This window comes from Plectropomus leopardus, chromosome 21 (assembly GCF_008729295.1).
Source record: "Plectropomus leopardus isolate mb chromosome 21, YSFRI_Pleo_2.0, whole genome shotgun sequence".
In the NCBI taxonomy this organism is placed as follows: domain Eukaryota; kingdom Metazoa; phylum Chordata; class Actinopteri; order Perciformes; family Serranidae; genus Plectropomus; species Plectropomus leopardus.
The window spans coordinates 25,141,662-25,213,750 of record NC_056483.1 but is presented as its reverse complement, the minus strand read 5'-3'; the positions used below and the strand labels follow the sequence as shown (position 1 = coordinate 25,213,750).

General features: G+C 39.7%; 1 protein-coding gene across 1 annotated transcript; it reads right to left on the bottom strand.

Annotated features, from left to right (window-relative positions):
- Positions 1–48,214: 48,214 nt before the first annotated feature.
- On the bottom strand, positions 48,215–69,893 carry c1ql3a (complement component 1, q subcomponent-like 3a). The gene is made up of 2 exons (XM_042510654.1): positions 69,279–69,893; positions 48,215–48,394 (listed from the first exon to the last, which is right to left on the bottom strand). The coding sequence occupies exons 1-2, from the start codon at positions 69,867–69,869 to the stop codon at positions 48,215–48,217; spliced, it is 771 nt and encodes a 256-aa protein (XP_042366588.1). The 5' UTR covers positions 69,870–69,893.
- Between the last annotated feature and the right edge of the window lie 2,196 nt (positions 69,894–72,089).

The window sequence follows — 72,089 nt, the reverse complement described above, 5'->3', positions numbered from 1 at the left end:
ACCTCCGTCAGTCTTCGTCACCGGCTCTTGATGCATTGCAGTTGTTTTTCGGCTAATGGCCGGATGTAAACAGGTCCTCCGGACGTCCACTGCGTATCCGTCCACGATGACTGATGTGTTTGTTTGTTTCTTTGCCACCCACCCACCCGCTTGGTTCTCTGGTCTCCACAAGGTCAGCCTGGCGCAGTCTCAGTCAGTTTCGCGTTTGCGCTGCGGGCTCGGACAAGCCAGAAGCGTCCGAGCCCTACGCGAAACAGCTGGCCTGCAACATGTAGCATGAAGCAAGGCGCTGCCAGCGGCTGGGCCCCGGGCATCAGAGCAGTCCAGCAACACCCCCTCCAGAGACTGGAGGGAACGATGATCTGAACGCAGCCAGGGGTTCTATTCATAAACTCTCAGAAACAAATGGTGACATCATTTGGTGATGTCACAAGACATAATCCCTGCCAGTGAACCTTGACTGGTGACATCATTCGTGATGTCACGGCACATAAGTCTTGCCTGTGAACCTGGACTGGTGACATCATTCGTGATGTCACGGCACATAAGTCTTGCCTGTGAACCTGGACTGGTGACATCATTCGTGATGTCACGGCACATCAGCCCTGCCCATTAACCTGGACTGGAGCTTTTAGATTTTGTTGTTATAATCCTACTCTAATTGTTTTCAGTTCTATTTTTTCATGCTGAACTTACTATTTGTTATTTTTTTTTTTTATACATATATTATTATTGTTTTTGATACTCAGTACTTTAATGAATTTGTTTTATAGGTTTTTTGTTTGGTTGTTCATTTGTTTATTCGATTGAGTGAATTGTATTTTCCGATTTTTATTATATAATATTGCAAATTCTTTGTTATACGTCACAGATTTTTTCCACTGGATTCAATTTTATTTGCATCTACTTATTTTTTCTTATTTACTGTTAGATGTTTATTATATGATGTTACTTTTCACCCACAGAATTCTGTTACATTACACTCACTTTTGCACTTGTAGAAAACATATTAAACACGGAAAATGTTTGTTTTCTTCTGAATAAATGGATGCGTTTTGTTAACATACTCTACGGTCTATAATGTCATACCATTTGTTGAAATAGCATTTCTTAGTGTGACTGTTCCAAAAGTCTCATTTCAAATGATACATTGGATTTATCTTGTAAACCAGAGGCTCCCAAAATTCACAGATGACACTGATGAAAAATCTGTTTTGTAATTATGAAAATGAAATGATTTGCCACTTATACGATGAATGCCAGTGTCATTGATTTGTTTATTATTGATTGTTTTCGCCAAAACCTAAATCTTACAAGGTCGCATTGAAGACATCATGAGAACTTGACTCTCGCTTAGTGCTCATTTTAATTGAATGGAGCTTGAAGGTATCATTAAGTAACTCAGTTTAACCTCCGTCAGTCTTCGTCACCGGCTCTTGATGCATTGCAGTTGTTTTTCGGCTAATGGCCGATGTAAACAGGTCCTCCGACGTCCACTGCGTACTGCGTATCCGTCCACGATGACTGATGTGTTTGTTTGTTTCTTTGCCACCCACCCACCCGCTTGGTTCTCTGGTCTCCACAAGGTCAGCCTGGCGCAGTCTCAGTCAGTTTCGCGTTTGCGCTGCGGGCTCGGACAAGCCAGAAGCGTCCGAGCCCTACGCGAAACAGCTGGCCCGCAACATGTAGCATGAAGCAAGGCGCTGCCAGCGGCTGGGCCCCGGGCATCAGAGCAGTCCAGCAACACTCCTTCCAGAGACTGGAGGGAACGATGATCTGAACGCAGACCAGGGGTTCTATTCATAAACTCTCAGAAACAAATGGTGACATCATTTGGTGATGTCACAAGACATAATCCCTGCCAGTGAACCTTGACTGGTGACATCATTCGTGATGTCACGGCACATAAGTCTTGCCTGTGAACCTGGACTGGTGACATCATTCGTGATGTCACGGCACATCAGCCCTGCCCATTAACCTGGACTGGAGCTTTTAGATTTTGTTTTTATAATCCTACTCTAATTGTTTTCAGTTCTATTTTTTCATGCTGAACTTACTATTTGTTTTTTTTTTTTTTATACCATATATTATTATTGTTTTTGATACTCAGTACTTAAATGAATTTGTTTTATAGGTTTTTTGTTTGGTTGTTCATTTGTTTACTCGATTGAGTGAATTGTATTTTCCGATTTTTATTATATAATATTGCAAATTTTTTGTAATACGTCACAGATTTTTTCCACTGGATTCAATTTTATTTGCATTTACTTATTTTTTCTTATTTACTGTTAGATGTTTATTATATGATGTTACTTTTCACCCACAGAATTCTGTTACATTACACTCACTTTTGCACTTATAAAAAATATATTAAAAAAGAGGACACTGTTTCCTCTCAGGTAATCAGCTCATCTTCAAGTTCCATCTCAGAGCATTTTTCCTCTGATACCTGTTCTGACTCCCCCTAAAATACATCCTCATCAGAGAAGGACAAGAAAAAGAAGAGGAAGAAGAAGGGGAAAAAGAAAAAGTTGAAAAAGTCAAAGTAAATGGAACCCAAAACACGCAAGAGAGGTTTAAATGCTACATTTACTTTCACCCCTTTCCACACAGGGTTTTTGGTTTTGTCCTGCTTAGCTCTGCTGTACAATTGTTTCTCTCCCGGCTGGTTCTGCCCACTTGATGTGACATTGTGTGCGTGATTGTTGCTTGCACTAACTAACTAACTATACTGTAACAAATCACATTCTTGATAGAGAGGAATATCCTGATAAACCATCTACATGTCCGTCACTTAATTATGACTGTAATGATCTCACGTCTCATACTGTAGATTGAAACTGAATGTGAGTGTGTGATTCGCAAGTCTACATTGAGACAAAAATGGTTTGTCTGCAAGTGCAACACATTTTTTACTGTGGATAACACTAATTCTATATTTTGTAATTTGCAGCCCAAAATCCGGATCAGGAGGTGCCCTGGTACAAAAACATTCTCAGGCTGTTCCATAGAGGAAGGACCATGGCTGCTTCTTTCAAGCGTGTTGGGGTGGACCGAAACACGGTTGTTGTCACTGCTCCAATTGCTCAGCTGTTCATTGCTGCACCCAGCAAATATAAGGAACTCCTTAAAGACTACAACCGTCAGGTGAAACCCTGGGTTTTTGCCACTTTAAATCAGGAGGATCCAGGAATAGCAGACACAGTTGAAGTCTATAAGTTGTCCGGAAAGCTGCTTCCCTTAAAACAAAGTGAGCTACAGCTCACTTGAGAGGAATCCTAGATTGATACTAATGTTTGAAAGATAAAAAGAAAAAAAGAAAATTTTCAGTGTTCAATTTTGACATTGTGGAAGATTTTATGAGAATTTCTAGAAAGACTTTAATTGTATTTCTTATTTTATCTATCTCATACTTTTCAGACTTGTCTTTGAAAAATGGGATTTAGCTGATTTATGACACTAAAATATTTTCTTACTTCATCTTTGGTTACTGAAAAAAATGTATTTATATATTTTTTGATAAAGACTTTTTGTATAAGTTGGAACCTCTGTTATCCACTGTTGGTAGTGGTGAGTTTTTATTCACGCTTGTTTTTGTTTGTGCATCAAGAGTGCACCTGTACAGTTATAAGTTGTAAATACGCTGCAATAAATATTTATGCAGTGTGTTCTATATTCCTTTGTGTTGTGTCTTTGTCGGTAAAGATAACTGAGACTTTTGTGAGTCCTGGGGTATTGCCAGCCTTTAAATCTAATCTGTAAATGCTTTATAGGGCATAAATAGTGCTCTCTTTAGATGAGCTCACACAAAATACTTAATGCTTTGTAACTACCAGAGTTTACAAATTCCTGTATTAGTAAGTGCTTATTGGACATCTATTGAAAAAGAAACTTTTGAGTTTTTATAAAACATCTATAAACACACTTACTAACCATTAGTACATGTCTAAATATGGTATGTGTAAATGCATGCATAGATATACATCCAAAGAGCTTGTTAATCTTTTACTTCAACTTTCAACTTTTTACCCAGATGGGAATACGATCGAAACTGAGTGGACTGGTCAAAAGATGGGGAGGCTCCTCAGAGTCTCTAAATTGTGTAAAAGCTGGTGCATTGAGCGCTCTGATTCAGTCTGATTCCGGATTAGACTCAAGTTTGTTGGTATTACTGTCTGAGAGAACACAGTAAACTCTTCAGTGATCTTTTTGAGTGACTCCGCTTGATTCTGCAGAGGAAGCTTATTTTATTTAGTAAGTATTCAGACAACAGTTTAAATAATTTTGATCTGCTCTCGAGAGTGTTTCACACAAGATAAAAGGGTCCTAGTACATTCTGAACATATGGGGCAACATTAGGGCAAGGAAAGAATTGTTTTAAACTGTTCCTTCTCCATTCATGGAAAGAAACTCAATGATCCCTTGTCGTATGGGCGAACTTGTAGAGCAGTGAATTGAAAGTTGAAACATTAAAACTATCCATCCATCCATCCATCCATTGTCGTCCGCTTATCCGAGGCAGGGTTACAGGGGCAACAGCATCAATGAAGGAGGCTTCTAGCTTTTTGTGCAATGTATGCTTTGCAGTTTCCATGCTTCACATAGCCTACTGTCTGGAGCCAATGGCTCTGTTGCCTACATAAAGACCACAGACAACCACCATAAGACCATATGTCACTTGTAGTTGCTAAATCTGGTGTTGCACTAGGATGACAGCCTTCAGTGTATGCTTTAAGTTAAGCATAGCCCTCACTAGTGCTCAACCAGCCTAGGTCCTTCAAACAAAGATTACTCTGTCTATACAATGGATTATTTTATGGTCCATTGTACCACACTACTGCACAGCGTCAGATTGGAGTCATGCTGATACAAGGTTTTGGTTAGAACATGTATTGCAGAGATCCAAAATGTCATTAATCCAACAAACAGGCAGTATACATGGACTCTAGGAACAGTCCAGCAAATGACATAACTCTCAGTTTGATTTTGGAGTAAGTGACATACTCTTCAGTGGAGTTGTGGCCCAGAGTTTCTTGCTTCATCCCCCCGACCACTGGCCAGCGATACCTTCTACTAAGCTGGAGCCTGAAAACATAGTGCTTAAAAAGTCTGCCTTAGTAGGGAACATCAGTAATTTCTCTTCATGGAAGGAACTTGTTCAGTTCATAGCCAGGTCACGACATGGGGTTCTTGACCATCACTCATGTGAAGCTACTAATTAGTAGGTGAGAAGATGCTGTTTTTCCAGGTGCAACTGGATTCATTTCCCCGAGAAGTGCTGGCGGAGTAGATCTCTGCCCTAAAACAAGTTGGACCCAGCGCTGGACCACAGGATGTAGCCTTCTGATACTGCTATTTTTGCTATTTATGTTCCAGAATACAGTTTATTTACTGCTACTGTGATGTCAACAGAAACACATGGCGGGTTTATGCTGCACGTGGTAGGAAGGGAACACTGGACTGCATGAAAGTCCGGGGTTTGTTGGAGTCATCAACAGCACCCCCCCTGCCGTTGCTTCAAAAAAAATACAACAGGTGGAGAAAAAACAATAGTTTAAAAAAGGTAAATTGGTGTAGGTTTTCCCAAAAGACAAATCTCACAGCTCTAAACACTTTATTTTACAATAAACTCCCATTTCTGTAAAGGTGACTCCATTGCAAAGTGAAAGAAGAAAACCCTTTTAAACACATCCTATCAGGCCTGAAGATCGAGTTTGCTTCCACCTAATGAGATTAGTGTTGTGTTTGCTTCTTTCAGCGAGAGCATAAGCTTGACTCCATCATGGTGAATGGCACTATTAGCTGCAGAGTGGCTGTCAGGTATTACTGGCATCTGCAGTGAGGAATTAGGCTAAACTACAAAATAAATGGACAAGAGCCGTGTGCTCCCACACAGAACTCATTCCAACCCCCACACCTTCCCTCACCGTCCCTGTCTCTCTCCTTTGCCTCCCCCTCTCCCATCCCTCCCTTCCTCATTGCCTCCACTTTCCCTCTCTCACCCCATCTTCATCCTCTCCCGTACTTCCATCACCTCTCACTCGCCTCACTTGCCTCCCCTTTACCTCCCTGCTGCCTCCCTATTACCTCCCATTTGCTCTCCTTTTGCCTCCCCCATTGCCCACCCTTCTCCAGGCCTAACCAACCCATGTCTACTCCTCAGTTATTGGATAATTTGGCTTTCTCCCGCGTGTCTCTGTGCTAATTAAATGTGGTGTACACTGTCGAGAGAATGTCACAATTGATTTTTCTTTCTACAAGGAAGTGGGGAGCCATTTAATTTTTAGAACCCCCACTCCCCCACCCACCCCCCCCCCAACAGCACACTCACACACACACACATCCTTTTCTTCAATCTTTAGAGGAACCTTTATATAGATTTAAACTGTATTAACAGATCCTACATTTTTAATGCTGTGTCACTGTCCCCCTGACCCCCTGACCCCGCTGACATCATGACATGTTATGTTGTGATGCAGAATATAGGGTATTCCAACACCTTCCGCATCTCTAGGTATCCCTCTGAGTCTGTTGTTTACACTTGGGGATGCCACCACCATGATATAAACACAAGCACATGGTGGGATGATACTGCATGTGGTTATGTATAGGCAATAATCAGACATGGCAACCAACACGGGGATGTCAACTAACACAAATGCTGGCACAGATAGTTAGAATAGGGGAAAGGAGGCACATGGTATGGTGTATGAGAAAAAAACTCACATTCAAATGGGAAGCTGGGTTATTACTGGGTGAGTACAACAGGTGTTGTGTGCAATGTGTGTTTTAAGTGTAACTGAGACTATGTGCAGTTGCATATCTGGCATTGTTTTTGTTCAGGGTGTTGTGTTTTTTAATGCCATGGTGTGACAAGTGTGGAGGCACTATCTGTACAGCACTGACCCCTAATTTCCACCAGATCCATATGCAGTCCAGCTCTGATCCGTCACAGCAGACGGAGCAAATAGATCACACTCTAGTCCATGTGTTAATTTCCACTGGCTCACTACATTGTTGAATCAACTCCAGCTCAACTCAGGCTTGACTCTGGCTTAACTCCGGCAGTCCGGAGCAGATATGCAAGGCTTCGGAGCACTTTGCTTAAATTCAGCTGAAATTAACACAAAGCAGACAGGATATCAGGCAGTGACACAACATTAAAACATCCTGTTAATTTTCAGAATAAACTCTTAACTACATCAACAAAATGTCACAATGAGCGGATCCAGGCCAAAGAGAAACAATTATGGAGATAACAAAATAACAAACACAAACACAAAATTAAAAACAAAATTATTTATGACACCCTTTTATAGGAACAACGATAGAAAAGAAATGGCGTGGAACAACTTATTGGGAGTGAACGGAGTTATTACTTCTTCTGTACTGATATTCTGTGCATGATTCTGTAATTACCAGATTACTGTCTCCCCACTCCACTGATCCGGCAGTGCAGCACCATGCCGCACTAAAACCGCAACCGGTGGGAATTGACGGAGGAGGGAGCCGTAACACAGCGCATATGCAAGTGGCGGAAACCCTGGGTGAGTCCAAGACAAATTTTCCCTACAGAGACAATAAAGTGTATCATATCATTTCGTTTCGTATCGCATCGCATCGTAAGCGAACACCGGACTCCCACACGAAAGTCTGGTGTTGCCCTATAGGGACCTTTATGCTCTTTCTATTACATTGTTACTGGCAGCATTTTGACTTGACACTATCCAGCCACATATAATATGGATGCAACAGGTTATTGCACAAACAGAAACTGAAAAAATCAACAGCAGTCTGTATTTTAACCTAAGCTGTTTTCACCAAGCAGACCAGTTAAGTTCAGAATGCATTTCTTTTCCATTCCCATTGTTAAAAGTTATGGATGGTACCAATAGAACTGTGTCTTACCATCCCCATTTTTCATCCCTCCTCTGTTAGGGTAAGTAGCACACTGATTGGGTAATCCAATCGAATCCAATCCACTTTATTTATATAGCACAATTTTAACAAACACAAGGTTTCCAAAGTGCTGCACAGGCCAGCCTCTAGCAGCAGCTGGAGACCAAGAAAAAATTATTTAATTCACTGGGCAGACTGCTGGTGCTGCCAGTGGAACATTTCCTCGTAATGTTATTCAATGTGTGACCATTTCATTGGCTTTTATTTTCTCTCTCTTGTACACTTTTAGCAATGAGTGGATCTATATATATGTGTGTGTGTGTGTGTGTGTGTGTGTGTGTGTCTATTTTTTTTAAATACATCCCATATAGAGAGAGACTCTCACTAAAGCCTGTTATTCTTTGTTCTAAAAATGTCTGTGTGCATTATATTTCTGTGAACGATAATCACCAGTAATGAGGAAGTACAGTGAAAGCTGAACGGAGTAGCGAATGACAATGACCCTGCCTACACATCAGAGAACTGTCTGCACCAGAAATGGTGAATAGATCGTGGGTCTAGGTACATATGTTTGAGGGGTTAATTTTGGTTCCAAAGGTCCTATACTGAAAGGTTTTAGTGGAAACACGGCATTAGAGCCTATTTTTGAAGTAGACATCAGTTCCAGAGAAAGGTGTTGAAAATCTTTGGATGTCAGTAACTGGGACTTTGCATCTGGAGATGAAGAAGAAGAGGAGCATTTACAATGAAATGTTTTTTTATTGTGTGGAAGCTTCGGATATTAAGACATTTATGTTTTCTACACCATGGTGAGGTTTTTAAGTGTTCTCTTCCTAAAGGGATTGTAAAGTCATTTTCCAGTAGCAGCAGTGTTGTCAGTGGCAGATAGAAACATGGGCATTACATTGATTTCACTGTCACCAAAGAAACATCCATCAGCTCACAGTCATCAACTGAAAAGACACTCCAACTAAGCCATGATGAACATCTCTGTCCGCCCTCGCCCCACATTTGTTTTATTCATCTTAGTACTGTGTTGACCTGGCACACAGACAGACTTACTCATACAGTTTTTCTCAATTGCTGAGAGATGCTTTGTAACGGGTGTGGTACGGACCCAGATGCAGAACACCGGTAAACAGGAATAGTTGGTAATGACTTTTATTCAGCCCAGCACAAATCAAACACGAAGCAAGATGAAGTAATTCTGCACACAGTTCGTTCTTCGGGTCGGAACCCACAACAAAGTCTCTGGAGGGAGATCGAAGCAATGAACTGAAGCTTACGTCACTCGGCGTGGGTGCAGAGGAAACCCCGTAGCCCAGCAGCTCGACAGCACGTGTGGAGATACCGTCGAGGAGAAGGCGGAAGCATGGTCGGGGACAGGCGGAGGTTCCGAAACCGAGTGAGCAGTCCGATGATGCAACGGTACCGATGGGGATGGACCAGGAGGATCGTCGGGGCCAGGCGGAGAGGTCTTTGCCAGCAGAGCAGATCAGGAACGCCAAAACAGAACTCGTGGTCGGGGACAGAAGGCAGGTAGGTTTACCGGGGATCAGGCGAAGAGAGCAGGTCAGGAACAGGCAGGGTCAGCTTTCAAAGATCTGGCAGGAGAATGCTGGAGAGTCTTGCATAATGCGAGGAACAATCTGGCAATGAGTCTGTGTGTGTGTGGGTGGCTTATATCTTGGGTTGATTACTGATGGGCTGCAGCTGGAGGTGAGTGAGTGAGCAGGCAGAGTGGGCGTGGTCAGCAGGTAGAGGGAGCAGAGGGAGAGTGAGTGGAAAAGTACTGAGGAGGGAGAGGAGCAGGATTGTGACATGCTTAATGAAACTAGAATCAACTTCATTGTCATCGTCACCTGCTAAGTACAGCAGAAGTCTTCTCTAAAAATTTGTTAACACAGTTTCTTTGTTTTTACACATTTTTCACAGTTTTTTAAAAACAGTTACCATAGATTTCATAGAAAGACCCCAAACTCTATTGAAATAACTGTGTTAAACAAAATGAAAACATTGACTCACAGTTGATCAAAAATATTTGCATAACTATGAATCCCTAAGCATCTCTGAAACTCCTTTACACAGTTCTTTAATCACCAATCAGTCCTCATACATCCATAATATATTTAACTTTGCATTGCTGTTTGCAAGCATGGATCAAAGAGGCCAAAGGCACGCACAAATGAATAATGTCATGAATGCAATGAAATGACTGAGGAAACTTCCTTAATAAATGTTTTATCTCTTTTATCTCAAACAGTGTAAAAAGTGACAAAGGCCTAAAATTTCTTGACCCTGTCAGTCTACATTGTTACCTACACTGTCAATGTAGTACAAGAGTGTCAAACTTTCTGCTGGAAAAATCATGAACAGGTTTGGCAAATCAAATCAGTATGACAGAAATACGTTATGTGGGTGCAGGTTCACTTTTAAAGCACAATTAATAAGTAACTCCAGGATTTTATAGCTGTTTCAGGGATTGTTGTGGCCTGAAAGGTCTGATTTCACAGCACCTTTTCTAAAAAATTGTAATGCAAGTCGCCATGTTTACAGGCTTTTTTTTTCAATGGAATTGCACAGGCAAGTACAAGTGCTTAAATAGCTTTAATTACAATTTTTTATGATGGTGGGTGTAGGAGCCAAATTTGTGCAAAATAATCAAAGGTTGATGTGTTATTCACTATTTGAACACTGGGTGGCACTGTGATACCAGACTATTGACTCAGTTATAAAGGTAGGGGAGTTCCTGTTGACGTCAGGTGTTTTGACCCCTGAAGGGCAAAGCATTGCTGAGCGCTGTGGCGCTAAGACTGTATGCTGAGTGTTTGATTGTTGATGAACATTGTTCACATAATGCACACTGGAGGCAATAAAAAGATTGTCATGCTGCAAATGACAAAAGACTGTGGATTCAATGAAGAGTGCAACACACAGCGAATGTGTCTCAAACCCAGCAGTCAAGTGTGTCAGCCCGGTCACACTGGGGTTAGACATCTCAGTGGCTAAGTACTAGGCTAGCTTCTTTAATATCCGTCAATAACCGTGTACCAGTTGGAACTTTGTTGAAATTTAAGCTAGCGGCACTAAAGCTCTAAAATGAGTGGTTAAGCCCACCACTAAAGCACTTGCCTTGAAATTGGACAGCTTGCAAAATGATAGAAAAGCCAAACTGAACAAAGCAAGCACCATGGGAAATCAAAAGCAAGGTTTAATGTCAAAGGGTGAAAAAACTAAGGTGCAAAGTGTTCTTAATGAATTGATTGATTTGTGTGAAGAGGCAAAATGCATTCATGATTCTGAAACATGGTTCGCATCTAAAATGCTTTCAAATGATGAGTGTATTGCTAATTTGAAACTGGGGGTTTCTTTTAATGAAAGTAATGCACATGAAAATGATGGTGTTGTGGATAATATTAATCCAGAAGACAGTGTTCAAATGTTGGTAGCAAACACACGAGCCAAAGAAGTGGTGATAGTAGTAGATCAAGTGACACATCCTCTGCTAGGATAAAAGCTGAGGCAGCGAGAGCTTTGCACATGGCTCATGTTGCAGCTTTAAAGGTAAAACATGCTCTGGAAGAGGATTAACAACATCTGAGGAGAAAAAAGGAGCAGCTTAAGTTGGAAACTGAGCTAGCCGCAGCCACTGCTAAGTTGGCAGTTTTGCAGGCTTCCAATCTCAAAAGTTCTTCTCAGGCACCTTCAAATGGCATAAACTCCTATGTGGAAAAAGAAAAAAGAAAAAAAAAATCTTTCAATAACTTAAACCCAGTGGCTAATGAATTCAAGCCTGAATCATGTAAATTAACACATGACAAAGGCAATCTACATACCAGCAAAAATTCAACCAAAATCCACTTGGAGATCTTCATACCATCATACAAAGGCAAAATGAAATCCCAGCAGCTCTGGTACAGCAGCAGAGGTCACTGTCACTACCACCAAGAGATATCCCCACATTTGATGGAGATCCTCTTCAATACAGAGCCCTCATTAAAGCCTTTGAGCAAGAAGTGGAGAAAAAGGCAGGAAAAGCAGATTCTTTGTACTTTTTGGAACAATTCACTAGAGGGCAACCTCTAGAACTGGTGCGTAGCTGCCAGCATATGGCTCCCGAGCATATCTATACAGTGGCAAAGGACCTTCTACAGGAACATTTTGGTAATCAGTACAAAACTGCAACGGTGTACATGGCTTTGGCCTGGCAAAAAAAAAAATCTGTGGAAGTGAAAGCACTCCAGGCCAATTCCTTATTCTTGCGAGGCTGCTGTAGTGTAATGGAGGAACTTGAGTACATGCAGGAGCTTGACATGCCTGCTAACATGAGAGCCATCATGTCAAAACTGCCATTCAAAATGAGTGAACGGTGGAGAACCAAAGCTCATGACATAATGGAAACAACTGGCCACAGAGCTGGCTTCAGAGATTTCATCTCATTCATCAAGCGTCATGTCGGCATTCTTTCTGACCCTCTGTTTGGTGACACACAAGACTCACCAAATTTAAGTAGCAGCCCAGAGACAAGGTCAAAGGAAGTGTGGTTGCCACCACAATAACATCTGTTGATTTGCCTGTGGAAGTTAAAGAATCAATGTCAGATCCTTTGCTGCTCTCATTGTCACACATTGGAGGAGCGCAAGCAGTTCAATGGAAAGAAGCATAAGTTCTCTTTTTAAGCTTATGTATTGGTCACACAAGCCAGGATTGTGAGAGGTGCCTGACATGTCAAGTTTAGAAATGGACATAGTAACTTTAGTAAGATTGGTAGAGGATGATGAGGGATCCCTCTTCCAGGACGGATAGACGTGCAATAGATGTCGTAAATAACAACTGAATTACAATTATGACAAAAAGGAAAGAGAAAGAGAGAGAAGAGAGGTGGAGAGATGCACAGCAATAATGGAAACAGACGCATGTCATATTACAATAACGATAGGTGTAAAATTACTGAATGCACTCTGATAATATTGTGGGTGTTGATAAGAGTCCCAATGCGTATATTGATAGTAGAGGCGTGGCTCATAATAATGGCAGTAGAAGGTTGTGTCAAGCATGATCACGGCATCGGCACAACCAGGACCCAAAACACAGGCGTCGCTTCAGACGGGACCACAGCAATGGCAAAACCAAGACCTCGATCAGGGCGAGCCAGGGGTACAGTATCAGTGTAGCCACAGCATAAGCATGACCGCAGGCAGGGTCACAGCACCAGCACAGCTATCAACACAATCAGGCGCAGCCAAGATTGCAGCCAGGATCCAGCAAAACTAGGAAACAGGAGCAGGAATGCTCTGGAGAGGCAACGGAGTTAGCTTAATGCAGTAAACCAATGGAGGGAGCAAGAGCAGGAAAAAGAAGCTTAGTGTATCATAGTAAGTCCAGTTTAAGGGGCTAGGGTCTGATCCAGGCAACGTGAGCCAGCCCTAATTATAAGCTTTATCAAAGAGGAAGGTCTTAAGTCTACCCTTAAAAGTGGAAATGGTGTCTGCCTCCCTGATTGAAACTGGAAGATGGCTTCATAAAAGAGGAACGTGGTAGCTGAAGGCTCTGGCTCCCATCCTACTTTTGGAGACTCTGGGAGCCACAAGTAACCCTACGTTTTCAAAGCGCAGTGATCTTGAGGGTTGGTAAGGAACTATGAGCTTCAACAAATAGGATGGAGCCTGATGGTTTAGAACTTTGTAAGTAAGGCGGAGGATTTTAAATCAAATAATAGGGAGTAACAGTAATCCAGCCGAGAAGTAACAAATGTGTGTAGTAATTTCTCGGCATCTGTTTGGGACATGATATGTCTAATTTTTTAATGCCAATATAATGCCATCTACAGAAATTACATCTTCAGAAAAGGAGTTTCTGAAGTGTTTGGGGCCAAGAACAATAATTTTGTCTGAATTCAGCATGCATCAAAAAATTATTGCTCATCCAGGCTTTTATGTCCATAAGACATGTTTGAAGTTTGAAGTTGATGTTTGAATAACTGATCAGTTCCATCTGGTTTCATAGATAGATACAGTTGCATATCATCAGCGTAACAATGGAAATTTACAGAATGATTTCTAACACAACATTGCCTAGGGGGGAAGCATACCAAGCCATGTCCAAGCACAGAACCTTGTGGCATTCTGAAGCATACCTTAGTATGCATGGAGGATTGATCATTGATGTGAACAAACTGGGAACGATTTGATAAGTATGACTTAAACCAGCTTAGTGCCGTTCCTTTAAGGCCAAGCAAGTGTTCCAGTATGTGCAGTAAGATCTGACAGTCAATGGTGTTAAATGCAGCTCTGTGATCTCATAGGATTAAGACAGAGACCAGACCTTTATCAGAGGCAATCAATAAGTTGTTAGTAATCTTTATTAGTGCCTTCTCTGTACTATGATGAACTCTGAAACCTGACTGAAAGTCCTCGAATAAACTATTATCTTGAAGTCACAAAGTTGATGAGCAACTACTTTCTCAAGGATTTTAGAAATAAAGGGGAGATTAGATATCGGTCTATAGTTAGCTAAAACCTCTGGACTGAGAATGGGCTTCTTTAGAAGGGGTTTAATGACAGCTATTTTAAAGGACTGTGGTACATAGCCTCTTAATAAAGACACATTGATTATATCTAATAAAGAATTGTCTATTAGGGTAAAACTTCCTTAAGTAGCCTAGTTGGGATGGGTCTAAAAGGCATATTAATGGCCTGGATGCAGAAATCAAATCAGAGTCAGTGAAGGTCAATGGGGGAAAAACAGCCCAACTAAATTCCATGTTGCCTTATCCAAGCTACCTGTGTCCAAGGTCAGATCAGTTAAGTGAAAGAGATGATGGATTTAATCTGAAATAGTTATAATTTCATCATTAAGGAAATTCATAAAGTTATCACTGCTGAGGGCCGCAGGAATACAAGGCTCTATAGAGCTGTGACTCTGAGTCAGCCTGGCTACAGTGTTGAAAAGAAACCTGGGATTATTTTTATTTTCTTCAATTAATGATGAGTAGTAGTTTGCTCTGGCATGGCGGAGGGCTTTTCTATACATTTTAAGACTGTCCAGACTAAACAGGACTCTTCCATGTTGGTTGAATGCCAATTTCTTTTAAAATTTTTGCAATGTTTGTGTCAATTTGTGGATCAGGGGGTTAAAACATGGAGCTAATTTTCTTTGTTTCATTATTTTTTTCTTGAAAGGTACAATATGTGATGTGTCAAGAGGAATGAAGGTATCTGATTTCTCAATGAACAGCAGGTGGCTGGATGGTCCAGCATTTCTTTGGAAGGATGAGGAGGACTGGCTTAAGACGGTGCTGGATGTCATAGATTTGATCAGTGATAAAGTGGTCAGAAAAGAGGCAACAGCCAATGCCATCGGTGTGTGTGATGTGTCTAGTCCCACTGACCAGCTCATCACTTACTTTTCTGACTGGAGGAGGCTCAAGAAAGCAGTTGCCTAGCTCCTTAGGTTAAAGGCCATGTTGTTTGGGTGAAGTCACCTGAGGAAGCAGTTGAAGGTGTCTGTGGTTGGTAATCTAATGAAGACACCAATGCCCAAGAGCCGAGTTTTGACACTGGACGAGCTACTAAAGGCAAAGGTTGCTATCATTCGCTTTTGCCAGCAACAGCAATTCAATGAGGAGTTTTCTGATCTGTCATCAAAAAGGGATACTGTGAGTTGCCAAAATCCCATATACAGGATAAACACAGTTTTTGAGGATGGAATTTTGAGAGTTGGAGCAAGACTGAGAAGAGGATAGATGCCGGAGGAGGCCAAACATCCACTCATCCTCTCCAAAGATCAGCACATTTCTATGCTCATTCTTAAACACATACATCAGAGTCTAGGCCCTGGTGGGCGAACTCATACTCTGTTTACTGTGAGAAGGAAGTTTTGGATCACCAATGCCAGTTCAGCCATTAGGAAGATCATTGCTGAATGTAGCTTTTGTAGATGCTACAATGGAAGAGCAGTTGAACAAAAGATGGCAGATCTTCCTAAGAAAAGGATCCTACCTGAACTACCATTTACCAAAACAGGGGTAGATTACTTTACTAGATTACTTAAGGAAGATCAACCTGCAAATTATATGGAGTCATGTTTAGCTTTATGGCGAGCAGGGCTGTCCATCTGGAGGTAGCAGCTTCGATGGACACAGACGCATGCATAAATGCTTTGCGGCGTTTCTTTAGCAAAGGAGGACAAGGTCAGATAATCGTACCAACTTCATTGGGGTGGAATAGAACAGAAGGAGGCTCTTGCTAATTTGAACCTGGACCACATTCAAGGAGTCCAATCACAGGCTGGAATCCATTGGAGTCTCAACCCACCAGCAGGTTCGCACCACAGTGGTGCGTGGGAATGGATGATCCGCTTGGTGAAAAGAGTTCTCAGTTCAGTTTTACGTCAGCAAAGTTTGGATGATGATGGGCTGCACACAGTGTTTTGTGAAGTGGAGGCATTTTTGAACGACCAATCAATTACCAAACTCTTGGATAATCCCAATGATTTGGAACCACTCAAGCCCAACCATCTTTTTCTCATGAAGGGTAAACCATCTTTGCCACCTGGAGTGTTTGGCCCTGATGACCAGTACGTGAGAAGGCGATGGAGACAGGTGCTATACCTTTCAGATCTTGTCTGGAAGAGATGGATACAGGGGCACTTGCCCTTGCTCCAAGAAAGTAAAGAATGGAACCAGACGAAGAGTTTGGTTGCTGGAGAAATTGTGGTTGTCATGGATCGTTCAGCTCCTCGTGGTTCCTGGCCACTTGGAAAAGTTATGGAGGTGTTTCCAGACAGACATGAACTTGTTAGGTCTGTGAAATTAAACAAAATCCAGCATCATTGAAAGACCAGTGACAAAACTGTGTTTGGTGTGTTGAGTGAATGTTGGGTTTTAGTTGGTGGTAAATAACATAATTTGACGAACCCTTTTTTTTATTTTCTTTTTTTGTGATTTGAGTGAATTGTTATATCTCCTGGCCATTAGCAATTAGGGGCCGGTGTGTGGGAGCCAAATTTGTGCAAATAATCAAATGTTGATGTGTTATTCACTATTTGAACACTGTGTGGCACTGTGATACCAGACTATTGGCTCAGGTATAAGGGTAGAGGAGTTCCTGTTGACGTCAGGTGTTTGACACCGAGCCCTTATTCTCACACTAACACCAAAACAAAAGCCTGTTTTAATTCTTGGATAACTTTAGTCATGTGATGCTGGTGGAGCCCTGTCACTGTGTGTGTGACTCCAGGTCCAGTCCTGCAGCAGTAGTCTCATGCACACAGCCCTACAATAAAATTAAATTTTACCCATTGTAAATAGTTGCGGTGATCTGAAAAAATTGCAAGGATGCACATATTTGAGGGGATCTGGCTGAATTTGTCTTAATTGTTGTAATACACAGTCTTTTGCTTGTTGTGCATGAAAGCTGCCCCTGTCCGGTCACTCGAATAATCTGTTTTATTTTATTACATCTGTAAGTCTACGTGCGAGAATATGTCGTCTCAAGCAGAGAACAAGACAGTAGAGTTACTTCTACAGAACGAAAGAGATTAATAAAGCTACTGGTCCATAAAACATGATGTAGCATGACACAATGAGCTGATTTGCCCTGATATGAGAGAGAAGGTAGAAACATGAAGGTAGACAGACAAAGAGAGAGCGAGAGAGAGAAAGTGGAAAGAGAGACAGAGAGAGACTGTGACAAATGTGCTTTCGCTATCAAGCGCCTGCTAAGCGAGATGAGTCTTTTTACACCCTGACAACAAATAGAGATATCAGTGATATTAAAACAGACAAGTCCCCCTTTAACCTACTTGGCACAATTTGCTTGGAGTTAATAGTCTGTTGTTGAAGATTTGATCAGCAGCGAGCCGAGTGGATCACATCCAGTCCAAACAGTCCACAGAAGCTGTCACTTCTCATCACATCAGCACCACTGCTGCACCAGGCTAACTAAGAGAGGAAAAATTGTGGTTGAAGGAGGCGAGTGTAACAGTGTGTGTCTGTCTAAGGATGTATGAATGTGTGTGTGTGTGTGTGTGTGTGTGTGGTGTAGGGTGTATAGTGTGAAAGGTCTGTATGTGTGAAGACAAATAATGCAGCTGTGATACAAATCATATATGTGCAATATTTATGGTTATTTAATGTTGATTTATAGTAAAATTCGTTGTTACGGTGTTAAGGTTAGCGTGGCTTGATTCCTGCTACAAGAGAACCTGATTAAATGTATTGAAAATGAGAAGTAAAATCATGTTCTTTTACTTTAATTGATGAAAGATAGTTTGTACACAATGAAAGTAAAATGAGTGCAGCACCATGTGTTCTGTCTTTATCTGAGGCCATCCAGGAGATCTGTGACTCATCCACCTCTCTGCTCCATCAAGCTGTAAACCTTCACTTTCTCTGCCACTATTTCATTAAAATTTGGTTTAGGGTGTACCTGAATTGCAAGAGACCTTCATCAATATGGGAATATGCTACTAGGTCAAAAGGTTAAGAACTGCCCCAGTCTCAAAAACTCTAAGGAGCAGAAAAATAATTACAAACTAGAATTTATGCCTTGCTGATGTATGCCTCTGTGCACCGTGGCATGTAAATCATCGTGTTTAAACTGTAAGTGTAAACTGACTGTAAAATATATCTCCAGTTTTGTCCCTGAATTACAATGTTACCTTCTGCAGAGACAGGCCTAGATACATTCCCTTAGACCACTACCGAAATCTGGTGTATCAGTTATTTCTTTTAGGTTTAGAAAACAAGGGTGTTAAATTAAACCGTTCTCATTCCAAACTTGTAAAATAGCATCAAGCGAGGCGTCAAAAGGCACCTTCCGTGCATGAAATGCTCCTGGGTGGCATTGGGTTAAAACGATACTGATAATGATGTATCACCAGCAGCGCGAGGGCACCTATAAGCAGAAGGGAAGGGTGGTGGATGCGTCCCAAAAACAACAAACTGTCATGCAGGAGTCCAGTGTTTGATCCCCATCTGAATGTGATTTTTATTTTTCTCCACCATACCATGTGCCTCCTTCCCCTAATCCGAACCATCTGTGCCAGCATGTGCATTTGTTGACATTCCTGTCCAGGTTGCCATGTGCTTGTGTTGTCTAAACATGGCTCATCATCCCACCATGTGACATGATGACATCACGGTAGCAGTGCCCCAGAACACAAATAGCAGACACAGAGGGATACCTATTGCGTAATATGTAGATGCAGACGTCTACTGACAAAGCGGCAACATGTGATGACTTGGGATCCGAACATGTTGGTTAAATTTTCAAAATTTAGAGTGGTTTTCCATGGGGAAATCTGATTTATATGGATGTGTTGGCAAGATTGGAGATGATCAGCCACAAATGTGTCATTGCACATACTGGAGTGGTCAAACCAGTGTGTTCCAAAGGACATTACATTGCTTTGAAATTTGGCAAGAATGATCTCAATTGCAAGAAAACCCAGCATTTTTGACTACAGTGAGTCCCCATATATCCCACAGCTCAAATTGAAATGAATGATGAGGCTTTATTTTGATGCACAATTAATGTCTGTCTTCAACATCCTTAGATAGTGATCATTTTTATAGGTGGCCTGCTAATCTGCTGTTAATTCTAGAACACCAACTCTGGGGAAAGTAGTGCACCCAAATAACATTAAAGTTCACTTCCCTTCATCTTCATTGTAATAATCTGAATGCTTCGTGTGGTTAGAAATATGTGAGGGTGTACTTGTGTTTCTGCTGTACTTATCTCTGGTATCAAGTTGTTTGCATGAGATTTGGGAGATTGACATCAAACATTCACTGTGTGTGTTTGAAGGCGATGCACTGTGACACTCTGTCACCTTCCTGCGGGGCCTGAACACATCTCAGCTCGACCTTATCTCCTGCATAGTACAGTCATGTGCAACTATTTTAAATTAGCAAACATCTTGTGGGGGTAACATAAAGCTGTATTTCCATTGCTTTGTGGTATTCCATTAGAATTAATGTTGTTTCTTTAATTGTTAAAGCTTGGAAAAACACTTTATGTGATAACACACATGATCCCACTTCCATGATGTCAACACAAGCACATGGTGGTTATGTTTAGGCAACAGGCACATGCTAAGATGTAGAAAGATTCACATTCACACAGGAAGTGAGCATGAAAGTCCATTGTTGGATCCATCTCCCGCCCTATATGGACCTTCCTTATATTATGCTGATATCAGCAGTGTTTCAGCCTGATTGCAACCATCTGTATATCATGCTGCTGTTGCAGGCGCCATTCGGTTGTCCAGCCACATAAAATAACATGGCAACCGGTTCTGTTCAGTTGTGCTCTGAAGACGTCCTGCAACATATCATGCGGATGTGAAAGGTGGGTGGATTTTGGCCTTTGGATCTTGTACATGAAGCACTGCAAAAGCTGCGATATTTAATGACTTTGGATTGGTTAGAGGTTGAAAACACCTAGTAAACACAATTAGAGATACTTAGCTGTCTAAATGGCTGTTGGTTGTTGGCCAGTACAGTTTGGTACATGGTCTTGCTTGAATAATACATATTAGGCATTGAGATAATAAAGACTTTGAAAGCATTCACTGTTACATATTAGTCTCTTTTTCTGCATAGTCAAAATTTGCATAGGCCTGATTGCTTAATGGCAGAGCTGTGATTGTGTACATATGTGCCCATGCATCCATGCCTCTTTGTCTGTGTGTCATAGTAATTGTGTGTGTCAATACTGAGATGGTTGTGTCAGTTAGACAGTCAGTGTCGTTGTAGAGACCAGGTACTCAGTCACATGGCTTGAGTCAGACCAAGCAGCAAATCTGGGGACTTGCTTGATCCATATTGAATTTTTTTTTTTTTTTTTAAACTTGACTCGACTTGACTTGTGTTCATATATTTGTGTGTGTCTATTTGTGTGTGTGTGTGTGTGTGTGTGTGTGTGTGTGTGTATTAAGTGGCTATTTTACTTTTTTCATTGTAAATCTTTTAGTAATTAATTTGACCTTTTAACCCTTTTCTTTTTATTATTTTATCGTAAATCTATATTCTTTAAAATGTTTTATAATTTATTGCTCTGTAAAGCGTCTTTGAATTGCCCCGAAATGTGCACTGCTCACACCGGCAGTGTGGTTCGGGCATCACAATACATAGGAGGGAAATATATCAATACTTTACTCCAGGAAAAGTAATAATATCACAATGCAAAAGTACTCTGTTACAAGTAAAAGCCCAGAATTGAAAATGTTATTTAAGTGAGAGAGTTTTTGAAGTGTTCTTAAAGTATTAAAGTGTTACAAGTAAAGGTACTGTACTGAGGAAAATGTCCCATGTGACTTTTCTACTGGATAATTATATATGATATCATTAGATTATTATTGCTCATGCATTAATGTGTAGCTCATTTTGAACCATTAACTGATGATTATTATCCCCACCAGATTGTGTGCCTCATTCAGTGTGCCTGAAGGGGATCATGCCTTTGTGTGTGTGTGTGTGTGTGTGTGTTTGTGTGTTCTATTGCTTATAAATCCATAAAAATTAAAATCAGTTTTAATGCTGTGAGACAAGCAGAAATATGATGAAATAATGATGAAATATGAGAATATGCTGATTAAGTGATGATATGGGATGATCTCTTTCACCTAAAATTGTCACACTATAGCAAATGGTTGTAAAAATTACGGCCAAATTCATACAGTAATGTACACGTTCGATTTTTTTTTTGTTTGTTTGTTTTGTTTTGTTTTGTTTTGTTTTGTTTTGTTTAAATGTAGTAAAACCATAAATCTTTATCCTTTTTGAGCCAAAATTAATGCTGTAAAAATACAGTCACATTTGTTTTTTGTTTTTTTCAAAATTCAGTCAAACACTGTAAATCTTGATGCTTTCTGAGCAAATATTACACTATTAACCTCAAATTCTACTGTAGAATACTGTAATAAATTTAACAGTTAATACTGCTGAAGTGCTGCTGGAAAGGAAAGAAAGTTGTTACAATCTAACCTCAGCTGCTTTTCTCAATCTAGAATTTCTGTCAGTAGCTGTAAGAAGGATTTTCCACCTCCAGTGACTGATATAATTTTTAACACAACTGTATTATCTTATCACACTTGTTATTATCACTAGTATGAACAGTTGCCACCGAATTAGTCAAGACTTAAGTCCCAAAGATCTCAACTTAAAATAGAGTTACTCTCTGTCCCTAAACTGAGCAGTTAGCAGGGGTGGGCTGGCTTCTGAGGGTTGGGTCTTCCAGCATCTCAAATGCCAGACAGATGTGTCTTATTCGTTCAAACCCCTCAAAGAACTTCACCAAACTAGTATGATCTGGATTCAGGACACTGATGATGTCTAACAGGGAGACCTGGGAGGAAAAGATGTTCATAGTGTGTACTCTGATGGTAGAGCAGGTGCCCCATACAGAGGCTACATCCTCACTTCAGCAGCTGCAGGTTCAATTCTAGCTTTGGTCCTTCATGTCATCCCTCTCTTTTACACTTTAGCTGTCCTATCAAATAAAGGGAAAACACCCCAATAATAATAAATAAAAATAAAAACACACAGCTGAACTATTAAGCATGACCTTGTATTTCATTGTTTGCTTGTCATTCTAAGACCAGAATGAAGGATGTATCAAATACTGATTAGTTTTTAATTATTTCAACACATTTTTGTTCAGAAAAACAGATTGAAAATGGCGAGATAAAGTCACTATGTAAACCAACATTTGCTTCAAGTAAAAAAAAATAAAATACTGCGATGGTTTATTCTCAACATAATTCTCCATGAATGATCTGCCTTGTACATACAGCTTGTACAGAATGTGGCACAGAGCCTCTCTGTCCTGTTTTACATTTAAAGACTAGTTTTGGACTTGTTTCTTCAGACAAAAAAGTGTACCCAGTGGGTTTTCGAATAGATCCATTAAGCATCATTCAAATTTTCATGGATTGGATCTATTTTACCTGATGTACCAGAGGCTTCTGAAATTGGCCAAGGTGACGTTTTTCAGTTATATCTTTTCATTTCAGTGTTTGAGAATTACACTTCAAGGCTGAATTTTCAAATTCAGAATGTGTAGTCATCTTCGACAAATGACTTTCATCTCAAATGTGCCTTTCTCTATCTGAGTTCCAATGGTAAAATGACCAGAGTCCATCAAACAACTATATGACAATATATATAATATGACCATAACACATATACCTTTGATGAGACATCCCAATGCCTGGTGAAGACTTGACATTATCAGTCTGATGTAGCAGGACACGGGGTTCTGATGATGTTGTCTTGGATTATGAACGACAATGAGTGTTGTGATCAATCATTTTATCCCATATGTAGTGTGACACAGTAAATGAGAACCGACACCATGTCTGGGACACCTCATGACATTCCCACAGAAATTCTAGCAATATTTGATTTTTTTTATTGTCATTGACGACCCTCTCCCCACAGCCGTCACTTTGACCAATGGTCACACACAGCGATCTGCTGCTGTGGACAGCAACCCGGCCTTTTTGATATTCCCTCTAGGGACTAACATTACCACCACAGAGTAAAAACAGAAAAATGTTGGCATGAAATAGCAGAGGCACTTCAGCAACCCAGAAAGTACTGTCATTAGCATTAAGCTAGCAAAGAAAGTAAAGGACGTAGTAGTCAAACATTGTATAACAAATGTGTGGGCCTTTACTCACCACAACTGCAGATGGAACCAGCTTTATTTAACAGACACAGACTTTTATTTTTTTAATTTTCTGAGCATGTTTATATTTTTTTACTTTTAATCACCTCCTGTTCACCATCATTTCAAACACAACTCCTGTGTCCATTTCAAATTAAAATCCTATAATTTTGTTGGTCCCTTTCAATTTCTGAAAATGCTTTTATTGTGAAGATTTGAAGGAACTTGTGGAGAATTCAGTGACTTGTACAGTGTACAGTGACTAAAATAATATTTCTAATAATGAAAAAAGACTGTGTTAATCTGATGACATAACAAACATCATGAAAGATGATTGCAGTGATGACTGTGAACAAACATGTAGTCTGTCATGTCTGTCAGCAAAGTCACAATAAGATTTTAAGATTTTTAATCACCTTATCTGACATAGTGACTGTCGGAGCAGTCAAACATGTCATGTAGTCTGAGCCTATGATAATATCCATAACTCACTGTTGCATTTTGCTCTATTCTTTTTAGAACTCAGTGATATAACTCATTTCAAAACACCTGAAACACACTTCAGCTGTTCATATTAGATAGTTGTGGTTTTCAGATCAGATTCACGTTAAATTAAATATGTTAAATGTGTCTCAAAAGATAATTCTCATATCAGCATGTGGTTTTTGGACTCCCTTGTTTTTGTTAGGAGTACTTGATTCCGAGTTATATATCAGTAACTCTGAATGCACCTGACACAGATTTGGTACATAGTGACCCACCGAGGTGTTCAGTGGCCTCATTGCACACTCTTGGTTCTGCCTTGCAGGTAGATACAGGGAGCCACACTAAGGAACAATAACCACAGAGGCATGCCTATTGTTAGCAGCACATCATCCATCAAGCAAAAAAATCACTATTTGGACCACCACCTGAAACCCTTAGACTAGATGTATGTGCATTTTAGAAGTGTTTCTCAGAGGGTCAGAGGAGCCTTCTGAGATGATCCTTATACTGGATCATCTCAGCCTTCATACCTGCAGAAGGTAATTACCACAGGTCATTTTGTATAAATAAATGTGATGTACATAAAGGATTGTATATTGATCAGCTTTGTACACATAAAGTGTTTCCTCTGAAAAACAAAGTCATATCAACTTTATATTTTCAGCTGTTAGTGCCTGTGAAATGAGTGAAGCTCCTGCAGTAATGGCTCAGTAGTTGGCAATGGCATCAATCACATTAAATCAGACAGGCAGTACATCACCAATGGCTGAATTCAGTATGCAGATGAGAGGCATTATAACATACAACCAAACAATGTCTGACCTCTGTAATGAAGGCAGAAATCCAGGCTGTTCTCATCAACAGTTTGTACTTTTGGCTACAAAAAGTAATACACCAAAATGTATGTATATATATATCCCTCTTATTTTGAAAGGCTGTGATCATGTGACCACCGTGCTAAGGAGGTCTTATGAGGAGGCAGGTTGGGGTGGTGGATGGGTCGCAAAAATTCAGACTTTTTCTTGGAGACGTGCAGAACCGTGTGTGTGAACTTTGAGTCACTTCAAGTTACGTTCTCATCCCAAATCATGACTTATTGTGCTTCACAGTGGACTTCCAAGCCTACATATTATGCTTTAAGTATACTTTTGCACCTGCTGTTGATGTTACAGGATGCTGCTGCTGCACTTTGTTATGTTTAGGCAACAACAGCACATTGCAACCAGCACCAGGACGCCAACAAACGCACATGCTGGCACAGACAGTAAGGATTAGGCAAAAAGAGGCACAGGGTAAAGTAACATGGTAACATCGCATTCAGATGGGAGGTAAACACTGCTCTCCTGCATGAAAGTCTAGGGTTTGTTGGACCCATCTGCCGCCCCTCCCACCTGCCCTGTAGGGACCTTCAAACTCTATATATTAAGTTGTTACAGGCAGAGTTTCAACCTGTCGCTGTTCAGCGGCGGATCATACTGACATGACAGGTTCTGTTGGGCAGTGTTCTCAACTGATGAAGCCTGTCCATGAATCACGCTGCCGGGGCAGATGCCGTCTGCCGGCATGTCACAACACTGCTAATGGTTCTGTCTGGGTGCGTTCTAAGCTGACTCCAGCCAGCCATGTGTCATACAGCTGTGAAAGGTGGCTTCTAACCCTAAATTCATTGCAAAAGTGACAGTATTTGATGGCTTTGGAATGAGAACAGGCTGGACAGAACCATACAATGTTTGACCATTGCAAAAAAAGTGGCAATTCAGGCTGTTCTCACAAAATGTTTGTATGTTTTTCTAATTAACAGTAAGTAACAGTAAGTTATACACCCAAATTTGTGTATAACTCCCATATTTCTGAAAATATGCTTTTATATAAACAATGTTCTGATGGAAGTAAACAAGTAAGCAGTCCCAAACAGTACTGTCATGAGGAAGGTTGGAATGGTGGATGGGTCACAAAGATCCAAACTTTCCCCTGGATCTTTTTCCCTGGAGACATATGTGAAGAACCATGTGTGTGAACTTTAAGTCACTGTAAGTTATATCCTCACCTTGCTTCCCTCAGAAAACTAACCAAAGTGATTTAAATTGACAAAATCTAACCTCCATAGACGCATTTTCAGGATGAACATCAATGATGTTCATGGGGTGCTAATTTGTATATCATACAAATTGTTGTGCGTTTATGTTTGTAAGATACACAACCCGTTCTATGCAAATATGTTGAGAAGTGACAAATCATTATGCTGATACAATTTAAAGATTCTTAATCACAGACTGTGTTGTTCCTGTCCTTTTAAAGATTAGCAGTTGTTTCACCATTTAAACAGACATCAGCAATACAACAGTAAGTGAATGCATCACTATCACCATTCACACAAGACTCATTGTGATCGTGAGTCCCTAAAGCTTGAATGGAGCTGGGATGGTGAGAGGTGTGAGGCGAGAGCAGTGGCTAGAAACAGAGAGGGAAAGGTTAAAAAGAAAGGGAAGTTCAGAACATAATTGGACTTTTCTCTGTGTTTTCTCTCCCTGTCTGGATTAGAGGAGGGAGTCAGGCAGGATTTGGGACACATGGTAATTATCCCATCTGAGATCCCATCTGCGACCCCTCCTGTCCCCAGCCTGTTTTCTAAAACCTCCCCAGCCCTCGCAGCTTAAACAGGATTGTCTTTCTCTGCTCCAGAGTCTCCGAGGTCACTAAAAACAAGCCGGGCTTTTGTGTCACAACAACAAAGGATTTCAAATGAAGAAGAAGATACCTTTTAACTCCCTCTGAGAGGAGCCAGCACTTGTTTTGCAGCCTTAACAATTTCAGGAATGCTTGGGTTTTCTATTTTGTGTTGCTCGCCTGATGTGCTTAAAAAACCCTGAATGTTTACTTTGACTTCTCAGTTTTTGTTGAATCATTGTGGTACACTGCCTTTCCCTATTCTGTTGTGCTTCATCCTGTAATTTAAATGCATTTTTATTTGTTTTTTTATAAGGGACCCACACAAAATAGTCAAAATTGGTGAAGTGAAAGAAGAAAAAAAAAACTGGTGGTGCTGGCATTTTTATTCATCCCATTTACTATGGTGCAACCAAATAATACCTGGTGCTAAAAATTATCTTTAAAGGTCACATAATTAATTAGGTCCACCTGAGTGGCATGGTGGTAGTGTAGTGGTTAGCACTGTCACCTCACAGCAAGAGGGATCTGGGTTCCAACCCAGGTTTGGGGAGTTTGCATGACCTCCGGGTGTCACTTTGGGTTTTTTTCAGGATCTCCAGCTTTATCCCACAGTCCAAAGACATGCAGGTTAATTGGTGACTCTAAATTGGCTGTAGGTGTGAATATGAGCGTTAATGGCAGTGTGATAGTCTGGCATCCTGTCCAGGATGCACCCCACAAGACAGGCCGTTACTGATAATAAATGAATGAAGTCCACCTGTGTGCATTCCAAGTATCACATGATCACAGTATATGTACACCTGTTACAGAGAGTCGGCAGCCCAAAGAAAAGACCAAGGAGCTCTCTAAAGAGGTCAGGGACAAAGTTCTGGAGAATAACAGATCAATGTTTGGTTCTAAAAAATCTCTGAAACTTTGAACATCGCACAGACAACAAGTAAATACATGATTACAAAATGGGGAAAAAACATGACAGCACAACCACCAAATCTCAAGGACCAGTCAAGGAGGACAACAATCAGAGAGACAACACAGAGACCAAAGATAACCCTGGAAGAGCTGGAGAGCTCAACTGGAGACTGGAGGATCTGTCCATAGGATGACTTTAAGCAGCATACTCCACAGGCTTTATGGCCAGAAAAAAAGGATTGCTTACAGAAAGAAAAAAGAAAACAACTGGAGTTCAATGTCAATTTTATTTATAGAGCCCATTATCACAAAACATGGTTTGCCTCAGAGGGCTTTACAGTATACGACATCCCTCTGTCCTTTGACCCTCACATCACCCAAGGAAAAACTCCCGAAAAAGAACCCCTGTAACGGGGGAAAAAAAAGGAAGAAACCTCAGGAAGAGTGGCAGAGGACGATGAGGGATCCCTCTTCCAGGATGGACAGATGTGCAATAGTCGTAAATAACAAATGAAATACAATTGTGGCAAAATGGAAAGAGAAAGAAAGAGGGGGAGGGGGAGAGAGGGGGAGAGAGTCACAGCAATAATGTAAACAGATGCATGTCATAATACAATAACGACAGGTGCAAAATTATCAAATGCACTCTATGATGATGTTGTGGGTCATTGTGGGTCTATGATGATATTGATAAGAGTCTCATGCATATGTTGATAGGGAGGTGTCCAAAGGCATGATCACAGCATAAGTGCAACCAGGGCCGAGAGCATGATCAGGGCGAGCGAGGAATACAGTATCAGTGCAGCCACAGCACAAGCACAACCAAAGGCAGGGTCATAGCGCCAGCACAAATATCACAACAATCAGGCACAGCCAGAGTTGCGGCCAGGATCCGGGAAAGCTAGGAAACAAGGGAGCAGGAATGCTCCGGAGAGGCAGCGGGATTAGCGTAGTGCAGTTCAACAGAACCAAGGTGGTGAGCAGTAAAAAGGATAAGCACTCAATGAGGATCCTAGAGTCACTGATCAGCAATTACGACTTAAATATGAATGCCAGAGAGCAGTAATAGAAAAGAAAGAAAGAGAGAGGAAGCAGAGCCAGAAAGAAAGACAGACTAAGCAGAGCCAGAGTGGCAGGTCTGAACGGACTCAAAACCATCCCCGGGCCAAAAGCTCTGCCACCTCTCCCTCCTCCCCGTCACACGGACGGGGATTTCAACTGAGCACAAGAAACTTGTGCTCCAGGAATATACACACTAACGAAACTAGGGTCATTAAACTGCTATTATGGCTTAAATATAAAGGTCAGAGAGCAGTGTTAGTCCCCACTGCTCTCTGACCCCTATAGAGAGTCCCCCGGCAAGTTAAACCTATGTCAGCCTAACTATGGGCAGGTCCAGGCAACCTTAGCCAGCCCTAATTATAAACTTTATCAACGGAAACGGTGTCTGCCTCCCTAACCAAAACTGGAAGATGGTCCCATAAGAGAGGAGCATGGTAACTGAAGGCTCTGGTTCCTATCCTACTTTTGGAAACTTTGGGAACCATAAGTAACCCTGCATTTTCAGAGCGCAGTGATCTTGAGGGTTGGTAAGGAACTATGAGCTGTGACAGATAGGATGGAGCCTGACCATTTAGAGCTTTGTAAGTAAGGAGGAGGATTTTAAATTCAATCTTGGATTTTACAGGGAGCCTGTGCAACAAAGCTAAAACAGGAGAAATACGGTCCCTTTTCTTGGTTCCCGGTAGAACACGTGCAGCAGCGTTCTGCATCAGTTAGAGCGACCTAAGTGATTTGTTGGGGCAACTGAATAGTGGGGAATTACAGTAATCCAGTTTAGAGGTGACAAATGCATGTACTAATTTTTCGGTATCTGTCTGGGATAGGATATGTCTAATTTTTGTGATGTTCACTGAAAAGAATCTAGGAGACTCCCCAAATTTTCTTTCTAAGGAAGCTGAAGAGTTTTGATGTAAATCTGACACACATGAAAATGTTCTATTATGTTCTCTTTGAGTCTGTTCTTTGTTTTCACATTGTCTGTTGGTTTGGTAATCTCAGCCATAAAGACAAGAACAAGTTCAAAAAGGAGGTCGAGTTTTGCTGTAAAATTCCTGGACTTCCTTTTTATAACCTCCAGCAGTATAGAGAGATAGTCACCGCTAAAGGTCAGTTGATCGTCTCAGACTCTCAACGTCCCCTGTTGAGTTTCAGATGCTTCCATCTGGACAGAGGTTTAGCCTCCCTAGATGCAGCCCTAGGCGTCCTTTGTCCTGTCTCATATTGCTTATCTCAACAAAAGCATGGACTCTAATGTCTATGATTTGCCTCAGACAGTGTGATTCTGGGTGTTCTGTTCTGTCTGTTTTGATGTATTGTGACTGCTGTCTGTGCTTCAAATTGCCTTCTGGGACATTAAAAAAACTGTCAAAACTGAACTTTTTCCCACTTGTCCATAAAGCTCAGCTCAGTGGAGTGTAAAGTGGTCCTATGGACAGATCGTCCGGTCTCTGCACTGGGGCGTCCCAGCTCCTTCAGGATTATCTTTGGTCACTTTGTTGTCTCTCTAATTATTTCCCTCCTTGCCTGGTCCTTGAGTTTTGGTTGAAGGTCCTCTCTTGGCAGGTTTGTTGTGGTGCCAGATGTTTCCCTGTATTTTAATTGATTTGATTGTTCTCAGTGGCATGTTCACATTTTCAGACATTTTTTAGAACCCAACCCTGATCCATACTTCTCTAGAATTTTGTCTCTAACCTGTTTAAAGAGCTCCTTGGTCCTCATGGTGCCACTTGCTTGATGTTGCTGTAGATTCTGGGTCAACTGAGATCATCTGACTCTAAGATTGCACTCAGGTGGACTTTGACCAATTGTGTGACCTCTGAATTGAAGTGGTAGCACCAGGTCTTATTCATGGGCCCAATAGCAAAGATGGTGAATACCTATGCCACTTGTCAGTTTTTAAGTTTTCAGAATTTTTAAAAAAGAAGTCTGAGTTTTTTGGGTTTTTTTTCATTTCACTTCATCGATTTTGACTAGTTTTTGTAGGTCTATTACAAAAAAAGTCCAAATAAATTACAGGTTGTAATTCAGCAAAACGGGAAAAACAAAGGGTTTAAGGGACACAAATCTGAACCAACTATGATAATAAATTATGTAGCCCTGGTGTAAAACTGGGAATTAAAACAAGTAGTTCCTAATAAAGTAGATGGAAATAAAACAGTAAGCTAATTAAACTGAAAATAATTGAGTTTAATAAAGAAAGAAAAATAGTTAACAGAGAGATTAAATAATTTAGTCATAAAGGAGGCAGGATGTAAAAAGTTGAATAAATAGTTAAAATAAACAGTTATGAACAATGTTGAAGGCAAACTGTGGTGTTAACTAAATAAAAACCGCATATTGTGCCTTTAGTTTCAGCCATTTTGCTGATTGGTTGCTGTTGGTATTAGTCAGTGCCACCTGTGGTAATTGGCTGTAGGTAAGGAAGAGAAAGGAAGGGGGTGGGACAAAGAGGAGAACGGAGAAGAATTGGGAAGGAAGGAGAAAGAAAAAAAAGAAACAGTGGATAGCTTAGTGAAAGTTTACGTAAACAGAAGAAAGAAGGCACATTTTCTGCTTAATCACAGTTGATTAGTCTAAGTGTTGTGCGCGGGTGTGTCTCTGCTAAAGTTAATTAACATTGTGAGTCGTCGGAGCACACCGCACCCCAGCGATACAGGCCTGCAACTTTATATTTGGTTTCGTGTGTGTGTATGATTGTGTGTGTGTGTGTGTGTGTGTGTGGACCCACTGTAATGTTAAAGTTCAATTATGCCTTTGATCTGAGTATGCTATAGAGAAATATTGGTTTAATGTTATTTGGGAAAGTTACCATTTATTATTTTAAAGGGGTCTAATTTGTGTTATTTGTGTTTGTGTTATTTTAACTGAAAGGGGTAAATATTATTTGTACATTTGAAAACAAAAGCAGTCAGTAAACTTTTATTCCCTGTCATTCTGAAGAGTCGTCTGGGTCAATTATTTCAAATACAGTCAATGTGAATAGATCTTCGAAGTTTGATAGCTTCTTTGTTTATTATTAGGATACTATAAGTCTCACCCAAAACAGGTAAACCTTCATGATAGCTACCTTTAAAGACCGAACCCAAACACCCCATCATTCCAGTCTAAAGTTAGTTATTGCTACTTTGGCACAATATAGAGTGTTGGGGTGCTACGATTAGGTCTAGTTATTTATTTTCTTGATGTGAACACCTCATCATTTGTTAGTTACTTATTAATACCATATAAAATGTCATTAGTCTGCAAGCTATCATTAGTTGGGGATCAACATGTGGTCTGTGATATTCTGTCAAGTTTTTTTTCATGTGTTTGTGTCAACCTCCTGTTTCTTTGACATATGTTCTCTTTGTGTTTAGTGCTATACTTCATGAGTTTTCCCACCTTTTTTGATTGCCTCAGGTGTTTCACCTTTGTCTTGTTTCACTCACGTGTGTGCAGTTGGTAATCAGTCCTTGTCTATTTAAAGCTCAGTGTTTCCTCCATTAAGTTGCCAGATTGTCATTGTCACCTCAGTGTGTTCATGCTTTCCAGCCTTTCCTTGTGTTTACTCTCCTGGTTTTTCACTTTGCTAGGATTTGGAAAGATTTGGATTTGATAGACTGTGATAGGTGTTTGGTGCCTTTCTCTGCATCTGATTCCCAGCTTTGTAATAAATTGTTAGTGGTCTGTCTCATCTCTCAGTCAGTCCTAGGCAAAAATGTATTTGTTTATTTGCCTAATCTGACATAGTGAGTATCTTTACAGACAAAAACTATATCAATAGGAGCCTGGTTGTGAAGAACCAATTATCACTTTTTCTCTCTCCCAGCCTTTTGTGCTCCCTGACCCACTCTGCACTGCATCACAAACTGCATCAGACTGTTCTGTAACTGAGCGGGCAGCATTAGAGGACTCCTAGTCACTTCTCGACTGTGCACACTACACAAAATGTCAACATAGCGCATGCCCTTTGGATAATAAGAACACTTAAGAACACTTACTTACACTTACTGAAAAAGCAAGGGACTGATTTTAAATCTCCTTTCTCCAAAATATGAAGGCTCTACACCACTCTGCTCCTGAGGAATGGCACATACATTAGAGGTCTTTTCTCCTGATAAACATGTCACATTTTTATCATCAATATGTCAATTTTGCAATATTTAAAAGTGAAGTGAAATAGTGACCAGCCTTACAGATGGAGGCCTGCTGGACCCAAACCCTATTAACTCACTTTGCTCATAATTAATTTTATATTTTATTTTTTTTTTCATATGGTTTTGACTTTGTGTTAAAGGACAGCGATTTTCCCTGCTCTAAATCACTGTGTGCGTTTTTCATTCTGGATGTCCACCCTTCAATGAGAAAAACTTGGTATGCTTTTATTTATACTCTCAAATCTGACCATTTTCTAACCAGCAACTTTGTAGAAATTAATTCTGCCATCTTCCCAGAGCTCAGCATTTACTTTATTGAGTGTTATGATGCACTGATATCACTGCAGCATAAACTAATTGGACATAGCTTCCATGATGTCACCCACTGGTTTGTGGATTCATGTACAAGCCTCAAGTCAGACATTTTACCCATTACCATCTTGTGTTTTTTATGCCTCCATGCCAACAACAGCCGAGGCCAGATTATGTTTCAAGGTTGCCTGTACGTCTGTCTGTACGTACATAAGTACCTTCATACTAGCATCCATCCTTGTGTTTGGCTGGCCCATTCTCATGAATGGATATCTCAAAAATGACTTAAGGGAATTTCTTCAAATTTAGCATAAACATCTATTTGGACTCAAAAATAAACTTTTGGTGATCATGGATCCAAGGTCAAGGTTACTGTGACTTTGTATTTCTCATTCTTGTGTGCACAATATGTCAAGAACACTTGAGACATTGAATCTTTCATTTTGGCAGGCACGGTCAAGCGGACTTTAGGATGAAGGATTAGATTTTGGCAGTCAAAAGTCAAAGTCACAGTAACTTTGCATTTGTTCATTCTTATAAAAGTGAAATTTACAAAACACCATGAGAAAATATCTCTAAATTTGACACAAACATACACTAAGGCTCAACAATGAGCTGTTTAGAATTTGGTGTTTAAAGGTCAAGGTCCCTGTGACCTTACGTCTGTCTGATTTTCATGGAAGCAATATTTAATATCTAACTCCCTTGAGGGACAAATGTCCACTTAAAGCCAAGACTGAACTGATTAAAATCTAGTCATGGTAACCTTATAAAACATGTCTTTGCCTGTAACTCAAGAATTGATAAGATCAAATTTTATACAAAAGTCTCATAAAATATAATGATGAAGTTGTGACAATTTATAACCAAGAGATCAAAGGTCAACTGTTACATCATAATGTTCTGCTAAAACACTTCTCTGGCCATTACTCAACGTCATAACTCAGGAACAGAAGGGATACATTTGGTCAGATACTGAATTGGTGATACTAATCTGTAAATGGTGCTGATTGTATAGATCTTCTATGCCAGGGGGAAGCATGTTTTCACAGACATGGATTTAAACTGTAATTTCAACTTAACTTGGGTACAGATGTTGTTGTTTATTAAATAGCAATGATGTGTAGATGATGAAGAAACCTCCGCTGACACCGACTTGGTTGCATAAGAATAAGTTTATTATAACGAAGTTCAGCATCCACCAGGCACCATGGTCTGCCTGTGAGAGGATTCAGGACCAATACGAATCTCTCTCTCTTACAGCTCATGCAAGTCTCTTATATAGGTCCAGGCATCAATACATTCTTCAGTAAAACATCTCTTCACCTGCTGTAATCAATCACAAGACCCCACAAATATATCCTATTGTGGAGGGAGCCTCATTCCATGTTATTCTTAACCTGGCCCCAGTATTCTACACACTTGACTCCCAGGCCTAACCATCCCTAGACCTCTGACCTCAAGGTCTCTTTGTGCCTGACCAAATAAAGACCATAAGAAATGGACCATAATACACATCACAGAGGCATACAACCACGTGGCAGTATTTTCTTTCTTTTTTTTCACATTTGTATGAGACAGTATCACAGACTTGAACTGAACTGATTTGACTGGTTTGTTTCTTTTTTTGTTCTGGAACAGTGGTCTGCAGAGGTCTGGCAAGTGTCTTACCTAGGTGACATGTCATCCACCTCCTGATGGCAAGGTCAGTTCACATACGTATGTATGCATATACTGTACTATGAAACACACAAAACATATTTGTGGCTTGCAGAAACACACAATGACAACATTTTCTTCTGGCAACTAGGCTGAGGTAAATAGGGAGAGAGAGAGAGAGAGAACTTTGCCATGTGATAGTGACAGAGACAGACAGAGGGGTCAAAGAAGGACAGATAGGTGAGCCAATGAGTGAGAGAGTGAGAGAGTGTTGTGTGATGTGTGTCTTCTCAAAGGACAGTCTCAATAATATTGTTCAGCACAGGGTACACTACTGTTCTCTACTGTTGGTCACGATGTGAGAACATTTAATTAGTCAACGTGAGATCGTTGAAAGCCATTTTCTTTTTAAAACTGGTTAGCATCTCTTTAGTTAGACAACATGTAGTCTGGTAAGGCAAAAAGTGGTGGTATAAAGTTGAGAAGTAATCGCATGACCAGATGTAAACCTGTTGAATCCCTGAGCTGGTAGGATACAGCACTTAGACTTAGAGCACACTCTCCCAGTATAGACCTGTGTTCTGAGGATGACAGTGTTGGAGGTGGGGTGGGCTGCATTTTTACCAGAATGATTTGTTGACTCTAAGCAGGCCCCTGTGATGATGTGCTGTCAGCCGGGCCCCAGCCTCCATCTGGAGCCCTACTTGAGGTGTGAACGTTATCTTCAGCAGTCTCCTTCACTGTCCTTCACCACTGATTGCACTTTTTTAAATTTTCAGTTCAATTTACAAATGCAATGTTGCTGTTATGGATAATTTTCTCCTTCCTTGCCTGGGCCACAACGTCAGACAGTTATCCACCTGAGACATGTCCAGATTAGATAAAAATAAACGTGTTAAGTATTTCAGACCTGTCTAATTCATTGTTTAGTTTACGAAAAAACTAAAAGAGTAATATAGTAGGACCAAGAGATCAAAACCTCCAGAACACAGTAGGTGGACCTTGACTTGAGAGAACAGTTTTGTTAACTGCTCTTTTCAGGGTCCTTCTCTTGTGCTATAAATAGATCTGAAAATAAGTGATGTGTTGTGTTTGATGATATAGAACTAACATTTCCTCTCTTCATCCTCCATCTCTTCTTTCTCTCTTTTAGCCCCATGGGGAACAAAGGAGTAACAACTGGAAACTTTAGAGAACAGGAGAAATAACTCACTGTACTTTTTAAAACTCTGGGTCCCTACAGGGTCCAGCACTGGTAAACAGTCAAAATGGGCCTTCAAGGACTCCTAGAGAACACTTCATATCTTACACAACGTAACCTTATTGAATGGTTCCTTTGATATCCTATATATTAGCAGCCCACAAACGACATTCCTCCTTGACTCCATAACACTACTCCTTCAGGCAAAGATAAATAAGTAATTAATGTAAAGTTACAGAGATTATGTTTTGGAAAAGAAACATGGTGACAATGTAGCTTCAAATCACAAACAAACGTCTCCAAGGGAAAGTCTTAGTGGAAAATCTGGTGTTTCTAGACCAATCCACTGCCCCGACCTGTCTTCTTACAGACCACTCAGGATCACATCCTTCATTGCTCCCGTCAGTGCATTGGTCACATGACACTGTCATATGGGAGAATTAAGTGTGATAAACTTTATTCATTCTTTAAAAAGGAGGTTTAACAGCGAAAAAAGAATCAGACAGGAGACATTCAGCGGTGAGAGGTGTAAAGTTTCAGGCCATGGCATCTGACAACGTATCCCTAGACGACAGGAGACTATAGAACAAGAAGAGGATCAAAGCTCTGGTCCCTCTCGTTTCCTTTACATTCGCCCTCTCGGTTCCTTGCTGCCCTTTTGTTGGGCAAATAGGGCAGTAGCCGACATCAGCTGAGTCCTCAAGCCCCACCCAACGAAAGAAGAACGGATTCTGAAAGAAACTCAGAAGTTGAGGTGAAGATAATGCAAGTTAAATTCTGTTCCTTAGTATAAATACTGATTATTATGAAAAAAAATTAGTGCAGTCCCTTTCCTTCCTTATTTGTGATGTATATTCTTGGTGCCCCTTGTGAGACTTAGTACTCATATTCACAACATAATAAAAAAATAAATAAATAAAAATTGAATAGAATGTTATGCATTTTAAATGTACTCTGTCACCTTACAACATTAAAAGGACAAAAAATGATCCCAGTGTGGATCAATTTATTGTCATTGTGAATTAGAAAATGGTTGGCGGGCCATTTGATGCCCTATTGTAGGCCAGATTTGGCTCATGGGCCGCAGTTTTAGTATCACTGGACTATACTATAATGTCTTTATGTTCATATGTTCTGTACACATGATATCTATTGCACATCTGTCCGTTCTGGAAGAGGGATCCCTCAGTTGCTCTTCCTGAGGTGTCTACCATTTGTAATTTGTGATATTGGGCCATTTAAATAAAACTGAATTTAACTGGAATAAACTGAAGTGAATAAATTTAGATGTAGACAATATGTCTTCAAGTAAACCAAGTCTAATACTTATTTTTGTTTCCAAGAGGGTGTCTGTTCCCACTCACCTTCTCTTAGTCAGCCTGTGTCCAGTCTGTCACATTCTTCCTCTCCCTGAATTGTGTGGAGCAAATATGAGATTGTCAGTGAGTGAATGTCGATTGATAATCTGGCCAAACCGTTACGTAATGATAGATGTTTGTTCTATTCTTTTCTATTCTAGTTTCCAAAACCAACATTGTTCTCATTCACCTCCTTTAAGTCACCTGTTCAAGCCCTTTCTCCAGCTTCCTTTAATCCCCTGGTCTCTCTCTGTTTGCTGAATACATAAGAGGCAACATGAAAGCATGTGATTATTAATTTTGTTCATATTTTAACAGCGTGGAGCAACATGATGAAGACCTGTCATTTTTAAGATGTTGCCCTCCGAAGCTTTAGTTTAATTCTTTCTTATTTACCTGCGTTCCTCCTCTGCTGCTGTCTATCACTTCTCCTGCCTGATAACAACCGAGCAACAGCCTCTGAGGCTGAAAATTGAAGCCAATACAGAAGTGCTTAGAACTGCAGGTCAGCAAAGGTCCAACTGTGGCTGACTTCAAAACAGAGTCAGTCCCCACAGACCCTCCTGTTAAAATGCCCAACTTTGCAGCAGAAATAAACATTTACAGCCTGATGGTCTCTACAACTAATTTCAACATTCATGTCAACTGTATGGCGAGTTAGTATTTATATAATTCACCTATGTGCTTAAAGTTATGCATATTTAAAGGCGCGGCAGCTTGAGTAACAGGCTGTCTGCTGATAGTGTCCCTGGCCTCTCAGTCAGCTCCACACCTGGCTCATCTTCAGCTCTACCCTCTCACCCAAATGTGGTCACTTCTGGCTCAGAAAAACCAAGATGGCGACAGCTGAAACGCCGAAAAGGCAGTCAACAACCAATGTGTGATGTCATGGTACTACATCCAATATTTACACAGTCACTAATAACAACAAAGTGAACCATTCACCATTTACAATTCACCTCACTTGTGCTTTTACAAAGCAAACCTTGGTGTCCTTGTTCTTTCATTAAACCAAGAGGTTTAACAGCCAAAGTGTCAATATTGGGTCTTACTTAGGCCCTGGTGCTCAGTGGCGTGTCCAGACTTTTTTTTCGGGGAGGCCAAGTGGGGCACTGACTTATGCAGGAGTGACATGATATATGGGTGCTGCTGTGGGCACACACATCAGCATCAGCATAATTTACAATTTATGTCTACTCTACTCATATTAACTTAAATTACTAACATTGTAGGGTCTTACATTCCTGTTTATGGTTGAGTTTAAATGATAAATAGACCCACCAATAAGAATGACACCGCACAAAAGTAAAATAACGCTTCCTTACTTTATTACAGAAATTGTTCCTCTGAAATTAAATAGTATAATTACAAGTCTAAAGTGCCAACACAATTAAAGTACCGAAAAATGACAGTGAATAAGCCTGTGTGAACAAACTTTTGAACAGTTTGATCAATCATCAATGACATCAGGTTTCCTTTGCTGCAAGCTCAGCCTTTGACAAACATTTAAACCTCTGACACCTGAGAAAACTTTTTGGAAAAAAACCTGTGAAAAAAATGATCAGAAACTAGGCAAGAAATGTCCTGCTGCAAATTGCAAAAAGTGTTATTTTTTGGTGTTAGTCCTTAAGTGTTTTCCAGGCTTGCACTTCAGTTTCTGTCGGGTTAATATAATTAATCTAATCTAATCTAATCTAATCTAATCTAATCTAATCTAATCTCCATTAGAAAAAGGTGACAAGGAAATGACTTGGAATTTAACCCATTTATGTCATTAGTGGAAGTTCAAAATTTACTTCACAGCATTTGAAGTACTAGCTTCCCAAAACAATAGGTTAGGAATATCAGATCATAATAATTTTTCACACACATTGTCCAGACTCTTATAATGCAGATTTAAAATGATTTTTCTTGCTCCAGTGTGACATTGTGCATGGCATTTTATAATGTATTTCTATGGGGTTTTAAATGGGAATAAAACATCTGTTTAGACTCTCAATCTTTGCACCTCTACTTAATATCACTCACACACACACACACACAAAAAGAATGAAACCCAAAGTCAGACCCTTGTTGACAAACATCTTAGGTCTTTGAAATGCAGCTGCAGATGCACCAAACATATCAGGTTTGTTCTAGTTTTGTTGGCCTCTGTCAGTCTTGATGAGAGGCACATGCAGAGAGGTAAGATACTGTAGCTAGGACAAATTCTCAAAAAATATTCAGTTTTTGAGCTGATTAACATGGTAACAGTTGATGCTGCACCTGCAGCTGCATTTCAAAGACCAAAGATGTTTGTCAAAGTGTCAAAGGTAATTCTAAGGTAATTTTTGAGGTAATCTTCAGGTTTTGTTTTGTTATGTTCTACTTTTCTTTCTTTTTTTTTTTTTTTTGCTAATTTTTAGGTAATTGCCTGTTATGCCTTGTTAAGTTGCTTCTTCCCATGTCAGTCAAACCAATTTGTTCAGGTTTCAAAAGGGTTAATAATGAGCGTTTGGGGGTTTCATACTCAGAAATGACATCCCCACAAATAGGACATAGTCACCTGTACCACAGCAGTTTTACTTAAAGTCTTGCGTATTGAACTACAAAAAGCAACGGAGGCTTGAATGTGAGGTTGTAGAAGGTTATGTCATGTCAGTGGGACTTCTGGTTACATGTACATGTACATATTCAAATGTCATTTGCAACATGGCGGCTCATCGTCAAACACACACACATCCACCTGAGGACACCTAAATAAGAGACAAGTCAAACAGTCAACACACAGACAAAGTGTTTCTTCTGTCCATTTAATGGAGACATTGTTGAGGTAACAGTACACAGGTGACTGTTGTCAGACAGAAGAAGAGTGCAAAGTGTTTATAGTATTGCACACACCTGGCACTGTATCTACCATACATATGCCTTTCATACCAATACACTGGTGAGGCTATAACTTCAAGACAGTCAGCGATTACTGAACTAATGAGTTGATTAATCAGTTATTTAAAATCATCAATCTGTGCTCTTCTACAGTTCTGTACATGGGATAGGCAGAAAAATAACAACAGTTTGTATCACTACAGTATTTACACATGATTCCAACAACTGTGATCCACATTCTCTGTCTCTCAGATACATGACACTGCACACTGATACATTAGGATTTTCTACTTCTGCATAGTGCTGTCAGTTCACGTTGCAAATTTGGTCAGGCTGAAGTAGCATGAGCACACACTAGGGGCTGACACACCGAATCAAATGACGACAGTGATAAAGAAACATCCAAAATAACTCAAAGGACACATATTCCAGGAATAACCTGTTGTCAATGTATTGGGGAAACTCAGCCTTAGTGGTTGCTGCTTGCTTCCAACTGGTGTTAGCTACTTATTCAATTAACATATTTGTTGTAAGGCCATGGGAAGACCTGCTGAATGTGTAAACTTAGTGTATATATATATATATATATATATATATATATATATATATATATATATATATATAGGATATCAGTATATACAATATATAATATATAAAATATAAAACGATCACACCAGACCTGAGGGCTCTGTGTGGTGGGATTTTCAAAGGTGGGCATATTAAGAACAGATTTATAGAACTTAAGCTAATTAAATTAAATTGAATTAAAATTGAATATTTGCTAAAAATAATAATAATAATAATAATAAAATCATAAAAAATAAAAGGATAAATATTTACTGTTGTTAAGTCCTGGAATGGTAAATAGAATACACACGTGGAAATAATGCTAGTACTGGTAATACTGCTAATTTTAGGGTCACTAATGATATACGTTGGTGTACAAACATGTTACATGCATTTTAACAGTAAATTGTTATTTTAATGTCTTTTTTTACTATTTTTACCCTCCAGCAATCTAAGCCATTTGGTAGAGGCTTACGTTAAAAAATCAATGTGACCTTTAAAAAAAAAATAAAAAAAATACTGTTTTCATTATTATAGCCCCAAGGACATGACAAATGCAGAGAAAAGGACTTTAAATGGTTAAAGATTAGTTGCTGTGTTTAGGTCATCTTTTTGTTTCCGTAATAAACAGTTTTTGGCAATTTTGTATTTTGTGCTACCATACCTTCAGGTTTTTAGCCACCAGGCATACTGTATACTGCATACTGTACCAAGCTCATGTATGGGGGTTGCCAACCTTTTATCTTATATGCTGACATGTGTCTAGTCACATACAGTTTATGGGCAAGAAGACAATGTGTCCCCAGTCTGCGGCAACTTCTGTGAGTGTGACGCTTTCCCAAGAGTCCAACCACTCCTGTCAATGACCAACCTAAAGCTCCTAACTGGTTCATCAAAATGAAGAGATATTTTTTATCAGTTTAATTTTTGATAGCCGTATTCCCTCCACAGCACAAATATTTAATAAAATTGATAATTGACCTCTATCCCAGGAGGCGCTGATTTAAAGCAGCCAGCATACTTCCAAAATTCCTTGTATATGTTATGTGGTTTTAACAGTCTGACATCATGAGGAAATACAATTGTTTTAGCCACAGTGGCATGTGCAGATATCACCTGCAGGATGTGTTTAGTTTAGCACATAGACTATGAGCACTGTAAAGATATGTCCCCCTAACAACTCATAGATGTCTTTTTTACACACTGCATCTTGTTAGTTTGCAGTTTGTGGGCAGTTGTGTGGGCCTCATTCATGGTAAAATTATACTGTAAGGATGTTTTAGACACAGGATGTGTCATTTGAATTTTAAAAATGCCAAGTTTATGAATCAAAAATCTTCCAGTGAAACAACCTTTCCTACAGTAATCTGCAAAACTGTATATGTTAACGTAATCCTTAAATTGTTTAGGAATATAATTATGGAAAAGAACACTCAATTCTCAGTGTTAGCTTGTAGGGATGTTAAATAAAGCTACCCCCCTGTATCTGCTAATGTTACAAAAATACATATTTATTTGTGCATTCAAATTGTACAAGGGGTGATAGTGGCTAATAGAAGTACTACTACTCATAATAATAATAATCTAAAACCTGCACGTACAAACACTAATAATAATAATAATAATAATCTGTCTAAACTGGGTTTAAATAAAAGTGTGACTGTTGACGGCCTGGTTAGAAATCAATAGAAGCCTGCAAAAAGGAGGTTATAAATAAAATCACAACTACAGTGGACCACTGTGCATGGTGTTGTTGAGAAGCTGAAGGTTGTGTGTAAAATGAGCATAAAAAGGCAAAAATTTATTGGGTCTGATGCCTCTGTAACAAAAACAGAAAGCTACTGCCAGAGACTGTTGAACAACTGAGTTCAGACAAAAGTTAAGGCCCTAACACACAAAGCTGAAAGTCGGCCATTGGTCTATGTTGGGTCGTCAGTGCCTTGGTTGCTGAGGTGTTTTGTGAATGAAATCACTCTGCTTGGCAATTCAGCTTCATGCATGAGAAGAAAAATGGAAGTAAGAAAAGTAAACAAGGACCGTAAGTCAAGAGAGAGTGTGGTCGAAACAGTTTTGTTTTAAAATTCCAAGGTGATATATTGATAAAAATCTGCATCAGAAAAAGTCCTGTTGCTTTGGCTTTGAGCAATTCTTGTTCACACTAAATGTCATTACCTGGATAAATATTGATGGAAAAGAAAAAGTCTGATTGTGATGATTATGAGCAAAGATACAAAGTAACATGGAACACCTTTTTTATATCATCTCTTTACAGATTTATGGATTTCTTGATCAAAGATCCGACTGTACTGAGTGACTTTTGCTGATTGTAACAAGGTGTGCGTATATGATATATGTGTGTTGAGATTTGACTGCTTTAAACGAAAAAGTGGCATGACATTGACAGAAAGGTTAGTGCGCCATTGGGTTGACAGGTTGGAGAATTGCATCTCTTTACATTCTTAGAAGCTACTGTGTTGCCTGGGTTTCCTAAAATGATGGACTGTTTCTGAAAGTAACTGGACTGTAGTGCAGTGGGGTGGGTAGTTAGCTTGGTGTATCAACATTTACTAAAGCGGAGAGTGGTTGGTGACCTGGAGTGACTAGGGGGGTGTTGCCAATAGCCATACTTGCAGTATTTGTGAGTCATCAAGAACCTATATGTGTGATGTATTTCCAGCATTTGCCACAGTGCCTAAGTGGCTGTGAGGACAGTTATATGGGAATGTTTGCTCACTGGGGCACACGTGATTAAAAAGGACATCTCATAAATCATACAAATATAGTACATGGCACAAGTGAACTTAAATGTTTTGTTGAAACAAATAAGTTGGATCAACCATACAGTGTTACAATACAATTAGATGACAGTAAAAAAATAAAATAACACCCATTCAGAAGCTAAGAGGAGGAGCTAAGTATCTAGAGGGATGCAGGTGTACTGCACTTAAAAGAGACTTAACTGGATGTTATTTTTGGTGGTTTTATAAGTTGGGAACATATTTTGTAAAATCTTACTGAATATTGTTAACAATAGCTTATGTATTTTTTTTCCAATCTGTAGTCACATTTTCAAAACACAGTTAGCACATCATCCGCCTGTTGTGGATCATACTGGTACAGTAACACAATTCATGTTGTTTTCACATAATATACATTCAGTTATCATGTTTTTGAAATGCTAACATTTTCTTTACATACAAGATTACCCAATACCAAAATTATGGACCTTTTGTCTTATTTACAAATGCTTCAATATGGTATAAAGCTGCTATATCTGCAACAACGGTAGCTCAAAAGCTGCACTGAAACAGCTGATAAGGAATTTTGAAAGAACAGATCATTGACACATTGAGAGATAACTGCCACCACAGCAGACATGGCCAGGTGTTGAAGTTCTTACAATTACATGAAGATATACAGGACAAGGGAGATTTTTTGATTGTTTTTGTTTGATATGGATACACAACAACACAGAGGAGATCATAAAGACTACAACCATCAGACTACCATTAGATGAAGACTGTGACTTTTTGAGTTTTTTCTCTCCTGTACATTTTTTTTACTTTGTATATTTTCATTTGAAACACTTGGATTCAAGGTTGTTGTTGATCACTGGCAGCTATTTAATGCTGCTAATGGAGTTTTTACTGCAGCCATTCTGTTTTATTCTACAGTGCATTCTATAAAGTAAAGATAACTCACTTTTAGATAAAATGTTGGCAAAAATGCACACATCCAAACCTCAACCAGTAATTGAAGAGTGGTTTACAGTAAAAGAAAACTGAATTATAAAAATAATAATGAGCTCCTCCAGTCTGCATGCCATAGTGTCCTTAGGCAAGACACTGAACCTCAAATTGCTCCTGAAGGCTGTTCCAGCAGTGTGTGAATGTGCATGTGAATGATTAGATTAGTTTAGACCCTGATGAGCAGATTGGATTGCAGCCTGTGGCATCAGTCTGTGATTGTGTGCTTGAATAGGGTGTATGTGGCGTGTATTGTAAAGCGCTTTGAGTCATCGGAAGACTAGAAGGTGCTATATAAATATACCTATTTAATTTGCTAAGTCCATTCACACAGTCTGTTATATGAAGGTAGAACTGAAACATTATAAGTAATGCAGTTCTTAAAATGCTATCAGCTGTTAGTATTTTGGAAGTTGTTGTGCTGTGAGTGACAGTGTTTAAAATCATGATTTAATTGGTTATAACATGTCAAGTTGGCAGTTAATGAATGAAATTAGGTTAGGTAAGTATTTAGATAATTGTGTGACGTAGGTGTGGTGCTGTATATTTGAGTTTAGAAAAAGTAAAATAAGCACACAATGTATAAGCACTGTAAAAAAACTGTTTATGGTGAATATCAGTCTTGTCATTCCAATCAAGAGGAACAAACTTACTTAATAATCATCTGAAAAGTTTTGGACAGTTTAAAAAACATAATTACAGTAGGGTTGGCGTGGATGTCAAATATTTGTATCGGGGCTGATCAAAGCAGTTTTTGACTGATCAGGATCTGTACTATTTAGCTTGTAGAGCAATCTGACCTGTTTTTTAATGTCAGCTGTCACTCAGGTGTTTTTACTTTCATGCACAGCAACACAGAGCGCAGCCTTCATCAACTTTCCTCCACTCAGCTGTCTCTGTCTCCCCTCTGTTAAGCTCCTGTGTGTGTGTCAGAGAAGCGGCTGAAAATAAACAAATAAATAACAATCTAATGCATTGCACAGCCATTTATTTATTCATATTGTCAAGCATAGGCTATACTTTGTATTATTTTTAATAATTTTAAAGAAGCCTTAAAGTCAGACTGGGACTCAGTATCAGCAAATGACTCAGATTAGGATTGGGGGCAAAAAAACAAACAACCGAAAAACATGATTGGGACATCCCTGACAACAGTCTATAGCTTCACTACTGCCCCCAACTGGACATGGGTGGGGCAGTTGACCATGACAAATTGTGTGATACACTTACTGCAGTTCTGTATGAAGCTTAGAAGCAATGTCAGGAGACATGCTCATCAAGTGTAGGCTAAAGATAATGTATTGGCATTTTACAACATGGGACACTACCTGTCAAGGTGTGAATCCACATTTAAAGAGGCCCTGAGCAGTTTTTTGTAACTAGTTCACAATGACATTGAACTGTGACCGCTAAAATCTGACCAATGTTTTTGAGGAAACATTCAACAAACTGTTGCTGAGGAGTGACCTGCTGCATTGACTTTCAAATGTTTGCAACTTTTCCAATAGTGTTACATCATAATCTGCTCATATGCTTTGGACAGTAACACCAACACTATTGTTAATTGCTGTTGCTAGCCAGCACTGTTGCTCCTAATGCAACCGCACTCATGTCAGATGCACCCTAAGTCATTTTGTTCTAAAATCTGACCTCTTGCAAACTTGTTGAGTGCATTCCTCCCTTTGACATGAAACATGTGCAAGGCCAAGACTTAAAAATGCAGCATTGTTCACTTCCATGTTAACAAGCATTCAGTTTTCTTGTTCCCTGCCTTTGGAGACACGTTGCAACAAATATTGGCATGTTACCACAACCTGTAGATCAGTGGAATAGTGTGAATCCATTGGCATCATTACTCCAGAGTGTGCATGTGTATGTGAGTCCTTATGCACATGTGCAAGAAGTTTTCTTCTGTGTTCTGGACAAAACACCTCATGGGTAAATCAGGTTTCAGAAAAAGACTGCATGTTTAAATCCATTTACTGTATGTGCATAAGTACTTATGGAGGCATGTGAAGATAACTTTAGTGGAAATGGTGCCACTATCCAGCCCATTCTCATTCAAGTCGTCAAATACTGCCACTTTTGCAGTGATTTTGACATAAAATCTCAACCCAAAAAGCCACCTTTCACGGCTGTGTGATTCGCTGCCCAGCAGTGTCAGCTGAGAAAGCAGTTGGAACCATTTTCAGTGTTATGAAACGCTGCTGCATTGAAACAGCATCTCCTGCAGCAGTAGGATACACAAATGGGCAGTGGCAGTTGAGAAGGCAGAACCTGTCATGTCCACATGACGCACAGCTAAATGACTCCAGGTTGAAACACTGCTGTTAAAAACATGATATATGGAGCACCAAGGTTCCTACAGGGTGGGCAGGAGGAGTGGTGAAAAGATCTGACAAAACCCAGACTTTCATGCAGGAGAGCGGTGTTCACTTCCCATATGGATGTGATGTTGCACCATGTGACCCTTTTTGACTAAACCTAACCATCTGTGTCTCCATTGCCCTGTCCTAAACATGTGCCTTTGTTAACATCCCAGTGTTGGGTGTCATGTACTTTTGTTGCGTAAACATAACTGTGCTTTTGTACCGTAATCCAACCATGTGTTTTTGTTGACATCCTAGTGTCAGTAGCTGCATCCCAGAACATCAAGAGCAGATGCAGAAGGATACCCAGACTGTAATATGTAGATGCAGAAGTTCACTGACAATGCGACAGTATATGACGACTTGGGATGAGAATGTGTTGCTCACACCGTTGATGAGGAATCACCACATTATTAAATAGTGATTAATATTAAAATAAGAACATGAGAATACAAATGAAAAGTGTAAAAAAATGTATATTATTTGATTACATGTAACAAAAAATATGTGAATTATAATCTGCTGCCAGTGCATCATAATGCACTTCAAGTGTTACCAGCTTCCCCTTGCTAGTTTCACTGCATGATATGAAACAGAAAGAACACAAAACACACACTGACTGAGGGCTCTGTTATTAATTATCACCATAAATAGAGTTTATTATATTAGGTATTGCACAAAATCATCCCACAGTCAGGTTTTCGAACTACCCACTAGCTGCTACATTCTATCTTTCACTTTTTTCTAGACAGACGGTTTGATTGGTTAACAGACAGCTTGATGTCCAATAAGATTTCAGACCAAACCAATGGGCCTCTAACAGTGTAATTCATTCCTCTCCATGGATTTAAAAACACCTCATCTGGGACCATTAATTCTGTGGCAGTAGCCTATATTTGGACTTCAGCTTACTACAATGTTGAGTGAAATTCTGCCCACACCCACAAAGCACAACCTCTTCACTCTCCATTTGACCACCATCACTCTGTGACCCAGCTACAATAACACAAAGTTAAAGTGTGACATAATGGTTCAAACAGAGGACATGTTTGATCCCGCACTTTGTCAAATCAACCCTTTCATTGATGTATTGTCCAAAGTCACTTGCACTGAGGACACAGATGTTGGCAGAATAAAATAAATAAATAAATAATACTCAGGTCATTGAGGCTGATTTATATAAGTTTGTCCACACATGTTTCAAAGAATAAGTCTGAGCATCCTATTGGTAGAGGGAAGATTTGTAGAAGGACTTATGGCCATGAGGCCTGTAATAGCTGAGGGCACAAATGTGTTGCTGTCTAGTCAGCATAGATGATGAATCCAGAGAAGGTGCTGTACTTGTTGTTGTTGCCTCCATGAGCTTTGCCTCCGTCCAGTTTAATGTAGACCTCGTCTCCTGGCTCCAGATGCAGCACAGCACTGTTACTGGCATAATCATAGTTCTGGTCCGCATCCTGGGCTATGGCGCTGGCACGTACCTGCAGCAATGCATACAAACAGACACACAGTCATGCACAAATTCTAAAATATCTGAAGCAAATAATTCATTAGAAGCTGAGAGATCCAACAGGTGTGTGCATGTTACTCCATAGACAGACAAATGCGTTCTCATCCCAAATTACCACATATTAGCACAAATTAAATATATTACATATTAACACAACATATGTTAACATAACTTATAAAATAAAACATATTACAAGTACCAGTCAAAAGTTTGGAGACATCTTCTCATCCAATGTTTTTCCTTTATTTTTATTATTTCCTACATTGTAGATTAATGCTGAAGACATCAAAACTATGAAAGAACACATATGGGATTATGTAGTAAACTAAAAAGTCATGAATGCATCCTCAAGTGCAGTCACGAAAACCATCAAACGATGGAAGTGGCTCTCATGAGGACCGCCCCAGGAAAGGAAGACCAAGAGTTACCTCTGCTGCAGAGGATTAGTTCCTTAGTTAACAGCCTCAGAAACCGCATATTAACAGCACCTCAGATGAGAGCCCACATCAGTGCATAGCAGACACATCTCAACATCAGCTGTTCAGAGGAGACTGTGTGAATCAGGCCTTATGGTCGAATTGCTGCAAAGAAGCCACTACTGAGGAAGAGCAACAACAAGAAGAAACTTGCTTGGGCCAAGGAACACAAGGAATGGACATTAGACCACTGGAAATCTGTACTTTGGTCTGATGAGTCTAAATTTTAGATTTTTGGTTCCACCCGCCATGTCTTTGTGAGACACAGAAAAGGTGAGTGGATGGTTTCCACGTGTGTTTCCCACCGTGAAGCATGGAGGAGGAAGTGTGATGGTGTGGGGGTGCTTTGCTGGTGACACTGTTGGTGATTTATTTAAAATTCAAGGCACACTTAACCAGCATGGCTGCCACAGCATTCTGCAGTGACATGCCATCCCATCTGGTTTGCGCTTAGTGGGACCATCATTTGTATTTCAATAGGACAATGACCCCAAACACACCTCCAGGCTATGTAATGGCTATTTGACCAAGAAGGGAAGTGATGGAGTGCTGCGTCAGATGACCTGGCCTCTACAATCACCTGACATAAAACCTAATTGAGATGGTTGGACCACAGAGTGAAAGCGAAGCAGCCAACAAGTGCTCAGTACCTCTGTTGACTGTTGGAAAACCATTCCAGGTGACTACCCCATGAAGCTGATTGAGAGAATTCCAAGAGTGTGCAAAGCAGTCATCAAAGCAAAAGGTGGATACTTTCAAGAATCTACAATATAAAATATAAAACATCTTCAGATTCGTTTGACACTTTCTTGTTTACTACATAATTCTGTCTTTCATTGTTTTGAATTCCTCAGTATTAATCTACAATGTAGAAATAATGAAAATAAAGAAAAACCATTGAATGAGAAGGTGTGTCCAAACTTTTGACTGGTACTGTATAACTAAAATATATTTTGTTTTAGGTATCCCTCTGCGTCTGCGTCTCCCTCTATTTACATTGTGGGATGCTGCTATTGTGATGTCATCAAATGTAGGTGGTGGGATGACGCTGCACATTGTTATGATTAGACAACAAAAGAACACAATAACCAACACTGAGATGTCAACAAAACATGCTGGGAGAGATGGTTAGGTTTAGGCAAAAGGGCATATGGCAAGGTGTAGAAAAAAACAAACCCATCACATTCAGATGGGAAGCAAACACCGGACACCCGCATGAAAGTTCAGGGTTTGTTGCATCCATCCATCACCCCTCCAACCCCACCCTATAGGAACCTTCATGTGTTCACAAACACACAAACACACACACACACACACACACACACACACACATACACGCACACTGTTCTCAGCTTTTCTTGAGCAGCTCTGCTACTCTTGTAACACTGTCCTCCACTTTGACGGGTGTCAGACTATCACTTTCACTACTCAGGACAGGGAAGCGAGGATATGCAGCCTTCATTACTCTTCATCGCTCCAGAAGTGTGACGCTTTTGCTGGCACCATTGCCTGTATTTCTGTTACGTCACTCTCAGCAGTACCGATGAATTTCTAAAAATATAAAGAACTAGATTTACTGTCACAGGGTTGTATACCTCTGTGTAGCAGTCAAGTTGCACTTACAGTTTTTATTCATCTCTGTGAAAACATGAATGCTTCACACACATCTTTCTGTTTCAGAGGAATGATGGTGAATAATGGCATGAAAAGTGTTTTTGAACAACATTATACAGTGAAGTTGACCTTTGACCTTTTGGATATGACATATCTTCACTTTGTCAGTACATCCACCTCCTGATACTGAATTAACAACTTGGACAGTGGTATGTTTAGGTAGCAACCCGAATACACACACACGCATACACATACAGGGGCGCTTCTAGACACTCTGGGGGCCCCAGGCAAGAGGCACCTTGGAGGCCCTGTCGCACCCCCCCACACACACACCCGTGGCCTCAAACAGTAATCGCTCGCAGCACTAACTTATTGCATGCACAATGTTCTGTGTACACAGCCATTGGCAATACGGGTAATGTCATCATTTTGTACACATGTTCTGTTCAAACAAATTCAAACAGATATATATTGTTTATGTCTCAAGAGTTTAGAAGCTGGTCTAACGTTTAACTAAGTTTAGCTGTTGTTGTGCATTGAACAATAAACTTTTCTGATGCTTGGTGGGACTGGGACAATGTGGAACAACTACTTTTCTATTTAACACATTCTCACTTACCACACCAGCAGCAGCGGCTAGTGTCAGCCGTCTCTGGGAGGCCCCCTTCTAGCCACTAGACAGCAACAGCTAGTAGGGGGCCCCATTAGGGGGATTCCCGACATGTTGTCGTTGTTGCAGTGTCTAAAGGGGTTCCATCATATTGTTATGATATGGGCCAATGTCAGCCATCTCTGGGGGACCCCTTCAAGTTCGGGGCCCTAGGCAATTGAATATCTTGCCTACCATTGCAACGCCACTGCACACACACACACACACACACACTAAATAAACCATTAGTGTTCAGCAAAATCAGCATACAGGAGGGTTGATGGTGTGGAGGTAGCTGCGCAGTGAATGGTGACACATTAATTGGGACGATACTATAACAGCTGACTTGTAAACATGTACAAATGTAAATTTGGATGCCATGGCTGATGTCAGATCTTGATATGAATGCAGTGCTGTATGACATCATGTGACAACTACCCACAGACCTTAGAAACGGTCATCATCAGACTACAGAACAGAGCCACTGTTAGGTTGTGAGATCGTGCTGCCTCTGAACATCAGAGTTCACAGGTCTAACCAGAGTACAGTCAGAGGAATGAAGAGACTTTATATCAACTACATCTCTGAGAGAATGACACAGAGAAAAAACGCGACAGAGAATAGCAACTGAATTGCAGCTCAGTGGTAGTGCACATGCTTTGCATGTATGAGATCCTGAGTTTAATCTTGGGCATTTCCAAGTGTGTTTGTGCTGACCTGTCACCCTCAGGACCCTGTGCTCATGTCAATCAATGTCCTCTTCAGTTATGGCTACACTGTGGTAGAATGAACTCTCCAGCAGGAGAGTAACTGCACACCTTCCACCAAAGGCTTAAAAAATGTAACCATTCAAAGGAAACATCTTTTTGAAAATCTCCTTTTCAGCCTCTGACTCCACACACTCTTTGCACTTACTATTGAACTAAAGCTCTCTGAACATTTTTTTCAGCTGTGTATTTGTGAGGGTTGCTTCTAATTTTTTAAGAAAATAAAGTCTTGTTCTGTCAAATTTTTATTGTACCTTTTGTATTCATAGAAATGGTGTTTCTGTTCATTTTTATGCAGATGATACACATATGTACCTGCTGGCTCCACAGTCCTTGAACAACACAGATCACTTAATGGCTGCCTAAATGATGTCAAAACTGGATGTCAAAAAGTTTTCTCCAGCATAACCTAAACAAAACCAAGACCCTTATATTTAGGTCCCAGCACACAACAGAACAGATTCTGACCTTGGCTGGTCACCTATGGGATCCTATCAAGTCTGTTGCAAGAAACCTTGGAGTCTGGTTCGACAGTAATTTAAATTTTGAGCAGCACGTCACAAAGCTATACAAAAATGTTTTTATTATCTTGGAAATATTTCAAAAATGGGATCTATCTTTACTTACCTGAACCAAAAATCTGATGATGGACTCCAGACTTTGGAACTCAGCTGCCAGGCTTTTAACCAGAGCTAAGAGACATGATCATAATAAGTCCAAACAAAGTCATTATGTCTTTACTGAATCTAGTCTTTACTTTGTCAACAAGAAACAAAGTAGACTATGATCACATCAGTCTTGTTTGAGCCTCTTGACACTGGCTCCCAGTTAGGGATGTCAGTGGTCAACCACTGTCGTCTATTTTAATTGATCTATTTTATTTGTATTTTAAGTTATCTTTTAATTTATCTATTTTCTTATTTTGTCTTGATCATGCTCAATTTTATTATCATTACTATTATGTGTCCACTTGTATTTTTATTTTTATTTTTTTATAGTTTCTATTTCTTATTATCATCTGTAATTCTTCTAATATGTTTTCAGATCTTTTGTTCAATTTTACCGTATTTGTTTAGTTTTAATTGTAATATTGTCTCTGCAAGAAACCCTTCTTGTTTCTGCTTTGCCTTGTTTGTCAAAACACTTTGTAAACTTGTTTTATTATTATTATTATTATTATTATTATTTATTATTATTATCATTATTATTATTATTATTATCATTATTATTATTATGCATTAATCGGCTAACCGCTGAGAATGTTTTTGACCAATTACCCTCGGGTAAATTTTGCTATTCTTCAGTTTACAGGTGGCCCCTTCAATGGCCATGTACTGGGGTCCAGTCTATGAAATGAATGTGGTGAAAATGGCTGAATGTTACATGTAGTGTACAAACACTTTGAGTGCTCAGAATCTATATTAATAATAAAACTTGTTAATCATGTTAATACTAGTCATGCTGCCACTGCAAACAGCAGTAACAGAACTAACAGTAACTAACTAATAGTTTCTTACCATTTCAAGCAATTTACACTAAATCTCACATTCATTTATTTACAAACGTGCAAAAATTAGTGGCTGAGGCTACCATACAGAGCACCTCCTGATACTCAATTAAACATTCACACACACCCACACATCAGTGGAGCGGCCATCAGGAATGCTTTTACCCAAACGCATGTTGCTCCAAAGGCTAAAATATTAAAAATACTCCAAACACACTCCCAAACAGAAGCACATGGCTAGTTATAATGCAGGAGAATGTCCCACGTATAACAATTACCCTGGTGCTTTTGTTTGGGAGTGTGTGTAGTCAAACAAAGGGAGTAATGCCCTTTAGTTTTCAGGATAATGTAAAACCATGAGGATTTTTCTTAAAGCTTAAAAAAACTTTTAATTTAATATTTTAAAGTAAAAAAACAAAAACAACAAAAAGAAAGATATGTTGGATCTGAAAACGATGGTCATGCGTATTATTTAATTCTTTGTAACTTATTTCATTTTATAAGCTTCTGTGAATAGTTCTCCTCCTCGAGATCAAAAATGACCTGAAGCTCAATCTTGAGGCTTTTCTGTAAATAGTTTTTGCATAACTGAGAAATAGTCTACAGTCCTTTCTTAACAAGCCATATGAATTTCAGAAAAAGATAAAAAATGACAAAATAAATAATAAATAATTATTACTTATTTGAGAGAATGAAGGCTGTTGCCTATTTGACTTAGTTTTTGATGCCATTTATTCAGCAGGAAATAAAAGTGATGAATTAGACGACACTCTTTGGTTAGCAAGAAAAAAAAAACATGTTTCATGACTTAAAGACAACTGGAACCATGAGCTCATCTACTTAAAATGTTTTGCTCTACTTAAGTGAATGTGCCAATAACTAATTAAACTTACACAAATAGACTTATAAATAGACAGATAAATAGATAGATAGATGTCCAAAAACCTTGGACTGCAGGGGACTGGTGTTTGTTTCCCTTTTTTTTTTCTACACCTCACCATGTGCCTCTTTCCCCCAATCCTAACCACCCATGCCCTTGTTGAGTGATCCTAAGCATGTTGTTGTTGTCTGAACACTTGCTTTTGTAGCTTTTTGTAATAACAACTTTGTTATTTTTGTCATACTCATTATAGATATAAGTGGCAAAGTATACATTCTGCCAAAAGAGAGTAAAAGACTGACTGGCAAGGTGCAGAGGACTTCCTCACAACTTTGGGGAGGAATTGAAACACAACGGAGAGATTTAATATCCAAGTCTGTCAGCTCTGTTGCTGTTCTCAGACACACACTCATGTGTAAATGTGCACAGAGTCTCTCCTAGTGGGAACACAGCAGCAGCAGACAGCAGCTCTGCTCTGCTCTCTGCTACGTTCACATTTAAAGAAAGTGATTAATATTTCCTCAGTAATGATGTATTATTTCAACCAAATGCAACCCATCTGTTATTAATAAAATTGTTATTGCTATGAGAGCTGCAGTGATGATTGTGTAAATCCAGCCTGTTGACTGGTATGTGAAATGGGAACAGTAGGCTTACCTTACTTTCATGGTGACTTTGTATCAGAAAAAACAAACAAACCATGAACCGATGTCTCTTTCTCTTACTCACTCACTCACTTACTGAGGAGACAGTGTATGCGCACAGGTGGGAACCTAGACATCATAGTGGGCAGTTCTTGTGTATATGAAATATAATCTTGCACAGTTCCATTACGTTTTAGGGGCCATATACATGCCGTGTTTTTTTTGGCGCTCATTTCAACTTTTTTCAACGGAGACTCGTGCCAACACCACTGCAATGTGCACACCAGTTGGCACAGAGTGGACAAGAGTATCACCCAGCACCCAACCTCACGTTTTCCAGGCGGTTAAAGGTGCGATGTGTACGGCTCCTGACAGTGCACATTTTTAGTTTGTTAACTGAGAAGGTAAAACCTTTTTGTTTATTTTGCATTTGACTGAACCTTAAATGCCCTTTGACTCATCACTCAGCACTTCATTCTGGACAGCTTTCCGACTTTACGAACAGCCAAATTAAGCCCAAAGTTTATTTCTTATAGGTAGTAGCAGCCCATTCCAACTCTCACTTGATCAAATACAGCTGTGTGGTGGTTGTGAGTTCAAACACTGGACTTTTACACAAGAAGCCTACTGTTCCTTTCACAAGTCAATCAAGTTACTGTAACAGCTTGGTGTGCTAGTATGTCGTATGTCCCCTGACATTATGTAATAACAACCATGCTTATTTTACATCAAACCTTGATGTTTTTATTCTAAACCTCACCACATATTTTGTTGCATAATCCAAAGGAAGTAAACAAACTACTACTTTGTATGTTACTAAGTACGTGACCCTGATGCATTAAAAATTTAAAAGGTTGCAGAAAACTACCCATGCCTATTTTTCCCAAAGGCATCACTGTGTACATTAAAACGGTATTGAAACATTGGAGTGCCATGGGGAGGGAAGGCTGGGTCAACTCATTCTTCCTTTCAAGCTACACCACATCCAACTCAACTTTTTTTTTTTTTTTCAAGCCTGTGGAAACTTGAAATAGTAAAAATGCACATATTATATCAACTTTAAGTGTCTCATTGCGTATCAACAAAATTCTGAGTAAAAATAAATGTTAGAAAACTATCAGAAAACTAAGTTCAAACAGCTAATTTTGAGGATAACAGCATTTCTCCAGTCTACAGAGGTCGGAGCAATGGAGTCCAAAAATTAAAAAAACAAACAAACAAAAAACGTAGCATCAGTGGTGGATAGAAAAATGACACAAACAGATGAAAAGGATGCTAAAAATATGAGTTAAATCCAGCACCCGACCCACAAACTTTTTGCACAATTCAGGAAAGATGAGTACTGCAGTCAGAGAGGGAGAGAATGATGAAAGTGGACTATTTCCCTCATTAACTATAATTAACCTACTCAGGATACCATTTTGTCACTTTTTATCCCCTCCAACCAAACAGCTGTGATATTTTCTAGCCTGATCAGTAATTATTTGATGGCATGATCGTCATTCACAAAACTGATGTAAATTGAAGTGTGTGTTTTATCTATTTTATGAGACTATAATGAATTCCGTAATTTAATGAAAATAATAATTATTATTTAAAAAGATTTTACAAATTAAAATTATAACTTTAATATTAATCCTATAAAAATACACAACTTCAGAAATGAAGAAACACAATAAGTGTTCTGTGTAAACATGTCAGTAAAACGTGCATCCTCTGTGTGTGAGGATTCCGTCTTAGGAACAAATCCCAAATAAAAAAACACTGATGGATGTCAGAACCTTTGTGAAAACTGTGTAAGAGGGTTTAAGTCGACATTTCTTCTTCAGAATGGTTGGTGAGTGAGGCCCACTCTTCATGTCTTCCTCATGTTGTTCTGTTAGGGTTTTATTTTAGAATTATTTTAAACAGCAGGTTCAATGAAGCGCTCTTTTGCTGACTTCATGCACAACACGGAGAGATGATGGACATTATACAGCAACATTCTCTTATGTTATCAATTATTATCATTTTTATTATATTTTCTCAAGAATTTATGTTAGAAGTGAAGTCAACTCCAAATGCACCAAACATTCTTAGCCATCGAAATCTGCTCCGACCAGGTGTGTTCAGTGATGAATCCCACTGATCATAAGATCGTAAGTTTCAAAAGTTAATCAAATAATCAAAATAAAGTCCTCATATTTGAGAAGCTGAAACCATGAAATGTTTTTTGCATGGCTTAAAAGATTATCAGAGTAGGTGATTTCTAATTTCAATTTCTAATCCACAGACTAATTGTTTCAGCTGCACTTGTACATTAACTCATGGCTTGTGCACATCTTCATCTGAAAAGTAACTAAAGTTACTAAATAATACTAGTAAAGTAAAATGTACAATATTTCCTTCTGAAGTGTAGTGAAATAAAGTAAAAACCTGCATGAGATTCAAATACTCAAGTAAGGTACCTGCAGTACTAAAGTAAATGTACTTAGTAGTATTTCTGTACCCCGCATATATTATAATCTGTTACTATAAAACATCATCTTAGTTTGAACAAATTCCTCAATTTGAAAACTCATGTTTCCTCAAGTTGGACAAGGAGTTTGTGGTCTGTGAAAACAAGTTGTTTTTCACTTATTAGGAGTGCTCCCAACGGTTCGTAAAATTGTCTCTTACCACTAATAAGAAAACATCGCTGCATTCCAGAAATCAATGTGTATTAACAAAATTCAACCAAATCGTGGACACCCATAAAAGTAAGAAAAACAAATGTTTATTGCGTCCTGCATGAGGCCCAAATGTACTTGGTGCATCTACAGTCTTACAGTATTACACTGCGTTCACTGCAAAGTGCTGCAAAGTGCACCAATTTTCCATTGAGCACTGCCCACTACCTTCCAGCTCCCATGGCTTGCAACCTGAAGTGATAGTTTTACTGTATGGTCTATTTTTTTCAAAAAAGCACACTGATAATATAGGGATGATATAAAGGATGTATAAGATAGGGTCTAGTTCTTATCAATAATAAAACAAGCATCCTATGCTACTACTTCCACGTCAGTTGTGTCCTAAGAGAGAGTGAGGGAGAAGAGCAGACACAAGCGTGCGCGCACACACACACAGACACAGACACACACACATATGCAGAGCAGACAGAGTCAGAGCTTTACAGCGGATTAGATAGGAACAGCAAGGTGACTGCTCCGGTGACAACTGACACATTAGGGTGCTTCTGAGTCTTTGTTAACATGGCGCTGTTTAAGTTTTTTATGGTTCTGCTGAGGCATAATTTTCTGAACCTTGTCTTTGGTATGACAGTGTTGTTCTTTGCATGGTAAAGCATGGTACATATATGTAGCTGTTCTTACAGACAGACAGACAGACAGACACGCACACACACAAAAAACCTTTTCCCAGAACATAACTCAGACATCAGTTGTTTTCCTTTTAAATACAACTTGGAAAAACAAATGTGTAGAATATGAAAAAAAAATAGGGCTGGTTAGAGAAACTGACGAGAGATCCCTTTTACAGGACAGACAGATGTCCAGGGCTCTTTAGGTTGCCCTAAATTCTAACACACGATGACAGTGCTTAAATGTGTAATCAGCGGCCTGTGTCATAGTCACTTGAAATGGCACCCAGACACAGCTTACATACCGATAGTCCTGGGGCCAACTATTAGCACCAGCTCTGCTGACTGTAGTTATGTGTTAACCTTGTGACATCATTAGCTAAGCTGCTGAGAACAGAATAGAAAAGAATAGTCCAACATTCAACATTTGAGGACAATTTCTATAAATCTATTTTCAAGCCTAAAATTATATAAATTATAACTCAATGCCAGTTTCTGACCGTTGAAACCCTGACTTGACTTAGTAAAAGATCACCTCCATCCCTCTGAGAGCTCATTTTACCCTCATGTGACAGGCACAGTAAAGAGAGGGACAGGATACATGGGGAGGGGTAAGACATGAAACAAAGGTCCCTGGTATGTGTGCTTTAAATATTTGGCTATCAGACTGCCCCCCCACATCTCTTATTTAACATAGACTCATTCAGCTCAGTCCCAGTTGGCTTTATTTCAGATATTACAGCTTTCACTTGTGTCCTTAACAGAAAAGGTCAGATTGAAACATCTCCCAGAGCTCCCTGGATCCTTAACCAAACATGCTGAAACCATCCGATGTTCGTATTTTAAAGAATCGTTTTAAATGGTCAAACCAATCAAATGCGTTATAAGGCACATCAAACTGCTATGACACCTCTACTCCGACCTTCTTTTGATTTTGGTGCTTCAAATTAGAACCAGTCATCAACATCAGTGAGGCAGAGAGGACAGACCAAGAAGACAGACAGAGAGGACAGACAGAGAGGTGGACCATACTGATTCTGCCACTCCCTGCCCTTAACTTTACTCGATAAAAACATTTTCCACAAAAAAGCTCTCAATAAAAACAATGGAAATAATTAATAGAAAAAAATTACCACCGCGTTCTCACCTGACACCATCAGCAGCGTTCCAACTGGAACGCTTGACTTTCAGTGAAACACTCGTAAGCCAAGAGCACTGACAGAGCGGATGCATTTGAAGAGTTTGGAGTGATAACGGGCTGGAAACGCTGCCGGTAACAACATAATATATAAAGCCTGAGGTAGTATAGTAGCACGAGGGTGCTCCTTATACTACTAACAAACCCTGGACTTTTGTGCGGGAGTCCAGGGCTCACTTCTCACCTGAGTGTGATGTTTTTGTTTTTTTTTTTACCATGTACCCCTTTTGCCTAATCCTAACCACCCAGTAGGATTTTGGAATGCAAACAGCAGATGGAGAAAGATACCTTGAGTGTAATATGCAGGTGCAGAAGTCCAATGCAAAGTGGCAACATATGATGTCTTGGGATGAGAGCGTGGGATGAGAGAGATGTTAGAGATATGTGTAGCGAAACCACACAATGCTTTTGGGCAACAGCTGATAGCTGACTCAGTTAGCTTGGCTTTAAACAAACACTGCCTGCTCAAGGAAGAAATACTGTGTGGTTATGCTGCCTTGCTGTTCTGGTTTAAGACACAATCACAGAACGGAGGGACAGATCGGTTTCACCTTTAGGCCACCATGGGAGGAAGTAACAGCGCTGAACAGGATCCATACCCACAGCACAGCCAACAGGATGGGATCATTCTCAATTGACATTTAAAACGCAGTCCGAGCAGAGGAAAAATCATAGCCATATGAATAACACAGTAAATGAGTGTTACTGACATGTCTTGCTGAGTTATTACAGGCAGTGTTTTGTCAGTATTTTTCTCATTTCTTATCATCATATCCCTTCAGACCAACCCCATATTCACCAGGGCCTCCTCCCCTCGTACACACAGAAATATATATGGCTCAATGCAATTCTATTTTTTCCCACAATTAAAATCTCCCATTCTCCTTCCACTATTGATTTTTTTTACCCAAAGATTTAAAAAAAATGTGTTTTTTTTCCTCTCCAGAATTTGAATCTAAATCATACATTTTCATTAACTCCTTCAAACCTGGATATCATTTTGTGCTTCGTTCAGATGCTTTTTCTAAGCAGGTCTACGGAACCTGAGAAAATTGGTCTTTTTTTGAAAACATGGAAAAAGGAAATGAGATAGTTGGCAAGAAATGTCTGTAAATTAAAAAAAATAAAAAATAAAATCAGCAAAAGGTGTCAAAAAAATGACTTGAAATTTGGCTGTGGGTGCGACCTCTTGCTCACCCACTAGAGTGTGCGCCTCTTATGGCTGAGGCTTCTGCAGCGGCTCAGGGTTGACTGTCAGTCTATACTGTCAGTCTATACTGTCCTGTCAATAAAGGGAAATATCACCCCAAAAAACAATCTTTAAAAATAAGGAGAAAATTACCTGTGGATGGATTATTAAATATTATCCAAAAAAGGAAAAAAAAGTCCAGAAAATTCCATAATATCATATCATATCAATCATATCAATATCATAATATAATCAAAATTATGTTACAGAAAAAAATCAACATTTTTCATTTTATTTTTGCACTTTGTTAAAGTCATTTCTTTTTGAAGGGTTTGAAGGGTTATTTGAGGTTCTTGTTTAGATAAACTGTTTCTTTTATTTGTTATTTTGTTTAATCTGTTGGTGGCTAAACTTATTTTTGCTAAGTATAAATGAGAAATATATTAAAGTTTAACAAAGAAAATGAAGCAGACAGACTTTCACTTCTGGTATTAATCCAAATAAGAATAGAGATGTTTTAGTATCCTAAACAGACACAGATAGACGCTTTGTGTCAGACAGCCAATAAGAAGGAGGTCAGGGACAAGAGCCGGTTCAACAAAGCAGCTCACAGCAGAGTGTTCACATCCTGTCTCCTACCAACAGTCCTGTTAGTTTCTTTTAACCATGACCGCCATTGCTACCTTACTATAACTGAGTAGGTTTAGTTCCCTAAATCTCAACGAATCAAACCACACCAGCAAACGGTTAACCCTTTGAACTCTGAACAAATAGGTTGCTGCAGTCCAAGAGTATCATAAGAAGTCAAATCATTATATAGGCGTCAAATACACTCGCTTTTGTGGAGCTTTCGGTGTAAGGTCCCGAAACCAACATCCATCTATTGCGTCCACATAGTACATCACTGAGAACGCAGGTGTCATCAGCCGAGAACGCAGTTGGACAAAACCACTTGGTGGTGTTATTACAAACTGTCAGACAGCCCAACGGCATCTGCCATGGAACCTCTAGTGTCTTCATGATACTCTGCTGGACACATCAGGTTGAAACAACATGATAAAAGGATCCAGTCGAAAAGGCAGGAGGGGATGGGTCCAACCAACCCTGAACTTTTATGCAGGAGTCTGGTGTTCACTTTCTGTCTGAATGTGATGCTTTTTTCTACACCTTACCATTTGCCACTTCACCTAATTCTAACCATCCCACCATGTGCTTGTGTTGACATCACAGCAGTGGCATCCCAGAACATAAAGAGCAGACAAAGAAGGATACCTATAGTGTAATATGTGGACCCTGCAAAGCAGCAACACGTGAGGACTTGGTATGAGAATGTGTTAAAGTTATGTATATTCAGGACATCCCCTCACTCCTTCACAGCTTCACTCTCTCACCCACATGTGGTCACTTCTGCCTCCAAAAAGCCAAGACGGCCTAGATGGCGTCAACCAAAATGCTGGACTCACTACATCCAATATTTATGCAATGGACACATAAGTGCCAGTGCCCCAGCTGTCACGCTATCCACCATTGCCTCCACCTCCAGATGTCAAAGTCAGCTCACATGCTGTGTCACTTTTAGAAACATTCAAATGATGCATAGGAAATTTAGAAATGTAACAAATTTGTGGTTTGCTGAAACGTACAATGCCAACATCTTGTCCCAGGTGTTATAATGCAATATTGATTTTATTTCTATTTTTGACTGAAGTTGTCCTTTATTATACAACCTGAACTACAGACTTTTAGGTCTGCATTCAAATTATTAAAGCAGTTTGGATTTAGGAGCTCCACATGAAGGGCATATAACCTGCTTGTTTCTTACAATATTTTGTTAATTGTTCTTGAATATTTTCTACAGCAGGCATACAGAGAGGGTGTCTGGATCCATTCACTTAAGCATGAAAGGAATTGTCAGGTTTTAAAAAGGCACCAGCAGATTAGAGATGTGCTTCAACTACAGAACATCACTGATTAGACACAAAACATCCACACAGCTGCTGACTCTCCTGCTGGTCTTCCAGGTTGAGGATCATGTTCTGTTAAACCTCCGGACTTTCTGGCATGACTACGGTTGGGGCCGGGTTGATCTTAGTAATGAGTCTTTTGCTCATGTGGGTCACATGATAATGTATGTGTGCTCATGCATTGGGTAAAACAGTCACCTCACAGAAAGAAGCACGAAGGTTTTTGTTTCAAACCCTCTGGGTCTTTCTGCAGTTTGCATGGTCTCCCAGTGTCAGTGTAGGTTTCCTCCTACAGTTCAACAACATGCAGATTTGGTTCATTGGTGACTAGAGATGTAACGATATTACAGCAACCAAAATTATCACAATAATCGATCTTGTTGTGATATTGTTGTGGCGGAAAATGTTCAGAAAGTACTGATACATATGCTGAAATAATTTCATCAAACCTTAAAATAAAAACAGTTATGTAAAAAAACAAAATGAACTTTATATGTACAACTTTGGTAGCATGTGACCTTGAGAGGGAAGGGCTGTATGTTCAACGTTGTTGTGTCTGTAGGAGATTGTAGTTACCTTTGTTTGACACATTACAGTCTGACAGTCAGAGTCTGAAATTAACTTTTTGACCTACTGGCCAAAATAATTGGCCTTTTTTGTTCAAACTGCGGGGCCTCCATTTTAATATCTCATAACATTCAGAAGTATGCATGCAGCGTTAGCTACCAGCAGACTGGCAGCTGGTGATAATTTTAGTGAATCAGCTGATGTCTGGTAAACAGTTCCGTAGAATGAGTAGTTCTCAGCAGTGGACTTCTAAATGACACCAAAATAAAGCAGAGACTATCAGACTGTTTTGGCACAAACATTCACCCCCTAGTGTGTCGGGTGAATGATTGACTCGCATGGGACGCTTGGTATGTGTTAATTTCGGACACTGCTGTTTAGCGTGATTTCAAAGCACAGTAATCACAGACACAGTTATCATGATAATTAAAATCTGAATGATATTATTAACCCTCTGCGACTTTTGCCACAATTACCATGATAACCAGTTATCGTCGTTACAATAATTACAACCCTACTGGTGACATAGTGAGCATGATGTGAGCGTGTCTGTTTCTATAGACTCCTTTGCACTGTACAGAAAAGCCACTAACACCCAGCTTCAATTAGCAGTGATGAAAACACAACATCTGGGTGAATACACTAATTTTAGCTTCCTAATTGTCCGGATGCAATGACAAGCTACCATCAAATACCACCTGTCTTCACCCATGCAGCTCATACATCGATCCAAATTAGTCTGCACTGAGTGTGAAAGAAGTAAGAGATATATAAAGAGAAATAGGGCCGAGCGATATGGCTTTTAAATATTATCGGGATATTTTAAGGCTATATTGCAATACACAATATATATTTACAAAATTTTAAATGTCCTTCAAACTAATGTTAACTACTAGAATAATAAAAAAACAATCGAATGAACTGCAGTTACAATTCAGTCAAAGTAGCTACTGTCAAGTTATTAAGTTGAATACATTATTGTTATAATAACATTTAATAAAATACGGTTATAAGGAAGTTAAATAAAGTACTTTTTTAATGAAATTTTAAAAACTATTGTTCTAATTAAATACATCATGGCAGGATCCATGGTGCTTTTAATTTGAAGGATGTGGCTTACTGCAGTTGGAGCTGTCGATGTTTTTGTTGTGCACTTGAAGCTTTCGGTCAAAAGTTAGATGTTAGTTAAACAAACTAACAGCTCTCCAGTTCATATTTTGCTAATATTTTCAAGTTGCACTGGTTCACCGTGGTTGCAAAATGTGACTAAATAGTCACAATTGGAGCTCTGCAAAAGCCCTGCTTGTGTGTGTATAAGAGAGCTATAGGACAGAGCGAGAGAACTGAAACGCCGGTGGCTTATAAAAGCGACATGACAATTTAAAGTTATTGTCCGCGTTATAGATAACCCATACATTGAGTTTATTTGTTATATTGCCCACCACTAAATAGAAGTACAGTTTTCACATAGTAAATTGACCTGCACTTGGTAGCACTTTCTATTCCTTTTTGGCCATTCAAAGCACTTTCACAGTATGAGTCACATTCGCTCTGCACACACACAATCACACACTGGTGGCCGCAGCTACCATTTAAGGTGCCACCTGGTGCTCAGTTTTTGAAACATTCACACCCACAAACATACACACAGGACAGACAAGGATACCTCAACATGTTGACTGGAAGATCCCAGGATCAAAGAGCCAACCTTCCGATGAAAAGACAACCCACTCTACTTCTGAGCCACAGCCGCCCCATGTCTCCATCCCTGCTGCTTTCTGCTATTTCCCTGTTCTCTGGCCTGTCTGTGATGTTCAGCCACACACCAGAAAAAGAAACACATACACACACGCGCACACACACACACATACAGAAAGGCACACTCGTCTGCTGCATAGCCGTGTACACAGCTCTGCTCTACTGGCAATGGAAAAACAGTCTATTTTTAGTTTAAAAAACCTGTGTGCACATGCTCATTTAGGAGGAAAAGGGATATATATGTCAGTCCTGGTGACCTGTCAAGAGGCCTGTACACGGCACAGCATTCTTACTCATCCTGCTGGGATCGTCTCCTCTAAAGCAGATAGATAGCGGATTGATGGATGGTTGGATGGACTGATGACCCAGTTAACCATGACTCCTACACAAGGGTCTGAGCAAATGACTTTTGGGTCACATAACATGACAGACTTTTGGAGAAAAAAAAAGGTTCTTAAAAAGATTTCTTGGTTCCATTCACTTCTAGTTGGAAGTGCCCGGATGACAGCCTAGAAACATCCCTTTATTCAGCTCACATCCCTGTTGTTCCAGTTTTGGAACAAAGGGAATGCCGAAAATGTTTGGTACACAGTTTTGTTCTGCTATATTTTTAGTCCTATTGTACTGATCTGATTTTAGGTCATTTAAGTCATCTGGTTGTTTGAACATTTCGGTATAAATATCATATAAAGCTTATACAGCCACAAAGTATTCAACTTTATCTTTAATCTTTAACTTATGTGTTGAAACCTGGAGCGACATCACTTTTCTTGTGCTACTTTCAGACACCTTTCACAAATACTTAAACCTTTAAACCCTGAGCAAACATGTTTGATTACTTTCAAAAGCATGGGGAGAGGCAATAAGCAACTTGTTAAGAAATGTTCTACAAATTGCAAAAAATTAGTAGATTAAAAATAATAAAGAGATTTTTTAAAAGCTTGGGAGAAATGTCTATGGAAAAAAAGAGAAAAAAAATAGGGAAATTTACAGCACTTCTTCCAGGTAATTTCCTTTTTAAAATAAATATTTCTTTCTTCCTTTTTTTCCACTATTTTTTTTCTTTTTTGTTGTTGTTTATTTTCAGGTGATATTTTCTTGTAACTTTTTATTATTGTTTTTGCTGATTTTGGGGTCATTTCTTCTGGTTTTGCTCTTTGTCTTCTGTCTTTCAAAAACTCTTGCCTGTTTTTGAAAGACACCAAGCCAATTTGCTCAGGTTTCAAGCGCTTAATTATTATCTTGAGTAAGGAATTAATTTTAAACACTTTTCTAGTAATGAAGTAGTTGGAAAGTATTTACATAATTTACTTAAACAAAAGTAATAGCACACTGTAGTAGTCCATTATAGTTCTACATGAAACTCATTTTAACTGAAGTTATTATGAGCCAATTACCAAAAAACTTATTATGCACGATCTGCCTCTGTAAGATTTATATTTTTAAAATGTATATGATTGGAATATTATTTGGTTATTAACTCCTGCAGAGCTAAATAAAGGACATGATCATTTTAACTATATTTGTCTTTATTAAGGAAATGCATCGATGTGGAGCAGGAACATCAGATCGTATGGTGCAGATTTGGATAAGGTCAATGGAGCCTGCATACAGAGGACATAGGGCAGAGGGCAGAGGACAGGACACAGACTAAGACAAAGATCACCTCCCTCCATATGATACAATGTAGGAAATAAAAAGGCCGCTCAGCTTCACCTTAATCCAGCAGCCAGAGGCTGATTTATGTCGATCACAAAGTATGTTACTAAAGAAGGATTTAGCAGAATTAATCTGATATAATATTTGTAGTTTTTTATATTTTTCATATTATTGTCAGCATTATTATTATACCTGAATGTGAACCTTTACACCCTCAGAAAATAAGCGTTAGTCCTTTGAAACCTGAAGAGACGTCACTTCTTTGTGCTGCTTTCTAACCCTTTCACTGGTTTTATTTCTTTCAACAACTTGGTAATAGATGTTCAAAAATAGGAAAAAAATAGTTTAAAAGTATAGAACTAAAACTATATAAATATATACATAAAACTATATTTCTAATTATCATTATATTAATTAATAATATTTTGTCTCATTTTCAAGCATTTAAGTCATTTCCTTTTTTGTTTTTTACTTCCTGTCTTTTTTAACTAGTTTTCAGGTATTTTTCTTGTACTTTTTTACTAATGTCTTGCTGATTTTTGGGTCATTTCCTCTTTTGTTGCCCTTGCCATCTTCCCGTGTTTTTGAGAGAGAAGAAGCCAATTTGCTCAGTTTTCAAAGGTTTTTTTTTTTTTTAAGTGTCAGTAGCAGTGGTCCTAATTGAAACATGTCTTTGAGCAGCTTCTGATTTGTCATGGTGAGCAGCCCTGCTGGTTTAATCCCGGACATGTTTGCAGTGCTCGGTGCGCTCTGCAGCAGCATTCCAGCAATCGGCTGACAGGCAGCAGGGATCTGCTTGGTGGAGCGACGCTGCAACACTGCTTTGCTCCTCGGATTAGATCTGCTGCTGACAGCCTGATGACTGTAGAGACGCACACAGAGCAGGACACTGGGATGGAACAAACACGCAACACAGGAGACCGTACAGGCAGGGTCTCTGTGCATCCTCAAGCTTTATCACCGTTTGACTTTTTGCACTAAATAAAAAATTTTAAAAAAGGCTCTACTATATAATTAATGACTTTCCTGTGAGAATACTGCAAACAGTTTGAGGTTGTAGGAATGTTCTGGAAATCTCGTGGAGCACTTTTCACACTGTATCTGAAAACACATCCCTCCACGTTGCTTTAACAACAGTATTCCAAAAACTAATGAACGAAATTGGAATGGAGCGGAAACACACTTCAGATTTTTGAGACTGTGTGATGCTGCAAAATGTATATTTAAGCATACACTCATTTATTTACACTTTAATTTAATCCTTTCAAACATGGGCAAATTTCCTTGATTTCTTTCAAAAACATAGGAAGACAGCTATGAGATAAAATAAGTGAAAACTACAAGTATATTAAAGTTACCTGAAAATTAGCACAAACAAAAAAACATAAAAAGGAAAACAAAGGAAAAAGACAGGAAGTAATAAAATTTAAAATTTAAAATTACAATAATTCTGTAAAATATTTCTACATATATAATTTTGATAATTAGAAATTTTGTTTTTCAAACATTTTTACAGTTTTTTTGTTTGTTTGTTTTTAAGGTTTCTTAATCTACTGAATGAAATTTGTGGGACATTTCATTTCAAGTTGCGCATTGCCTTTTGCCATGTTTTCAAAAGGAATCAAAACAATTTGGGTTCAAAGGGTTAAATACTTGTGAAAGGCGCCTGAATGCAGCACAAGAAAAGTGATGTCCATCCAGATTTTAAAGGGTTAATTTCATGCAAACATACAACCATGAAATATCATGTATTTCTACAGCTTAGACGGGAAAGGAGGTTGCAACACACCTTACAACCCAGAGCAGATAAAATGATTTATGTGCTTTTATAAATGCTTAAATAATGCAGCTCTGGAAGGAGCCATTCTGCTGAATAAAATCGTTTTTTTAAAAAACATATTTAAGTACAGTTCTTTATAAAGACCTCTTTATTTAGCTCACAGTTTTTAATTAGGTCTACCTTTATAATGTTTTTTTCTATTTTATCAAAAAAAGAAAAACTAAAAAAAAAAAACCCTTCATTGTGATTATTGAGTGAGAAGTAACACAAACAATGGAGAAATGTTGAGATCACAGAGAAAGTGTCTCTCTTGTTGTGAATGAATGAAATTAAAAAATAAAGATCAAACAGTTTGTTAGAGGCAGTGCTGTCCTGCATCGCTCTACAGGCTGACACAGGGTTCAGCAGCGCTTAATTCTCAGTTCAGTGTCAAGATGCAGAACAGATTCTGTTTCCATTGTTCACAGCGCTTAAACTTCTCTCCATCCAGCCTAAGGAACACAGAGTAATTACCATCCTCTCCTCACACTCTGACCTCTGACCCACTGTCCCATTAAGCCCAGCGACCTCTGGTTCATTCTGCCTGTCGGTCCCCCTTTAGGTACCAAATCCCCGGTCAAATGTTTCTCTCAAACAACACGCGCGCGCACACACACACACACACATTCCCGTAACACCACCAGCTGTTGTTAGTGTAACTGTGTTCAGTGGTTGGCTGAATGAGTCTGAGCTGTGGCTGGTGCTGAATTCAGTGGAGGGTAAACTCTATAAAGTCGTGCGTAAAAAAACAACAACAACAAATAAACAGAAACAGTGTGTTGTCGTGTGTCACAGTGTTGGCTCTGCATGCTCAGTGTGTGTGTTACCTGGTTGTTTTTGCAAAGGTCAGCCCACATGCTCGTGCCGTCGCCTCCTCGCATCAGGACGTGGTAAGTGAAGAAATAAATCCCGGGAATGGAGCACGTGAACTTCCCGGTGGTGGGATCATAGTGGTTCCCCAGGTTGGTCACCACGTCGTCGAATTTGAGCACCTCGTAGCCCTCGTGCTGCTTTTTCAGCCCCGCGTAAAAGGCGATCTTTGGCACGGTACTGTAGGTGGCCGCGCTTATGGCCCCGGCGGCCGCGCTGGGTCCCGGAGGTCCGGGTAAACCAGGTCTGCCCGGTTCACCTTTCTCTCCAGGTGGCCCCGCTGGGCCGGGCGGCCCGGGCTCACCGGGTGGTCCCCTCGGACCCGCCTTACCCGGACGGCCCGGTTCCCCTTTCGGCCCTTGGATGAAGGTGGGTAAAGACTGCACGAGGCTGTTGTCTCGGACCGTGTCCGCCGTGGCGGTGCTGGTGGGAGACTTGGTGCCGTAAGGGTCGCACACCATCCGACAAGTACCCAGCATCTCGTAGTGCGCCGCGGTGCCCGCTGAGTTGACCAGAACCGGGATGAGTATGACTAAAACCAGAACCATAACGACCCCCAGGACCCCCGCCGCCACCAGCCGCTTCCTGCCGACCAGCCGCGTGAGCGCAGGACGATCCGGCTGTCTGCTTTTGGGTGGAATTTTGCTGGCTGAGAGGTAACCCTTTAGAGAAAAAAAGTGTAGCGGGGCTACACGCTGTTGGTAATGTTTGATTAACTTTTTAAAAGAGAGCCCCCCTCCCCTCGGCGTCCTCGTGCCTCTCCTCTCTTCACACTTTTTCTGCTGATGCGCTGCTTCTTCAAACTTCTTTACTGCGCGCTGATTTCCAAAAGCGCTGGATTCAGCATCTCTGCAGTCCACACATGGGCTCCGGCCCCTCTGTGATCCACAGGTCCCGAGCCACACGCAACTCTTAAGGTGGATCAGGGCCACTTAGACCGTCTGCCTCATACAGAGCGCGCGGAGAGCCAAGAGCGCAGACACACAGCACGAGCTCAGCAGAGAGAGAGAGAGAGAGAGAGAGAGAGAGAGAGAGAGAGAGAGGAAGAGAAAATCCTGATGCTCTGATGTCCAATAGAAAAAGGGGCAGGTTATCCAAATACAGAGATGGGCTTATAGCATTTTATGAATCCTGAATTCAGTTTTGAGGTGGTTTTGAGGCAACGGGAATTTATTTATGAGGGATTCCATCACTGCTGGTGTCACCGCTTTGTGACATTCATTAACCTCCCTTTTTCCTTCTGTCATTAGTGCCATGTCCCCTCTGACAGTCTGTTTGGAGACATGTCTCTAAAGATGTGAATGTTGTTTTTGGCTGCAGAGTTGAACAAATCCAACAAAATTCATCTTGCCCAAACACAAAACACACTTACACCAACTGACAAATGCAGTTGCTTTTACAAGAAGATTTCTTTCTTTCCTTCTTTCTTTCTTTCTTAACTCAAGTAATTTCTATAAACTGTGAATCAATATTTTCATTTTTTTAACACAGTAATGTTTGGGGGCTTTGCAGTTGAACAATGTGTGAAGTGTCAACACATTTGCATTTTACTTTTTTAATGGGCACTAGAAAAAAAATAGTAAATGATAGATTTGCTGCAGGAAAAATTTCATTAGCTGGCAGAAATTTTAAAAAACCCCAACAAACAAGGTTTTTAGTTCCAAATGTATAAAAATAAAATACACATATACGGTCAAAATGTACAGAAGGGAAAAAAAAACACAAAAAGTCACAGTCCTCATCTAGTGGAATCCGTCCATCCATCCATCCATCCATCCATCCATCCATCCATCCATCCTTCCATTCATCCATCCACTCATCTATCCATCCATCCATCCATCCATCCATCCATCCACCCATCCATCCAATGTCATCTGCTTATCTTGGGTCAGGTCGCTGGGGGCAGCAGGCTGAACAAAGCTCTCCAGATGTCCTTCTCACCAGCAACACTGTCTACCTCCTCCTGGGGGACCATAAGGCGTTTCTAAACCAGATGAGATTTATAATTTCTCCAGTGTGTTCTGGTCTGCCCTGTTTAGAAGGAGCAGCGGCTCAACTCTGAGCTCCCTCCAGACGTCTGAGCTCCTCGTCCTCTCTCTAAGGCTGAGCCCAGACACCAGGGCTGGCATGGGCCACTTCTTCATCCCAGGAGTTTCATGGCTCAGACCAGCCCACTTTAGTTTACAACCTTTAATACTGGACATATATAATTTTGGCCTTACTAGTACGTAAGTCTGAAATAGTGCACTTTTGCTCAACAACCTTGTTAATCATAATGTATTTTTTATCAAAAATCAAATTTTTAAGTCAATGTAAATAAGTATAAGTTCAAATCTCCCCTCCTTACCAACATTTTTTATGATCATCTTTAAGTCAAGTCAGTTTTATTTTGTGCCAAATCATTGTGTTTTTCAGGTCTAGACTGTTCTTTCTTATAATGTTAACATTTATTGAATCTGTCTGCCCACTTTGTCAGCAGCAAAGTGGCTGAGGGGCTGCTGCTGCTGCTGCTGAGGGGCCACAATAACATCCAATTTAATGTTTTAATGTAATCTTTGAGCTATAAATAACATTTGCTGTTTATCACAAAGATTAATTACATTATCACAAAAAATGTAGGTCAGCGACATAATCTCAAATAAAAAAAGGTCCAACTTTTTGATAAAACAGCTAATTAAATCTTGTACATGATACAACAAAAATCATTACATGTCCTTTATGTTTTATTTAATGATACTCAGACTTTTTGTGTGCCCATTTGAATTGAA

Coding starts and splice junctions, on each gene's coding strand:
- c1ql3a (XM_042510654.1), bottom strand. CDS start 69,869: ATGGTTCTGGTTTTAGTCATACTCATCCCGGTTCTGGTCAACTCAGCG. Junction 48,395..69,278: donor ACCTTTGCAAAAACAACCAG/GTAACACACACA, acceptor GCATTGCTGCAG/GTACGTGCCAGCGCCATAGC.